The 68,292-nt window shown below is 48.4% G+C and overlaps 5 protein-coding genes and 1 long non-coding RNA gene across 18 annotated transcripts; 4 read left to right on the top strand and 2 right to left on the bottom strand.

The window, feature by feature from the left end:
- Positions 1-241: 241 nt before the first annotated feature.
- Positions 242-2,204, top strand: BC024386 (cDNA sequence BC023486). Its single transcript, NR_015583.2, has 3 exons — positions 242-1,572; positions 1,778-1,926; positions 2,012-2,204. It is a non-coding gene; the product is annotated as a cDNA sequence BC023486 (long non-coding RNA).
- A 12,918-nt stretch (positions 2,205-15,122) lies between these two features.
- Positions 15,123-23,413, top strand: Nlrp6 (NLR family, pyrin domain containing 6). Of its 2 annotated transcripts, NM_133946.2 has the most exons (8): positions 15,123-15,307; positions 15,862-16,133; positions 16,379-16,414; positions 16,631-18,377; positions 19,337-19,429; positions 20,636-20,806; positions 20,883-21,050; positions 21,650-23,413. In NM_133946.2, exons 1-8 carry the CDS (start codon positions 15,279-15,281, stop codon positions 21,741-21,743), a joined length of 2,610 nt encoding a protein of 869 aa, NP_598707.2. In that variant the 5' UTR covers positions 15,123-15,278; the 3' UTR covers positions 21,744-23,413. The 2 variants fall into 2 exon arrangements, with proteins under 2 accessions (NP_598707.2, XP_006536212.1); XM_006536149.4 differs by lacking the exon at positions 15,123-15,307 and having other exon boundaries at positions 15,728-16,133; positions 21,650-23,410.
- Positions 23,414-35,611: 12,198 nt separating this feature from the next.
- Pgghg (protein glucosylgalactosylhydroxylysine glucosidase) lies at positions 35,612-41,885 on the top strand. Of its 8 annotated transcripts, none has more exons than NM_145387.5 (14): positions 35,612-35,864; positions 36,506-36,786; positions 37,207-37,417; positions 37,498-37,933; positions 38,866-38,985; positions 39,172-39,303; positions 39,459-39,570; positions 39,676-39,748; positions 39,847-39,983; positions 40,101-40,234; positions 40,328-40,423; positions 40,552-40,649; positions 40,723-40,934; positions 41,010-41,885. In NM_145387.5, exons 2-14 carry the CDS (start codon positions 36,531-36,533, stop codon positions 41,063-41,065), a joined length of 2,073 nt encoding a protein of 690 aa, NP_663362.2. In that variant the 5' UTR covers positions 35,612-35,864; positions 36,506-36,530; the 3' UTR covers positions 41,066-41,885. The 8 variants fall into 8 exon arrangements, 5 of the variants coding, with proteins under 5 accessions (NP_663362.2, XP_017177594.1, XP_030098196.1 ...); XM_017322104.1 differs by having other exon boundaries at positions 35,775-35,864; positions 40,711-40,934; XM_017322105.1 differs by lacking the exon at positions 36,506-36,786 and having other exon boundaries at positions 35,617-35,864; positions 40,711-40,934.
- A 1,293-nt stretch (positions 41,886-43,178) lies between these two features.
- Ifitm5 (interferon induced transmembrane protein 5) lies at positions 43,179-44,464 on the bottom strand. The gene is made up of 2 exons (NM_053088.3): positions 44,239-44,464; positions 43,179-43,669 (listed from the first exon to the last, which is right to left on the bottom strand). The coding sequence occupies exons 1-2, from the start codon at positions 44,428-44,430 to the stop codon at positions 43,457-43,459; spliced, it is 405 nt and encodes a 134-aa protein (NP_444318.1). The 5' UTR covers positions 44,431-44,464; the 3' UTR covers positions 43,179-43,456.
- Positions 44,465-49,057: 4,593 nt separating this feature from the next.
- Positions 49,058-53,907, bottom strand: Ifitm2 (interferon induced transmembrane protein 2). 2 transcript variants are annotated; one of them, XM_030243121.1, is made up of 3 exons: positions 53,822-53,907; positions 49,891-50,851; positions 49,058-49,394 (listed from the first exon to the last, which is right to left on the bottom strand). In XM_030243121.1, the coding sequence occupies exons 2-3, from the start codon at positions 50,134-50,136 to the stop codon at positions 49,206-49,208; spliced, it is 435 nt and encodes a 144-aa protein (XP_030098981.1). In that variant the 5' UTR covers positions 50,137-50,851; positions 53,822-53,907; the 3' UTR covers positions 49,058-49,205. The 2 variants fall into 2 exon arrangements, with proteins under 2 accessions (XP_030098981.1, NP_109619.1); NM_030694.1 differs by lacking the exon at positions 53,822-53,907 and having other exon boundaries at positions 49,060-49,394; positions 49,891-50,182.
- Positions 53,908-61,649: 7,742 nt separating this feature from the next.
- Ifitm1 (interferon induced transmembrane protein 1) lies at positions 61,650-64,048 on the top strand. 4 transcript variants are annotated; one of them, NM_026820.3, is made up of 3 exons: positions 61,650-61,787; positions 62,461-62,659; positions 63,710-64,048. In NM_026820.3, exons 2-3 carry the CDS (start codon positions 62,477-62,479, stop codon positions 63,845-63,847), a joined length of 321 nt encoding a protein of 106 aa, NP_081096.3. In that variant the 5' UTR covers positions 61,650-61,787; positions 62,461-62,476; the 3' UTR covers positions 63,848-64,048. The 4 variants fall into 4 exon arrangements, with proteins under 4 accessions (NP_081096.3, NP_001347656.1, NP_001106186.1 ...); NM_001360727.1 differs by lacking the exon at positions 61,650-61,787 and adding an exon at positions 62,249-62,272; NM_001112715.1 differs by lacking the exon at positions 61,650-61,787 and having other exon boundaries at positions 62,297-62,659.
- Positions 64,049-68,292: the final 4,244 nt, after the last annotated feature.

Genomic DNA, 68,292 nt, shown 5'->3' on the forward strand with positions numbered 1-68,292 from the left:
CTCTGGTAACCGTATCCCCAGCCTGTCATTAGCCTGTTAGTGGGGGTTCTCAGCACAGCACTTCTAACCTTGTACATGTATGCTATGGTTCCCTTTCATGAAGGACAAACTGACTGGAGCTCACTCCACAGACATGTGCCCTATGGACCTGCTTCAAACCCCATCTGTTTTGTTAATGTAATGGTTAACTTTATGTGTCAATTTGACTGGACTCTGAAGTCAAGCTATTTGGTCAAACATTATTCTTGATGTCTCTGCAAGACTGTTTTGGGGGTGAAATTAACAGGCAAGTTGGTGAGCTTTGGTGAAGCAAACAACCTTACATGATGTGAGTGGTCCTTGTGCCCAGTTGAAGCCGTGAGTAAAACAAAGTCTGACATAGCCTTGAGCAAGAAAGAACTCTACCTCCAGACAACTTCGGGGGCAGGTGCAAAGTTGGTGCTGCCCTGGGTCTCTAGCTGCCAGCTTCCCCGACAGGCTTCGGGTGCCCATAGCCCCACAATCAAGGAATCCAGTTTCTAAAATTAACCTACCTCTCTCTTTTCCCCTTCCTCCTCCCACTCTTCCTCGCTCTTCCTCCCGCTAGTTCTGTGGCCCTGCAGACTCCTGACTGAACTAACACAGTTGGGGAGAATAAGCCGTAAAAAGGGGAGCTTTTCTGTCCTTTCACTTTGCACTGATGCCCCATCCATCCTCCCTTTCTGCTTGCCATGGTAAATGGTGTCCGACGTAACACAGATGCACTGTGCACTGGAGAGGCAGAGCATCCTGCCTTCCACAGCCGTGCACACCAGTCCCTGTGCACAAGTGGCCACCCACCCAGCGAATCGACGTGGTGTGCTTATCAAAATCTGTGTGTCTGTGGGCCAGAGCCAAATCCAGGTAAGCTGGGTCCCTCCTTGGGTCCACCGAGTGATTCACAGTATCCGCCAGACTGTATTCGCCTCCCAAGCCTGAGGTCCGCTTCCCAGCAGAGCCCTCGCTGTTGGCACACTAGTCTGAACCCCATTTCCTAGCAGGATATTGACGGATGTCCTTACTGGTAAGGCTGTCTGGGACTCTCAGTGAAAAGACCGGCCATGTGTGCCTCCAGATGGTACTAGATCCAGGTGCTAGAACAAGATGAGCAAGTGAATCTCTCATACTTCAGATCCTTCAAGGATCTTGAAAAGGTTGGGGGTTTGTTTGATTGTTGGTTGGTTTGTTCTTGTTTTGTTTTGTTTTGTTTTTTGAGACAGGGTTTTTCTGTGTAGCTTTGGCTGTCCTGGAACTCACTCTGTAGACCAGGCTGGCCTCGAACTCACTAAGATCCATCTGCTTCTTCTGCCTCCAGAGCGCTGGAATCAAAGGCGAACGCCACCACTGCCCGGCCTTGTTTTGTTTTTAAAGACAGTTTTCGGCACACAGAGAGGCTGTGAGTTAGGACGGGGGTTTCTTGCCGTTGCCACCATTCTCATTGACACGTTATGCTGCACACAGCAGAGCCCCATCCTGAATGCCCAGCGGTGCCCACAGCCAGGAGGAGCATTCGATGTGTGATGACTCATCTCGTGCATCAGACGCTCTCTAAAGGTTAGTGCTCTAAGTATGACCTTGAGGGCATTCTTGGATAAGATAAATATCCAAATCTGCAAAACAATGGCAGCTGCTGGAGCATCAGAAATATCAGCTGTAAGACGTGTGACAAATGCACAAAATATTCCGGAGAAAAGTTAATGAAGCCATAAACAGTTGTGTTCGTGAACTTTAAAAAATGTGATTTCTTTACCACTGCCAGTTCCCACAGATTATACCATGGCTTAGTGAGTGCGATTCTAAGACAGTTCCAAAAGACTTTTCAATCCGTGGGAGTTTCAAAGTGGATTCTCAGACAAACATGGGGAGGACTGAGGCAGGCTTGGACACGCACAGAATCAGACAACGATGGTACGGGTTTCTTATGTTAGCTTTTCATATCATTTATTAAGATAATTTCTTATTTTATATGTATACTTAATACTGATACATACAGGGCTGAGGAAGTGGCTCAGCGGTTAAGAGCACTGTCTGCTCTTCCAAAGGTCCGGAGTTCAAATCCCTGCAACCACATGGTGGCTCACAACCAACTGTAATGAGATCTGGCGCCCTCTTCTGGAGTGTCTGAAGACAGATACAGTGTACTTACATATAGTAAATAAATAAATCTTAAAAAAAAAAAAAACTGATACACACAGCTACTGCTTATAAGATTCGAAATGTCTCCATTTTGGGCTGCAGAGATGGCTTAAGTGGGTACCGCACTTGTTTGCTTTGGCAGAGGACCCAGGTTGTGTTCCCAGCACCTGCATGATGGCATGACCTCTGATGGCACCCTGCACACATGCAGTACACACAAGTACATGCAGGCCAAACAACCATAAATCCATCTTTAAAAACGTCTTTTAATTTAAAGTGTCAGGCTCAGCTTCTTGCCCCTGCCACCGTGCCAGCCAGTCTTGCCGCTGCTCCCAGCCATAAGGCCAAATAAACTCTGTTAACAAACAACAAAGTTAAACGTTGCAGGGGCAAATCCATCGTCCCCTGACTGTTGCAACCACTCGTCTCACTTGTGCAACAACACAGCTTCTGTTTCTACAGCCCACAGGGGCTGTGCCTGTAAGCAAAACTGGAGGGGCAGTGGAGAGCTGAGAGGGGCAGGGTTTTGCTCAGGGAAAGGGTTGAAGAGAAAAAGACAGGACAACCAGGTTTCCAACCTTGTCCCCCTAAGCGCTAGCTGAGGCATGAGCCAAGGAAGAGTCAGGAGGTGCTAGAGTCTGTTTGAGGAACAGAAGTAATAGGATACTATGGAGGGAGGAGAAACCCACCTCTTCGCTGCAAATATCTAGGAATACTGACTCATAAAATGAGGGCCTGCGACCCAGGAATTCTCTTCTGCAGCCAGCAGGAGGAGCTGTCGAACCTTGGAGCCTGTCTGACCTTGGAGATCACCGGCAGAACGTGGAGTGTGGGCAGGGTTCAAAGAAGTCTGAGTTCAGAGTGCAGGAGTGTGTGTGCCCAAGTGCTGGGGGAACTGCAGGGCGCGCAGCGCGCTGCAGAAGAAGGCAAATCACAGGGTACAGGCGCAAAGGCTGAGAGCGCTCCGCAAAGTTCACGCAGATGGCGTAGTCTGTGACGGACAGCTACAGGTCCTTGCGGTGACAGTGATGGAAACAGAGCTCTCTCTGCACAGAGGCATTACTGCAGGAGAGCGGTTTGAGAGGGCTTGATAGACTAAACGGGCAGAAACACAGATGCTATTCCATAGAGTGGAGGTCACCAGTGCGCTTGCAGGGGGGAGGGGACGGCAGGGGGAGGATGGAGGCGGTGTTAGTGAGGGTGAAAGCACGAAGCTTGCTTTTGCCATTTTAAGTGTGCAGTTCAATGGCGTTAACTGCACCCAAAATATTGTTCAGTCATCACTACTATTTATCAAACTCTTATTACCCCAAACAGAAACCCCTTACCCATAAAGTAATAGCTTCAGGTTCTCGCGACTTTCTGTCACGCCCGAATTTTGTTTTGTTTTGGTTGATGCTGTTGTTTGTTTGTTTGTTTGTGGGTTTTGGTTGTCGATGTTTGGTTGGTTTGGTGTTCATTTGCTTGAGGCAAGAGCTTACTATGTACCCTAGGCTGGCCTCAGATGCACTCTTTAGCTCAGGCTGGCCTCTAAATCAAAGCGATCCTCTGATCTCAACCTCGTGCTACCTTCCTCTCTGAGTGTGTCTGTTCTGTGGGCTTCACTTCTGGGGAGTCATCGATTTCTACGTCTGCTCCTTTGTCCTTGACTCGCTCAAGGTTTGCCCTGAATCCCTTGACTTTTGAGGCTGAACGATATCCCCCTGTTGGTTCTGACCGTATCTGACAATCTGTTCCTTTGTGATAAACAGTTTGGATTCAGTGAGTGTAGCTCCTCACTCAGAAACTACAAGGATACGAATTCCTAGTTTCATTTCTTTTCAACAATCACAGACTTACCACAGTGGCTGTATCTGGTTTCTGTGAGTTTGACATCTTTTTTTTTTTTTTCCTATTTGCACTTTATTTTATATTATTTTACTTTGAGACCCAGGTCTCTCTATGTATCCTTGCATGTTCTATAACTGGCTGTGTAGATCAGGCTGGACTCACAGGGATCTGCCTGCTTCTGCCTCTGCCTCTTCCCCCTGCCATTTTCTCTTGCCCCCCTTCTCCTGGCCCCTGGCTCCTTCCCCCTGCCTCCCTGTGATGAGATTCATGGCATACATCACCATGCCCTGCTGTTTTATTTTTTTTAATGATGCTCTTCCTCCCGTAGATGTGTCCATTAAAGTCTGTTGCCTTTTTCTTTGTCTCCATTTTAAAAATACTTCATTAGGGCCCAGAGAGATGGCTCAGCAATTAAGAGTACTAGCTACTCTTCCAAAGGACCTGACTTTGATTTCCAGCACCCATTTCTCTGCTCAAAAATGTCTAAAACTCCAGTTCCAGAGGTTCAGAAGCCCTCTCCTGGCTTTCTTGGGGACCAGGAACACACAAGGTACACAGGCTTACATGTAGGCAAAACAATCAAAACACACAATAATAATAATAATAATAATAATAATAATAACACTTTTTATTTTTATTTATTGTTTGCTTGCTTATGTGTATGTGCAGGCTAGTGTTTTGTCAACTTCACACCACTAGAATCATTTGTAATGAGGGAACCTCAACTGAGAAAAATGTTCCCCCTCTGGATTGGCCTGTGGGCCAGTTTTTGATTGGGATTGATGGAAGGCCCAGCCCTTGGTGGATTATGCCAGTCCTAGGCAGATAGCCCTGAGCTGTAAGAGCAGGCTGAGCAAGTCATGGGAAGCAGGCCAGCAAGAAGCATCCCTTGGTGGCTTCTGCTCTAAGGCTTACTGCTTTGAGCTCCTGCCCTGACTTCCCCAGTTGCAGAGAATGACCTGAGAGGGTTTTTTTGTTTGTTTGGTTTGGTTTTGGTGTTTTCGAGACAGGGTTTCTCTGTGTAGCCCTGGCTGTCCTGGAACTCACTCTGTAGACCAGGCTGACCTCGAACTCAAAAATCTGCCTGCCTCTGTCTTCCAAGTGTTGGGATTAAAGGCGTGTGCCACCACTGCCTGGCTGACATGACAGTTTTAAGATGAAATAAACTCTTTTCTCCAAGTTGTTTTTGGTCATGGTGTTTTATCCCAGGAATAGAAACTCTCACTAAGACAGTGTATAAGAGTTTTATCCAAATGTGCACAAGTGTCCTGCATTGAATGCCTGGTGCCCTTGGAGGCCAGAAGAGGGCATTGACCCCTCTAGAACTGAAGTTACAGGTGGTTGTAAGCCACGACGTGGATGTGGGAAACAACCCTGGGTCCTCTCCAAGAGGAACAAGTGCTATTAACTCCTGAGCCATCTCTCCAATCTCCTTTCGCCCATTTTTAAGTTGGGTTGTTGGGGGAGGGGTTGATACTGACTGGGAGGCATTATTCAAGTCTCCCGGGTATTAATCTCATGGCGAGTCGATAGATTCAAAGTTTTCTTTTTCTCCTGTGCTTTCTGGTCTTTCCAGTGTCCTCTTCTGTGCCGTGATTTTTATTCTGATGAAATGTCATCTCTGTATCAGTTATTCTTCTATTACTGTTAAAACACCACGACCAAGGCAACTTATAAAAGAAAGTGTTTAGTTGGGGGGCTTGCGTGGAGTTCAGAGAGTCCATGACCATCATGGCAGGGATCATGGCAGCAGGCAGGCAGGAATGGCTCTGGAGCAGTAGCTAAGACCTTACATCTGATCTACAGGCAAGGGGGTGGGAGGTGGGGTGATAAAAGAAAGCACTAACTGGGAATGATGTGGGCTTGTGGAACCCTGGAGCACACTGTCCATGACACACCTCCTCCAAGGAGGCCACACCTCCTAGTCTTTTCCAAACAGTTCTCCCAACTGGGGACCAAACATTCATGCAAATGAGCCTGTGGGGCCATTCTCATTCAAACCATCACTATTTATTAGTGTTGAGACAGTGTCTCCTGAAGTCAGGTCTAGCCTAGAACTTGCTATGTAGCTGAGGGTGAACTCTCCTTCCCTTATTGCATCCTCCCACTGAGGAGATAGTTCAGTGGGCACTAATTACAGTTAAAATATTGTAAAAACATATTCTTAAATTCTTATCAGCACAGAGACCCTTTACTATCAAGCAATAACTTCAGTTCAGATAACTCATATTTTAAAGTTATTATTATTACTATTTATATGTACATGAATGTGCATCCTCATGTCACACACATGTGTGGGAGATGGAGAAAAACACCTTATGTGGCTTTAGGGCATCCAGCTCAGGCTGTGTGACTAGGACTCTTATCTACTGAGATTCTCATGGGCCATTTACCAATGCTGTTAATACTGGGTCTGAGAATTTACTGTCAAATCCAGACAAGATCTTCCTGTGTTCTTTACTAAGGGTTCTGTGGTTTTAGATATTGGCCATGGGGCATTGGTCTATGCTGAGCTGATTTCTACGGTGTGGGCTGAAGGACACTTTCATTCAGGAACAGATCTCAGCTGCTTCAGGGTTCCTTCTTTCAAACTCACAATCAAAGAGAGGAACTGCCATGACTCCAGCCCAGGCAGGTCAGGAGAACCTCACAAGTCACAGATCAGCCAATGAGCAGCAGAACCCCACGTCAGATCTAGCTGCCCACTCAGCAGTATTGAAGGGAAACTTGGGTGTAGGAGCCAGAGAGCTCTAGGGATGAGGTGGGTGTAAGCAGAGAGGAAGGAAGGGAGCGCCTTGGTGAACAAGGGAAGACACAGCTTTAAGGTGGGAAGAGACGTGTAAGGCTGTGTGCCTGCCACCTTCACACTGCAGTTAGAGTGCCATCCTGAGATGGGATGGGGACTGCTATGCCCACAAGACCCCAGAGGGTGGAGGACAAGGCAGAGGCCCTGAACACTGAACTCTGTGATGAGGGGGAGGCTGTCATTTGTCCCTTGGGGTGGTCTCCCTGTATAATAGAAAAGAGTCCCCATAATTTTAGCAGCTCGGAGATCCTCATTCCTGCTGTATATAACATGGGGACTGGTGGTTCGGCTCTGTGTACCCTGAGGGCATTCTGCCCTGGTGCTACCAGGCTACCTGTTCCCACCCTTTGCCCTAAGACATGCAAGGGACTGACCCAGGGCACTTTAAAGGAAGCTCTCTTCTGTTCACCTGCTAAGGCAAACAAGGGAGGTCTGTTCTCAGAAGCTTCAAGTCTGGCTCCCTTAAAAACAAACACCTCCCATGACCCTGACCCACAGACAGTGCCAGTTGATGGAGGTGCTTTGCGGCAATGGCGATTATACATTCAGCCTTGAGGAGGGTTCAGGGTCCTTGCCAACCTACACTAAGTGAAAGGCAGGCATGGACTTGCTCCTGCCCTCTGAAAGTGATAACAATTGACTTTATGGCCCTGTTCTCCCAGTGGGACAGCACAATTACTGTACCCAAGGTCTTGGTTTCAGCCTTCAGTTAGACATGCAACAGGGGCACTGGGGAGAACACCCAAGCTAATAATTTACCAGACTGTGTGTGTAATGCTCCTTTTGTATTCTTTATTCATTGGTAGTGCTTGGGACGGGATCCAGGGTCTTGGGCACGTACAGCATGCAGTCTACCAAGGAGCTACATGTACAGCTGGAAATTATTATCTGAAGTATCCCAGATTTGGAAAGCAAATACTGGGGGTTGGGGATTTAGCTCAGTGGTAGAGCAAGCGCAAGGCCCTAGGTTCAGTCCTCTGCTCTGGACAAAAAAAAAAAAAAAAAAAAAAAAGACAAAATAGAAAGCAAATACTGCATGTTTTCTCTTCTGTGGATCCTGATTCTAACTTGTCTGTGTGTGTGTGTGATGAGGGAATCTAAAGTAGAGGTCAAGATACTGGAAAGGGGACCATGAGAGGGAGAAAAGCAATCCCAAGGAAGAGAAGATTATGGGGGTGGGGGTGGGGTAAAAATAAAATAACAGACCACGTGACACAAAGGCAGAGTCAGTGAAGGAGGAGCAGCCGAATGGGGCAGGCAGAGACGAATATCAGCAAAAACAAAGGAATCCTATAATGAAACCCATGACCTCTTACATATTTTTTAAAAGATTCAATTATTTTCAGTTTAAGAGTTTAGGTGTGAGGTATGTGTGTGTACCCATGCCTGGATGACAGGGGAGACCATCAGGTCTCCTGGAGCTGGGGTTATAGGCAGTTGCAAGCCACCATGCAGGTTCTGGGAACTGAACCTGGGTCCTCTGCAAGAGCAACCATTGCTCTTACTTAACTGCTGAGCCATCTCTTCTCGCCTCTCTTATTTTTTTTTTTAAACCAGCAAAACATAAAAAGGTTCTGAGCCAGCAAGATGGCTGCGTGGGTAAAGGCCACTTGGCCTAATTACCTGGATCCAGTCCCCAGGACTCACGTGTACACAGAGAAAACGAACTCCTGCAAGTTATCCTTTGACCTCTGCATGCACACTGTGGGATGTGTGCCCACACCACCACATTCACATGGGCACACAAACACTCTCACAAATAAATAATAAAAACACACTTTTCCCATCTTGCTCACATTTAAGTGCACAGTGTCAGGAAAGCGCATTCACAGGGCAGTGCGGCCATTGCCACCATCCACCTCAGAACTTGCCTCAGAACTCTTCAGAAGCTGAACTCTGTCCTCATTAAGCATGTGCCGCCCCACCCCACACCTAGCCTCCCAGCCCCTGGCACCCAATCTCAGTTTCTGTTTTGTAGCTCTGAGGATTCCAGGAAACTTCTAGAATAAACTCTACAGTACTTGTCCTGCATCTGGTTTGTGCCCTCAGTGTGCTATCCTCAAGGCCCATCAGGGTTGAAGCACGGGTTCCTTCTTTCTAATGTTGTCCTTCATTTTACCTCATTTTTACTGATTTACTCATTTAGCCATGCTAGGGTTCACAGGATCAAATCCAGGCGTGTGCTAGGCAAGTGATTTACCACAGGGCTATAGCTCAGACCAAGGTTGTCTGAAGACATTAGGTCCTCTCATTGAGGCTACTTGGCAGCCCTTGTCTGGTCAGAGAGAGGACAGAGACAGTCTGAGGAGACATGAAAGTGAGCTCTGAGGACAAGGATTTTCTTAGGGGACATTCTCTGGCCTTGAAAGATGCTTGGATGCAGGAACCACGGTGCCCCAAGGCTGAAAACTGGACTAGGGTTCTAGAGGAGGTCATAACCTTTTCCATGAGACTATTCAGAATATGTGGGTCTCCCTGAAGCAACCTCCAGGATGCTGCCTCTCAAACCGGCACTCTACTCCTGAGCTGGGGAGCACACCTCCAGCACCACTCAGGCTAGAACCCATGCACTCCCCAGAGTAGAATCCATGGGGCCATCGAGTATGTTCAAGAGCAACAAGAGTCAGAAATGTGGCATTTTGAGAGACAGGTTTGTGATGGAGCCAGCCTCGTGACATTTAGGCTGGCACATGTCTGGTAGGCCAGGAGTGATTCTGTCCCAAGGCAAGCAGAAGCAACCTGTGTGGATCTTGCTTGTGCACTAAAGGGAAAGGTGGCCATGCCCCTCTCCTCCCTTTTTCTCTACTGGCTTGAGGCTTGGTCCCCAGAACAGGGAGCTGCCCAAGATGGACACAGCTAGTACCTGACCCTGTTCTGCTCAGGCCCAATTGTTTGGCTTAATCTCAGGTGACAGAACTGTCACTGAGCTGAGCTGACAGTCCAGCTGCAGATCTGTAGTTCTGCTGCCTGGTGACTGAGTCTCCCCAGGCCTTCTGTGATCACTGGATTTCATCATGGGAAACCCTCATGTAACTGCAGACCGGTTTTGTTTTGTTATATTTATTGTTTTGGTTTTTTCGAGATGGGGTTTCCCTGTGTAATCCTGGCTGTCCTGGGACTCACTCTATAGACCAGGCTGGCCTCAAACTCAGAAATTTGCCTGCCTTTGCCTCCCAAGTGCTGGGTGCGCCACCACTGCCCGGCTGTAACTGCAGACCGGAAACAGTCTTCTGAAACCATCACGAGAGCATGCCTCGCCTGCTGCCAAGTTGCTTCATCCTAACATGGAAGCTAAGACCACACTGAGGTGAGGCCCTCCCTGCATCCAGACACTAACACCACAGCCAGAGATCCTCACCCTGGCCTCCTTTTCCGAGGTGCCTGTATCTACTCCACCTTCATCTTGTAGTGTGACAGTGAGGGGCAGAGGGTGAGATCCTTGCCCTGTCTTAAAGCAAACTTTAAAATTTAAAGTAATTTACATTGAAATTACGTAAATAAGTAAATTTTTAAAAAACAAAGCAAAAGAGGTAAAGGTACAGTGAGCAGTGGCACACTCCAGGTAGCACACACAAGGCTCTGGGTTCCATCGTCAGAACTCAAAGGGAAGGAGCCACATTGAAACTGTAACAGCTAGGGTCAATGCTCAGCCACGTTGGCCTGGCTTATTCGCAAAAGCCCTGGTCAGCATCAACATGGGAGCCTCACCTGCACCACAAGAGCAGATAGACCAGGTAGCCCAGAGGTTCTCGTGCTGGAGCCTCACCAGAAGACAGCCCTGCCCTTCGCACCAAGGCTGCCTCAGCTGAGGGAAAGAACACAGAAGTGAAGGAAAGGAGAATCTGAGGAGTCTCGGCGACAACATGGACCTTAGGCTTTTTGACTAAATCTCTTTTGTTAACACAATACAAAGCTGATTCTCTGTTTTAAAATCTTTCACTGGGCAGGGGTGGCACACGCCTTTAATCCAAGCACTTGGGAACTAGAGGCAGGCAGATTTCTGAGTTTGAGACCAGTGTGGTCTACAGTGTGGGTTCCAGGACAGCCAGGATTACACAGAGTCACCCTTTCTCGAAAACTAAAAAAAAAAAAAAATCTTTCCAAATATGTAACTTACAAGATATAAACACACCACTTTCTGTGAAGAACTCCGTGTGGGTTTGGTTGCTGTTGAACATCCCGAGAGCTGAGCCCTCCCTTCTGGAGCCCTGGCTGGCTTGGAACTCTAGACCAGTCTGACTTTGAACCCAGAGAGATCCTCTTCCCTCTACCTCCTAAGATGGGATTAAAGGCATACACCACCACACCCAACAACATTTTGACATTTGAAGAAAAGTTTTAGAAAATCATTATCTAAGATGGCTGGGCCATTTCCCACAACAAACAGAAATTTGTGAGAACATGGATTTCCTCACAGGCCCGCCACCATGTCTTACTGTCTACAAGTCTGTCTTTCTCTCTCCTCCTCCTCCTCTTCTACCTCTTCTTCCTCTTCCTCTCCTTCTGTTTTAAGACAGGGTTTTACTATGTGCTGTGAAGGTCAGAGACAAACCTTTGCTTACTTTCAGTTTCACAGGCGAATGTTCCAGTTTGTTAACACTGAGCATGATGTTAACTATAGGTGTCTCCCAGATATTCTTCACCAAGCTGAGGAAGTTCCATTTTATACTTACTCTACTAAAAAAAAATTTATTTGTTTGTTTTTAAGTCAAGAACACTTGTTAAGTTTTCACTTTGTTTTGGACAGAGTTTTACCATGTACCAAAGGCCAGCCTCAAACTTTCCATTTTTATCTTTCAGCTTCCTCAAAACTGACAGTACGCGTCCAGCCTCAAATTCCTTCCTGCCTCTGTGGATGCCATCACAGGATGCAATGGGCTTAATGGATATCTGATGTGAGACCTACTTTGTTGTTAGGGGGAAAACTTGATTGTAGTATATACTTTATTTACACAAGGTGGACCCGACTTATTGGTACTTAACGGAAGACCTGCACCTGTGTCTGTGTTCCCACGGTATAGAGGTCTACGGTTAACTAGACTTGAGATCTCTATTACGCCTGCACATTAAGGCATTAGTGGCTCCCTTGGCTGCTTTAGGAAACGTTTCTTCTCTAATATTTAGAGAATTCTTTTGTTGCTGGTGGTGGTGATGGCCTTGGTTTTTGTTTGGTTGGTTTGGTTTGGTTTTTTGAGACAGGATTTCTCTGTGTAACAGCTCTAGCTGTCTTAGAACTTGCTCTGTAGACCAAGCTGGCTGCAAAGTCACAGAGATCTACCTGTCTTTACCTTCTGAGTGCTGGCACTAAAGGCTCACGCCTCCACACACACAGAATTTAGAGACTTCTATTCTCTCCTTCAAATGTTCCACAGAATTCATCAGAAACAATAGGAGCCCATGCTTATGTTTGCAAAGTTACAAGGTATTGCCTGATTTTGTTTATCAATGGATAAAAGCTGTATTAGTAACTTTTTCATTGCTGTGCTAAAATACCATGATCAAGGCAACTTACAGAAGAAAGGGTTTATTATGTATTAGGGGCATATGGTTCGAGAGAATCCATAATGGAGCCATAATGTTGGGGACAGCAGGTAGCAGACATGTCAGCTGAAGCTGGGAACTAAGAGCTCACATTATAAACAAAGCAGAGAAAGCCAGCTCAGAATAGTTCTTAAAACCTAACCCTGGTGACATACTTCCTCCCTCAAGTATCCTGCCTAAAGAGGGAGGAGAGCCAAATGGGGCTAAGCAGTGCAAAGTAAAAACCATGGAGGACATCTTATCAAACCACCTCTTGTATGGGTTTGGAAGATTTTATTCTTCAAAACGCTGGCTCACAGCCAGGCTTGGTGGTGCCTGTCTTTAATTCCAGCCCTTGGGAGCAGAGATAGGTGGATCTCTTGTGTTCAATGCCAGCCTGATCTACATAGCAAGGTTCAGACCAACCAGGGCTCATGGTGGAGCCCTGTCTCAAAACAAGGAGGAGGAGGAAGGAGAGGAGGAGGAGGGAGAGGGAGAGGATGAAGAGGAGAAAAAAGAAGAAAAGGAAGAGGAGAACGAGGAGGAGGAAGAGGAGAAGGAGGAGGAGGAGAATGGCACGTTTTGATAAATTTATAGACAGAGAGTTGTTCAGAGTGCTCAATGAATAGTCTTTAATTCATGGAATCAATTGTGATTAACTCTTTCCAGTTCTAATACTAGTAACTTATATCTTACCTCCTTTTTCCTCCTCTGTTTGGCTAGGATTTTATGATATTCCCAAAGAGCCAGCTTGATTTTTTTTTCAGCTTGATTTTATTGATTTCTTACTGTCAGTTTCATTGATTTCTGTTCTGATTTTTATTCTTTTCTTTTTTCCCTAATTACTTTGAACTTAATTTGCCTTTGCTCTTCCAGTTTCTTTTTTAAAATCATTATTATTTAATGTGTATGGTCATATTTGTATGTCTGTGCCTGGTGCCCACAGAGATCAGGAGAAAGTCAGTTGGGTTTCCTTGAACTGTCTTTCCACAGCTGTTATCAGCAATCCTGAGAATGCATGGGGCACGAAGTTCAGAGGGTTCCTCTAAAGCAGATGAGTTGTCTAGCCACCACCTTGGGGTCCCAAGTCCCAGACATCCTGTGGCAGATGCCCAAGAGCCAAAGCGGTGCTGGCCTTTAGTCTCAAGACTGCAGTCTCAGTCTCTCTGACAACAGGAAAGAACATTTGAAGGACAGTGGTAAGGGTGGTGAAGGTGAAAGAGAATTGGAACTGAGTCAGGTTTAGAAACCCAGCATTCTCTGTAAACCAGAAAACACGGCTTCTAAGGAAAAATGTGGGAAAGCCACCTAGCGAATGTCACCATGACACTCCATACCTTGTGGGTTATCATGCCTTTAAAAAAAGAAAGTGGGTTCTGGGGATTGAAGCTCTGTTCCTCAAGCTTATGCTAGACTCACAATGCAACTGCTGTACAGACAGAGCCCTCTCCCCACACCTTATACTTCACGCCACGTAATATGAATACCATAAGCGTTTCTTCTTCTTCTTCTTTTTAATTTATCTTCTGTCTATGTGTATTTTGCTTGCATGGATGTCTGTGCACCCTGTGCATTCCCGGTGTCTGCAGAGGCAGAAGAAGGTGTCACATCTCCTGGAACTGGACTTACGGGTAGTTTTGCACACCGTGCTGGTGCTAGACATTGAACCTGGGTCTCCTGGAAGAACAGTCAGTGTTTTAACTGCTGAGCCATCTCTCCAACCTTCTGTGAGTGCGTGCTTTACTTCAAGAACAAGAAATAGAGGCATAGAGGTTAAACAAACTGTTCAAGGTCACACAGATGTTGAGTAGTGTACTCGAGACCAGCTTGGCTTTGTATTTCTTCCCTTCTTCCTTTTTATGTAGACGTATGTGTTTTACACACACACACACACACACACACACACACACCTGTATAAGAGTTGGATATCCTGAAGCTGAAGTCATAGGTGGTTGATAGCTACTTCATGTGGGATCAGGAAACCAGAGTCAGTCTCTTTGTGAGAGACAGATAACCCTAAGTGTTATCTATCTCTCCAGCCTCCCTCTATCACTATCACCTTGAAACATTTGATATTTGAGAGCACGGTGGCACGCATTCCACAGATTGGGTGTGGAGGTCAGAGGACAACTTTGTGGAGTTCTTCTCTTTCCACTTTTCTGTGGGTTCCAGAGTTAGAACTCGAGTTGTCAGGCAAGCACCTTTACCCTATAAACCATCTCACTGGCCCTGGCCTCACATTTTCTACCTTCAATAATGATGACAAGGAGACAAAGAAGACTTGTTTTCCAGAATTTATAAAAATAAATAAACACATCCATGCCTCTGTGAACTGTGTCTTCATGGACTTTATTTAGTCTACGACAAACAGTCACTTAAATACAACATTAACTTAGCCATGTGGAGGTGTGCACACGTGCCTTTACACACGTCCGTGCCAGCCACACAGTGAAACTCCATATCCCTGCAGTCACTTGCAGGGCCTAGGGTCAGAAACATCCGATCTCTGCCCTAGAGCTGGGTGTGGGAGGATTAACTGACTGCAGAGCTGAGGACCTGGTTCTTTTTCTCTCTCCACCCTTATCCCTGCCCACAGGCCCCTGCCCTCTTGATTTTCACGCCTTGTGTGCAAAATTTAAAGCACCTTAAGGCCATTTCTGAAGACCTGGTTGTGAGTCAGCTATTTAATCTGAACCACCTCACAGCTGCATAGGATGCCACACCCAGGAGGAGGAGTATTGATAGAATAAAATAGAAGAAAACCAAAGGTCGCAGTCCAGCACATATATGATGTTACAACCCGTGCTTAACTTGGGAGCCTCTTGACTGTCAGCAAGAGTCCAGCTGAGCCAGAATGAACAAGACTGAGAAACACCCTCACACCCAGAATGAGACCAGTTTAGCCCAGAAAGGATCACCTCTGCTCCCAGCTTCTGCATCTGAGAGTTAGATCCTGAGATAAGACTCCATGGATGCCGCTGGAGCCTCCTGCTCCAGGTGAGTGTGGTTTCCAGAGAGAACTTTCAAGTTAACTGGGCTCACCTCTAGAGCAGGTCTTGTACTGGAATTTCAAGCCCATCTTCTATGTCCACCCTGCAAACCAGGGCATTTATGAGTCTGCTCCCCACAAGGAACTCAGACTCAGTCCCTGGTGTAGGTGGTCCAGAAAAGACTCACCAAAGTGTGCTATGTATGAGTTTGGAGTAGAGAATTCAGGAAGCCTACCAGGGCCTGGCCTGTCTCAGTTGAGCAGAGCTGGAGCCCTTTCAGAGGATGTGACAAGGGAGAGCACAGACCCACGTAGGGAAGCTAACTGGCTTTATCTCGTGTGGCCAGAAAGGAAAGACGCAGAAAGACTAACCATGGAGTGATCCACTTCACCACAGTCAGTAATTTGAGGTGAAGCCTTGGAACACCCTGTGGGTCTCTACAATGTATTGCCCTGGGGCTCCATGTGGAGAATGTGCAATGTGTGACCCGGGGTGCTTTGGAGGTTCAGGGACAGGTCCTATTCAGGTCGCATCAGTGATGATAACCCTTCTCATCCCCAGCGTGGATGCAGTGGCAAGGGAGCTGCTTATGGCTACACTGGAGGAGCTGAGCCAGGAGCAGCTGAAGCGCTTCCGCCACAAGCTAAGGGATGCGCCCCTGGATGGCCGCAGCATCCCGTGGGGGCGACTGGAGCGCTCAGACGCTGTGGACCTTGTCGACAAGCTCATTGAGTTCTATGAGCCAGTGCCAGCTGTAGAAATGACCCGGCAGGTCCTGAAGAGGTCGGATATTCGAGATGTGGCCTCGCGACTTAAGCAACAGCAGCTACAGAGTAAGCTGGGCAGAGTAGGATGGGGCTGGATCCGGTGGCTCGCCCTTGATCCTCCCTGCTCTCCTTGGGAAGATCAACTTTGTCCACTCTACCACTTCCTGAGACTCTCCTTCCCGGAAACCAGCCCAAAGTTTCATTCGCGGGGGAGAGGGGGGGGCGGGGGCTGGTAGTTCCATAAGCTCCCATGGAAATGCCTTGCCCCATCTCTCATGCTCAGAGAGCCTCATGTCGGGTTTGCCTTCCAGAGCTCGGCCCCACCTCGGTGCTTCTCTCCGTGTCAGGTATGTTCGGTCGGGCACACAGGTGAAACGTCCTATTGGACTCCTTATAGAGCCCAAGTTTCCTGGACGCTGCTTGGGGATCCTTGGGTGTGAGATGGCTGGAGAAGGAAGCTATAGCATACTAGAGGAAAGGGAGCCCAGATTTAGACAGGCAGGGGGGTGATTCCATAGTGGCGGCAAGCCCATCCCTGTCTTTCGCGATCTTACGCCTTCCAGCGTTCAAGAAGAAGTACCGCGAGCACGTGCTACGACAGCATGCTAAGGTGAAGGAGAGGAATGCTCGCTCTGTGAAGATCAACAAGCGCTTCACCAAGCTGCTCATCGCTCCGGGGACCGGCGCTGTGGAGGACGAGCTGCTGGGGCCGTTGGGGGAGCCGGAGCCCGAACGCGCTCGGCGCTCGGACACGCACACTTTTAATCGGCTCTTCCGGGGAAATGATGAAGAGAGCTCGCAGCCGCTGACCGTGGTGCTGCAGGGCCCGGCAGGCATCGGCAAAACCATGGCCGCCAAGAAAATCCTCTATGACTGGGCAGCAGGTAAGCTATACCACAGCCAGGTGGACTTTGCCTTCTTCATGCCGTGCGGCGAGCTGCTGGAGCGGCCGGGAAAGCGCAGCTTGGCGGACCTGGTGCTGGACCAGTGCCCGGACCGCGCTTGGCCAGTGAAGCGGATACTGGCGCAACCCAATCGCCTACTGTTCATCCTGGACGGTGCAGACGAGCTGCCTACTTTACCATCCTCAGAGGCCACTCCCTGCAAAGACCCTTTGGAGGCTACAAGTGGCTTGAGAGTGCTGAGCGGGCTGCTGAGCCAGGAGCTGTTACCAGGAGCTCGCTTGCTAGTGACTACACGCCATGCCGCTACAGGGAGGCTGCAGGGCAGATTGTGCTCGCCACAGTGCGCAGAAATACGCGGCTTCTCAGACAAAGACAAAAAAAAGTATTTCTTCAAGTTCTTCCGGGACGAGAGGAAGGCAGAGCGCGCTTACCGCTTCGTGAAAGAGAACGAGACGCTGTTTGCACTGTGCTTTGTGCCCTTCGTGTGCTGGATCGTGTGCACAGTGCTGCAGCAGCAGCTAGAGCTGGGCCGGGATCTCTCTCGTACCTCCAAGACCACTACTTCTGTGTACCTGCTCTTCATCACCAGCATGCTGAAGTCTGCAGGCACCAATGGACCCCGGGTTCAGGGAGAGCTGAGAACGCTGTGTCGCCTGGCCAGGGAGGGCATCCTGGATCATCATAAAGCACAATTCTCAGAAGAGGACCTGGAGAAATTGAAGCTTCGGGGTTCCCAAGTTCAGACAATATTTCTCAACAAGAAAGAGATACCAGGAGTGCTAAAAACTGAGGTCACCTACCAGTTCATTGACCAGAGCTTCCAGGAGTTCTTGGCTGCATTGTCATACCTACTAGAAGCTGAGCGAACTCCGGGGACGCCCGCAGGCGGTGTGCAGAAGCTCCTGAACTCTGACGCGGAGCTACGTGGTCATCTTGCACTGACCACCCGATTCCTCTTTGGCCTGCTAAATACAGAGGGGCTTCGTGACATTGGAAACCATTTTGGCTGTGTGGTGCCAGATCATGTGAAAAAGGACACCCTGCGGTGGGTACAAGGACAGAGCCACCCCAAGGGGCCACCAGTAGGGGCAAAAAAGACTGCTGAGCTGGAGGACATCGAGGACGCAGAGGAGGAGGAGGAGGAAGAGGAGGACCTCAATTTTGGACTGGAGCTGCTGTACTGCCTGTATGAGACACAGGAGGAGGATTTTGTTCGACAGGCTCTCAGCAGCCTTCCAGAGATAGTACTGGAGCGAGTCAGGTTGACCCGCATGGACCTTGAAGTTCTGAATTACTGCGTGCAGTGCTGCCCAGATGGCCAGGCTCTGAGACTGGTGAGCTGTGGGCTGGTGGCGGCAAAGGAGAAGAAGAAGAAGAAGAAGAGCCTGGTGAAGCGGCTGAAGGGGTGAGTCTAGAGGGTAAGGTTGTCCTCACGGGTGCTATTTGTGTCTACACACTGATTATTAGGCTGGGAAGCGGTCCACACCTGATAACCCCAATGGCGGAGCGGACCTCAGGACTGCTTTACCCATTCCTTGCAAGGCAGCTGTCTCTATTCCTCATCAAGTGACCTCACCATGACCACATTTTTAAAAATTTTGTTTGTTTATTTATTTATTTATTTAATGTGAATGAGTACATTGTAGCTGTCTTCAGACACACCAGAAGAGAGCATCAGACCCTATTACAGATGGTTGTGAGCCACCATGTAGTTGCTGGGAATTGAACTCAGGACCTCTGGAAGAGCAGTCGGTGCTCTTAACCACTGAGCCATCTCTCCAGCCCACCATGACAACTTTGAACCATCCAGATCAAGGCAACCCTCCAAGCTCCGCCAATATAGTTCCATGAAGCAGCCTAGCCCCATCTCTGATGCACTTTCTCATACATTCTGGAATATGCCATGTCCTCTATTTGCTGAGCCTTGTACCTGCTGTTCCCTCCATCCCAACACTATTTGCTGTCTGTCTTCAAAGCCCACTCTGGCTCCACCACTTGGGTCCAACTACTGGCCCCAAGGTACCCTCATTGATCACACTATTTCATATCCTCTTCCCTGCCCATCCTCCACCTGATCCTAGGTCCCTACGCCAACATGGGCATTTGCTTTCTATGAATTCAGCTCTACTCAATACTTGCCCAAGGCTCACCTACTGTTGAGAGTATACACCAGGATAACGGCAGGACCTGGTCCTAGGGACCTGCAGCCCACACTTGGGTTTTGTTCAAATTTGTTGGGGAGGGGATGCAAAGGATGCAAGGGATGTGGGATAAATGATAGTTCTAGAACCTCAGGACCTTAGGTAGGAAGGAAAGGCCTGGAAGGAGCGTTACAGGCACCAACCTTGTTCTTTCTCTCTACAGCTCTCAAAGCACCAAGAAACAACCCCCAGTCTCCTTGCTGCGTCCACTCTGTGAGACAATGACTACCCCGAAATGTCATCTGAGTGTTCTGATGTGAGTCACTGTTCTCCTGCATGGAAGGGATTTACACCGGGATGGCCTGTACAGAGACAGAATTTGCCTTCTAGGGAAGGCTTAGGACATAGGCCTACCTGGGTTCCACCACTATTAGGGGCTGCAAGGGAAGGACTGGTGCTAGACCTCGTGGGAGTCAGAGTGCAGCACAGCCTTTGGGGACCGACCGAGAAAGCAACAGTGGTTTTCTTCTGAAGGCAGCTGCCAAGTGCTGATGGACACTGCCTGGGCATCCCTCTGCAGGAAAGTGTTCAGGGAGATCAGCAGCTGGTGTACCCTGCCTCTCTGTGCCTTTCAGCAAGTCAGCCTGCCCATGTGTTGGTTTCCTCCCTGTAAGATACCCAGCTGATCCGAGCTCAGAGGACTGCTATAAGACTTACTGAAGCTTCACGGGTAGAGTTCTTAGGATATGCTAGGTTTATATTACTGTTAGCTATCACCAGCATTCAGAGAGTAAGAAGAGTTATAGGAACTGATAGAGGCAGGCCATGGTGAAGCAGATAGTCAGGCATACATCAATAGAGGACGAGGAGGAAAACTGGCTTCGTGGGAGTCAGGGTCCAGCAACATGAAAATGAAACAAAAGGAGCCAAAAAGACAGTCACATCTGGCCCAGGAATTCTACCAGAAAACCAGGTACACAGAGGGGCTCCCGTCATGATTTGTAATAGGAAAAATAAATAAATAAATAAATAAGTCAGAAACAGCAGAGTGGTTCAGCCACTGGGGATGACAGCTCAAGCCACTGGGGATGATTGATCAGCCACTGGGGATAACTGCTCAGCTATTAGGGATGACTGCTCAGCTATTGGGGATGACTGCTCAGCTATTGGGGATGACTGCTTAGCCACTGGAGATGACTGCTCAGCCACTGGGGATGACAGCTCAGTCACTGGGATGACAGCTCAGCCACTGGGATGATTGCTCAGCTCTTGGTGATGACTGTTCAAGCCACTGGGATGACTGCTCAGCTATTGGGGATGACTGCTCAGCTGTTGGGGATGACAGATCAGCCACTGGGGACGACTGCTCAGCCACTGGGAACGACAGCCCATCCAAACCAAATTTTGAAAACTGTAGATTTCTACACTGAACATCAGGCTACCAGAGAACAGGTAGTTTTTTTCTGCTGGAGGTAGAGAAGTAACCAGTCTTGCAACCAATCTACATGCTTCTTGCCCACAGCTTGTCACACTGCAGACTCCCTGATGCAGTTTGCCGAGACCTTTCCGAGGCCCTGAAGGTAGCTCCTGCCCTAAGGGAGTTGGGCCTCCTCCAGAGCCGGCTCACCAACACAGGCCTGCGTTTACTGTGCGAAGGCCTGGCTTGGCCCAAGTGCCAGGTGAAGACACTCAGGTGAGGCCTGGTTTTGAAGGGATGGGGGTGGGGAACCATACCTCCAGCAACCTCTGAGGTCAGCTCTTCCCCACAGGATGCAGCTGCCTGACCTCCAAGAGGTGATCAATTACTTGGTCATCGTGCTCCAGCAGAGCCCAGTCCTGACCACTCTGGACCTCAGTGGCTGTCAGCTGCCTGGCGTCATTGTGGAACCTCTGTGTGCAGCCCTGAAGCACCCTAAATGCTCCCTAAAGACCCTCAGGTAAAGGCAGGGGGAGGCATGGCACTGAGGACATAGCCTGTGAACCCTAGGTAGGAACAGGTGCTTAGGAGTCCTCTCTGAGTGAGACCTCAAACATGATCGAACTCACACACAAATCTGGGTGCACAGCCTATAAAGACTTACCTTCTGCAGGCCTATCCAAAGCTCTGGGTCTCAAACAAATATCCCTCAACTGTGGAGACAGTCTGAGCCCTCTCCTATATTCCCTCAAAGAGCCTCCACTTTTGTGTGTGTGTGTGTGTGTGTGTGTGTGTGTGTGTATGGTTTTTCCAGACAGGGTTTCTCTGTATAGCACTGGCTGTCCTGGAACTCAGTCTGTGGAACATGCTGGCCTCAGAAATCCACCTGCCTCTGCCTCCCAAGTGCTGGGATTAAAAGGCATGTGCCACCACTGCCCTGTGAGCCTCCACTTTTAATAGATTCCAACTGACTGTCTTCTGGTACTTGTCAAATCCTAATCAGACAGCTCCAACCAAGACACTCTCACCTCCAGCCCTGGGTTCCCCCCCCTTCCCCAGCCGATTGGCCTTTGCCCCTGATCGACCCTTGTCCCTTCTGTCTTTCGCATGTGGCTGCAGTCTGACCTCTGTGGAGCTGAGTGAGAACTCACTGAGGGATCTTCAAGCTGTGAAGACATCAAAGCCAGATCTGTCCATCATATATTCAAAATAAGGCACACCTCACCGGCCTCGGAAGGGTGAGGCAGTGTCTTCTGAAGCTCCGGAGTCCAGAACACGATGAAAGATGCTGTAGCCCAAAGTCCCTCTGAATATGACCTCCCCATTCAAAAGCAAGAAGATGCCAGCTTCTCCCTCCAGGCAAGTCTTTCAAGCCACAGAAGGGCAAGCAAAAGACCCAGGTAGATACAGGCCCTTGATAGCTCCTGGATAGACCTGGCACGTGCCCTGCCCTGGACACTCTGCGGTTGGTCTTCCCTCAGTCCCACAACCAGCAATGCCTTCCTTTCTGAGCCTACCATTCTGTCCCTTGACGATATCCCAACAGTAATAGAAGCATTCAGCAGCTGAGCGTGTTGCTGAATGTTGTCACTCATGTGTGATCTGGCCCCCAGCTGTCATATGGGTGAACATAGGTTCCCAGAGTTCTGCCCTCTGTAGGCAGGAGATAGGTGGATCACTATTGCCATCTGGAATTTTGGGCGTTGGCTTTTGGGAGGATGCTGTCCCTGAAACCTTAGGCCTTTAGTCCGGAGGGATCCACTTGCTGCCTGAGAGATACAGGGAAGGAGCCAGAAGAGTGACAGCTTCCACTGATGGTGGGAGCTGGCACAGCACAGTGAATCTCTCCCAACATAATAAATTTTCTTTTGGATTCCCTTTTGTTGATCTCTGTAACACTTGTCAAGGTACCAAAGTAGGTGTTAACATCATCTTCCCTATAAGCACAAATACAAGCCAAGGTTTAAATCCGCAGTCCTCCACTGAAGAAACAGGGTTGGCCTACTGGCCTGAGCACAGAAAGTCTTCAAGAAAGGCTTGGCCTTCAGAGCTGGGGCGAGCCCTGAATACCCCAGACTTGAGTCTTATGATGACCATGGACAGATCCTCAGAAAGCCTGAGCCCAGCACTGCTGGCTCAGAGCACTCTGCAGTGAGCCCCTTTACTTCCCAGGGGAAATTCCCTCCACCATCGCACCATTGCAATAAATGCATCCCTTCATCCTTCCAAACCTCCTGTCTCTGTTACTTTTCCATGGCTGTGATAAGATACCGTGACCCGGAGCAACTCACAGAATCCAGAGTGGCCTTTAGCTGACAGTTCCGAGGGATAAGCGGTCAGCATGGCTGAGAAGTGAGGTAACAAGACAGCTGGAGCAGAAGCTGAGGGTTCACATCTTGCGTTGCAGGCACAGAGCAAAGAATGAACTGGGAATGGACATGTCTTCAAGCTCTCAAAGCCACCTCCAGTGACATACTTTCTCTAAGCAAGCCATACCCTCTAAGCCACCCCCAAACAGTGCCATCAACTGAAAATCAAGGGTGCAAATATTTTGGTAGTTTGAATGAGAAGCCCCACCCCCACCCCCATAGGCTCAAATAGTTGAACGCCTACTTCCCCAGTTGGTGGAACTGTTTGGGAAGGATTAGAAAGTGTGCTGTTGGAGACATGTCATTGGAGCTAGGGCAGACGTTGAGCTGCCAAAAGCCTATGCCAGGCCCACCCTTGCTTTCTGTCTACCTCGGACTTGCAGATCAGAAGCGAGGTCTCAGCTCCAGCTCCAGCGCCATGCCTGCTGCTGTACTACTCGCTACTCGCCATGATGACCATGGACTGATCCTCAGAAAGTCTAAGCAAGGCCCAATTAAATGTTTTCTTCTATAACCTGTCTTGGTCATGGTGCCTCCTCACTGCAGTAGAACAGTAACTAATACAAATATGCAAGCCCACATGGGACATCTGTCATTAAAAGCACCTCGTGGCTCCAGAAGGGTAAGAATCCTTAATGGGAAAGCAGGGTGGCAGTTGGCAGGCTTGGCCGCAGGAACAGGAAGCCGAGAGCTCACATCGTCAAAGGCAAACATGAAGCAGAGAGAAGAAACTGAGAGTAGAGAAAGAACGCAATCTCCCAAATCCTTCCTCCATACTGTTTCATCAAGGATGCCCCTCCTAAGCCTACCTCAGGCAACACCACGACACTCTTCATTCAAACCACGATGTTCCACTCCCTGGCCCCCTTAAACACATTATTGTGTGAAATGCATTTAGTCCAACTTCAAAAGGCTCCATAGTCCTTCATAGTCTCACCACTGTCTAAAAGTCCAAAGTCTCTTCTGAGACTCAAGGCAATCTCTTAATTAATCCCCTGCAAAAGCAAAAAGCAAATTACAAACTTCTGACATAGAATGGCACAGAAGACACCTTACTATTGCAAGAGGAAAGAATCTGGCCTAGTGACAAAATATTAGGCCAAAACAAAACCATCACTCAGCAGGGAAAACATCCAATCCTGTAGCTCAAAATTCAGTCTCTGGGACTAAAGTTTTAAGGAACTTAAATTGTTTTGAGGCCCGGCGTGGTGGCGCACGCCTTTAATCCCAGCACTCAGGAGGCAAAGGCAGGCAGATTTCTGAGTTTTGAGGCCAGCCTGGTCTACAAAGTGAGCTCCAGGACAGCCAGGGCTACACAGAGAAACCCTGTCTCGAAAAACCAAAAAAAAAAAAAAACCCAAAAAACAAAAAACATTGTTTTGCCCCTCCGGTTTTGTTGCCTGCAGCATGTGTCTCTCCGTTGGGCTGGTTAGACTCGCTGTATGCAGCTCTCCTTGGCAGATGTCTCTCAACTTTAGATCGCCAACATCTTGAGATCTCCCCTGCAACCCAGGCCTCACTTTTATAGCTTCACACAATGGTCTCTCGCTGTCCCTTTGTAGGGAATTCCTTGCCACATGTTGCCCAGCCATGGTGTCTCTCTGAAACTACTGAGTAAGAATTCATGATCCCTAGGACCAGAGAGATGGCTCAGCAGGTAGGAATATTTGCTGCTATCCCAGAGGACCCAGGTTCAATTCTCGGCACCCAGATGGCATTTCACATCTGCCTGTAACTCTTTTTCCATATGATCCAGAGTTCTCTCTCTCTCTCTCTCTCTCTCTCTCTCCCCCCCTCTCTCTCTCTCCTCTGTAGGCACCAGGCACACACATGGTGCACAGACATATGTGCAGGCAAAAAATCCGTTCATACTAAATAAAAATTAAAAATTATAAAAAAGAAGTCATGACCCCCTTTACACGTGCATCCTTCTTGTTCAACTACATGAAGTGCTACATGGACGACTGCCAGGATTGGCCTGGATCACATTCACAGACATTGTTTGTTTGTTTGCTTGTTTCAAGTTAAATTGCTTTTTGGGAACACAAAACTCATTAGTTGGGAGCTTAGCTGGATAAGGTCTTGTCCTAAACGTACCCTCTCTATGTTCCAGGGCAGAATGGTCCTCTCCTTCCCGCCCCCCCTTCTCCCTCTTGCTCTGGCCCCTTGCTGGCTCCAGGCCCCCACTCACTCCGGACCCATAGTATGGTTGCTAGGATTTGAATTCATGGCCTCCAGAAGAGCAGTCAGGGCTCTTAACCACAGAGCCATCTCTTCAGCCTGCGTGGTCCTCTCTTTAATGTCACTTCTTAACAACTATAGTCTCAGACAGCTGGTGTGGCACATACCTTTCATCTCAGGATTCAGGACGCAGAATCAGGGAATCTCTGTGGATTCAATGTCAGCCTGGTCTAAAGAGGCAGTTCCAGAAGAGCCAGGGCTATCCAGAGAAAACTTGTCTTGAAAAGCCAAAATCAAACAACCACAACCACAACAAACAATCACAGCTTCTCTTCCCTAGGTGCATCAGGCTTCTCAGTGTTTCCGCACAAACCGTATGTTTTGTAATTACTTTTGCCCACCTGCTCTTTTCCACGGTCGACCTGCACAAGCGCTATCAGTAACAACCGTGCACAGGTGCAATATTATCTTGTCTCAAAATTTTCCTCCAGAAAATTAAGGCCATTGCTTCAAAATTTAACCTCAGACAAGTTCTTAGGACAAGAGCAGAGAAGGCAACTAGATTTATTTTTTGCCAAAAATATCGCAAAAATGTTTTTTGCCCAGTTGGCAACATTGTTCCCCTCTGAAATCTCTTGAGCTGGGCCTCTACAATCTAAATTGTGCTCAGCACTGTTCTCAGACCTCTCACAGGGTCTGACTAGAATGGCTCTTTAAGCGCCACTTACAACATTCAGCCACTTTTCTAGGCCAAACAGAGTCTTCCACATTCCAGAACCTAACGTGGTCAAGTTCTTTGAAGAAAAACCCTCTCCCTGGTACCAACTTCTATATTAGTTACTTTTCTGTTGCTGTGATTAAACAAACAAACAAGCAAACCAGCAACAGAAAACAACCACAAAAACATCATCAAAGGCAACTGAAGGAGGGCAGTGCTTATTTTTGTTTATTGTTCCAGAGGAATAAGAGTTCATCATGGCAGGGCAGCATAGCAGCAGTTGGCAGGCACAGTGGTGGGAACGGGATGCTGAGAGCTAAATAAATCTTCTACAGCAAGCATGAATCAGAGAGTGCAAATTGGAGGTAGTGCAAGGATATACTCTCTCAGAGCCCACCACCAGTGACACACTTCTAGCAAGGCTGCAAGGCTGCAAGGCTGCACTTTCTCAGTACCACTAACTGGGGACCAAGTGTTCAAGCAACTGAATCTATGGGGGAAATTCCCAATTAAAACCACCACACCTGTCTTCCTGGGCCTGGTGTTCTAGACCTAGAATAGAGGCAGACAAAAAGTACAGAGATGGTATTATGAATTTCATTCAGTAAAGATACACATATAATATGTAGATGTGTATGATGTATAATCATAGATGTATATGTGACACATAAAATATGGCAAATATCTATATTATACAATGTTGTCATAAATGGCATTTATTAACTCTATCAATCAGTTCTTAATATGTCCTCCGGGCATTTCACTTGGCCACATTCTCCTGGTGCATCATGTGTGATGGAGGCCTCCTGTTCAGTCTGCCTTCCTTCTCCTTCTCCCTCCTCCTCCCTTTCCTCACGATCCCTACCTACCTGCAGCCCCCAGCCAGGAGACTGAAACATAGCAGCCACAGATTAGCCCCCAACAATACAGAAACAAAATACAGTAAATATATAGGATATAATACACAAAATGTCTGTATGAAACACAAAATAAATGAGTGTGTGATATAGCAAGTACATGCTCAATACACAAGCAAGTTTCAGTGTGACACACAGACAGATGTGATAGATTAATAAATACATGCAGGGAGACTGGGAAAATTAAAACGGCGCGGAATGTTGTAGGATATTTGATCACACTGTGAACCCTGAGATTGTGTTATTTACTGAAAAAAAAACCTGTTTCTAACTGTGATGTGGCTCAGCCTTAGAACACACCTTTAATCCCAAACAACAAAGATAAAGTTCGTTTGTAGAAGGAAACACACTTGTTTGAAAGTGATATCTAATTGAGTGGCAGACAAACTGATCTATCAGAGAAAGATTTGACCGAATAGGATATGCCCAACTCTCAAGAGAAGACAAAGGAAAGAGAAGCTACTTAAGAGGCAGTGCATAAGAGAGAGGTCAGTTTTACCAGGAGAGTTTTACAGAGAAAGGCTGCAGAGAGAGAACAAGCTAGACACAGGTGAGGACAGAAGGAGTCAGAGAATGAGAAGGAGCCAGGTTAGAACATATTGTCAAAGTTATTATGAGGCCATGCAAAGCAATTCAGGAGAGGCCAAGAAAGAGAAGCCAGACTGAATCAGTGAGTGTGGAGAGGAGTTTGAGTCAAAACAGCTGAGTTGAGCCAGAAAGAACTAGACAGGGTTAGTCTCAGCAGCAAGGCTTAGAGGCTGAAAACATTCTAGACCTACAATAGATGGTACGGTACGGAGGCTAGAAGCTTCCAGGACTAGGCCTGGGTCAACAGACAGGGAGGAGCGAGCCTTAGAGATGACAAATAGAGGAAATAAAAGTTACCTTTACAATGAAAAGGGAAAGAGGGGCCGGGCATGGAGGGGCCAGGTGTGGTGACCCAAGCCTTTAATCCCAGCACTTGGGAGGCAGAGGCAGGTGAATTTCTGAGTTAACTTTTTTTTCAGCCTAGCTGTATCCTTTGAGCGATGTAATTTCAAAAGCTACAAAATCATACATAGCTATTGCTAGTGTTAACTGAGAATTTGGAGTTCCTGTTCCTGAGTTCTTAGTCTCCTTAAAAATAGACTCTGAAGGAAGCTAGAGAACAATTTGGCTAGGAATTTGAGAGAAAAATCAACAGGGCAAGTCAGGGTTCTTCAGAGGAACAGAACATACAGAATGAATGTTAGAATGAATATATATAATGAATATATTCATTTTATATATATTCTAGATAGAATATGTTATATATTAATTATAATTATTGTATATGTTTATTTATTTATGTGTTTATTTATTAGAGTAACCACCTATCTATATCTTCCCAGTCACACCAACTGTTCAAATACCCAAGTCTATAAGGCACACATTCCTCATTAAAACCACCACACCTTTCTTCCTGGAGCTGTTGTTCTGAACCTAGCAAAGAGACAGATACTAAGTATATAGATGATATACAAATATCATCCAGTGAATATGTGATATATAAATATATAGTAGGTAAATATATAGTATGTTATTTAAGAATGATACAGGTTCCTGTATCATATAGGTATTTACCATGAGTTGTGTAAGCCTGTATCAAATAGGTATTTACCATGTGTTATGAATCATGACTGTGGTCCAGCTAGTTCAGCAATGGCTATCTCCTAAAGGAGAGGCCAAGACTCTGGTCATTGTTCAGCCCTTGAGGTTGCATGTCTCAGCTGGTCTCAGCTGGTCTCAGTCCATGTTTGGCAGAAGGTATGGTTCAGATTTAAGGTGGGTCTTCTTCATCAAATATCCCACATTCAGGATGGGTCTTCCACATCAAAGGATTCAGTCAAGAAATCCCTTCACAGTCATACCCAACTGCTTGGGTTTTAGTTGATTCCAGATTAATCAAGTCGACAACCAAGATTAGCTATCACAGTGGGCAGGCTGTAAATCTTACAGGAAAAGGGAGATGGAGAAAAGAGAATAAGTCAATCTTTTTTGTCTTAGGGTCAACGAAAGCTAGCAGGTTCAGTCATGGAGGTCAGCAAGTAGCAGAAAGCAATGGGGATTCGAATGGGGGAGGTAAGAGATGGATGACTTCAGCAAAAGAGTGGGCACATCCAGAGAAGCAAGAGCCATAATGGGACAAGCTAATAACTAGCAGGTGATCTTCCTAAAGTGGTCTGCCTCGGATTATTATATAATCTGCAACAGGTGAGCCCTCATTAAACAAAGCTGTGAGGGACTAATTTTAGGAAAAATTCCTGCTATTATTATGTTTTTCCTGTTATTAGTAAACATATATAACAATCACTAAATAATAGCAGACCCCCTTGGAAGCAGATCTCTGCAGATCCATGGAGATGCACTATCTTCTAGTGATGCTATATAGACAAATAGATGACATAAGTCTTAATGATGATCCTATAAGAGTTCCTAAAATTATATCTGTGATTATTAAGCTCTTTTATTAATGGGACTGCTATTAGGTCCTTTTCAGATAGTCAAAGCTGCCATGAGAACTCTGCCAGTCTCCCAAGTGTCACCAGTTAATTGCTCTTAGAGAGTAACCAGACTTTCCTACTCAGAGCACATTCCAAGAGGTTGTAAAACAATTAACCAAAGGTCATTAAAAGGCAACTAACAACTTATTGTAGGTGCTAGGACAGAAGATAAAATACCGACTGGGTTTATCTATACAAAACTTCACTAATAACTTAGTTATGGTCTTAACCCTTCAGTGAACCTGTGGAGCTGAGACAGGTGATGGATGTTTAGGCAGATAATTACTCCTAATATGCATGTAAACATTCGCTGCTGTAAACTTCCATTTCAATTTATGATTTGATTTTTTTGTGTGAACTTGTGATGAACTTTATAGCATGTGATCATGTATTCTGAAAGATGGATAAGTACTGAGGACAAAGAGATCACGGGGGAACTAAGATTAATGGAAAGCTAAGATCAATAGAGGAGACCTTTTTGCCTTTCCCCACTTAGACTAGAATCTTTTCCCTTCACGCACTTAGGATCTTTCTGCTTTCCCCCTTAGATAGCTTTCATAGGAAACTTTTTACAACTTGGTAATAAACTCTATAATCACTTCTTATCTAAGTGTCTTCTTAAGTGTCTTCTCTTCCTGCGACTTCCGACTAGAAGGCTGAAAGTTAGAGCCCAGCATTTTCTGCTGATATAGAACAAAGGCTGCATTGCTTAATCCTCCGCTTTTAGGCTACAGATGTTAATCACCTAAGCCAGCAGTCTTTTAACCTCAGAAAGAGCAAGAAAGTTTTTATGACTTTTTAGAAGTCTTATCATCAGCATTTCAGTATCATTAGGGAGCTAGAAAGCCCTGAGACCCTCAGACTTTAAAGCCATCACCAGAGTCACTCCACCGCTACTCTGGCCCGGCCAGGGAGGCTCCCAGCAGAAGGAGAGAGTTTATTTTGAAAGGCCAGTGAGACCACTTGGTGGGAAAAGCACTTGCTGCCAAGTCTTCCTGTCTGAGTTAGATCCCTGGAACCCACATGGAGGAAGGATTGGACCAACTCCCTCAGGTTGACTTCCCGATACATAAAAGCACATAAGTGTATACCCCACCCCAACACACACTAAATAAATGCAGTGAGAATTTTGGTTTCTTTTAAAACCCAGTTATGTTCCATGAACATGGTTTTGTTTTAACCCCAGGTGTGGGACAATGGCTGCTTCACAGCAGGTGACCAGGGTTGCTCTTGTACACTAGGACAGGCATGATTTTTTTCCCAACTGCAGAGAGTTTATGTTTGGAATTCTGGGAACTTTTGAGAGGGTACAAATGCCTGAGCTGGAGGCCAGAGGTGCTCTGAGGAGGCTGCAGAAGCTGGTTCCTATTGTCGCTCTTTGGCAAGTGATCATGATTAAAGAGATAGAAGAAGAAGTTGGAGATACCCTGGCGAGAAGACTAGGCTAGACACCCCTAGTCAGCACGAAGAAGTCTAAAGAGGTCTAGACACCTTTCCCCTCTAACCTTTCTCTCCTACCTGGTGCTGGGCGTTGGAAGGATTAGTGTGGAACAAGGGTTGGAAGGATGGTAGATATAAGAACCCAATAAAGTAGCCAAAAAAACAGTGCCAACAAATAAATAACTATAGTAAAAATATTTAAAAATCCCGTGTGGGGTTTCTACCCACCTCTGACCATTTATGTTCCCAGATGAAAGACACACACAGCCTTTATATTTTTAAATATTCCTTGGGCAGCACAATATTTTTAAATAATCCTTGGACAGCCCACCCTCATGCTGCCTTCCTAGCAATAACCCCGAATTATCACTTATTATGTTTCATTGTTCCATCTGAGCTGCTCTTAGCTCCAATTGGCTTGCCCATGTGGTCAAGATCTCTTGGCCTTTAGCCTATGGCAGCTCAGGCTCTCCCTCCTGTGTATTCTTCTTCTGTGGCTGCTTCCTTCTTTTCTCTCTTCTCCCCTCCTCATGGTCTACTCTTTCTAAGCCCAAGAAAACCTCCTCCCCACCTACATCTCTTCTCCCCAACTATGGGCTGTCTGCATCTTTATTCACCAATCAGAATTCACTTTGGGGCAGGGTCCCAGGAGCTACATGCAAACTCCAGGTTTTGGGAGACCACACTTAGCATTACAATAGACAGTAAAAGACAAAACCTCAACAAATAAGTGTACAAATTTTTAATAAAAACGGGGACAGCAAATTGGCTCAATGGGTAAAGGAGCTTGCTACCAAGACTGGTGCCTCCGAGTTTGATCCCGGGACCCACAGAGTGGAAGGAGAGAACTGACTCGTGAAAGTTGTCCCCTTGTTAGAATAACAACCTCCTGGCCAAGAGAATAGAATCTACATCCGAGGTGGAGACCATGTATTCTGGTTGTGTGTGTTGTTCTTCTGCCAGGCCCAGGGACAGCAGCAGGCTCATCTTAAGCGAGGAGACTGAACAAATAAGTCATGTAATGGGATACTGTACTCTTCCTCCACAGAATCCCTGTCCCCAGTGCCATAGCTTAGAGCCACGTCAGCCCAATCTTCTAAATTATTGAGAAAAGTATAGTGACTTTTTTTTCTTTCTTCTACCTCTATTTTTTGTTTGTTTTTTGAGACACAGTTTGTTTTCTGTGTAGTCCTAGCTGTCCTGGAACTTGCTCCGTAGACCAGGCTGGCCTCGAACTCACAAAGATTCACCTGCCTCTGCCTCCCCAGTGCTGGGATTAAAGGCGTGCACCACCACTGCCCAGTTTCTTCTCTTTATGTTTTCCTTAATACTCTGGGTTTCGAAATTTGGACTTTCTCTAAAGCCTCCCTCCTCCCCTGCCACATGGCTGCTTGTCAGCATGGCTTCTCCCCTTCTCTTCTCCAACCTCCTCCTTTGGATAGCTGCTGAGGTTTGCCGCTGGCCTAACCTGGGGTTTTCTTTTAAAATCTAGTAAAAGTGTCCTTGAGCTTCCATTTCTGTCTCTTCTTAGATTCTTTTATTACTGAGACCAAGAAACACAAAATCCGGGACTGGAGAGATGGCACAGATGTTAAGGGTCCATGGTACAATGGCAGAGGACCCAACTTCAGTTCCCAGAACCCATCTGATGACTCACAAGCATCTGTAACTCCAATTCCAGAGGATTCAACGCCCTCTTCCGGCCTCTGCAGGCACCAGGCATGAAAGTGGTGCACAGATGCACATGCAGGCAAAACACTCAGACACATAAAATAAAATAGAAATAAATTTTAGCCGGGCGTGGTGGCTCACGCCTTTAATCCCAGCACTTGGGAGGCAGAGGCAGGTGGATTTCTGAGTTCGAGGCCAGCCTGGTCTACAAAGTGAGTTCCAGGACAGCCAGGGCTATACAGAGAAACCCTGTCTGGAAAAACTGAAAAAAAAAAAAGCTTTTAAAAAAATATTAAAAAGAACCCCAAAAAGGGACCCTGATTTCCCCCTATATCACTCTGACCTCTAGTGAAGCACTGTGGCACATAAACAAAAATAAAATCGGGCAAAAGACATGACCCAGAGGCAAGAGCACTTGCTGCTCTTCCAGAAGATCTTGGTTTGGGTTTGATTCGCAGCATCTTCAGTGTGGCTAACAAGCACCTGTTTCTCCAGTCCCAGAGAATCCAGCGCCCTCTTCTGCCCTCCATGGGTACTGAACACACATAGGGAACAGACATCCATGCAGCCATACATTCATACCCATAAAATAAAATCTCAGAAAAAAAACAAAAACAAAAACAAAAAAAAAACAGAAATCTCTTCCTACCAGGAACCCCATAACTACCACAAGTAGCACAGACCCAGGTAAGAGCAGGTCTCACCCCTCATCAAATGTGAGGGTGCAGTAAAGAGACTCAGTGAAGCCCCAGGGCTGAAAGGGGAAACTTTATTCCACACAACCAAGGCTATCGCTTGGGAAAGCAGAGAATGGGGTGGGAGAGGCATATATCTCTAGAGTTATAAGAGGGGAGCCTGTGAGCTGAGGTGACTTTGGGACTCTGTGAGTAGGAACTGAGGGACCCTAGAAGCTAGCACAGACTGTAATATGCTAATAGGGACCACAAGCATATGTTAATGGAACAGTCAGAGGTCCCTTTTATCCAAGTAAGTCCTCCCTTTAGCAAGCAAGGACTGTAAGAATATTGGCTTTTGTCTATGTGCCAGACTTTGGGAAATGGAACTTCTTGGCACCTGACAAGAGGAGGACATTTTGGAAAGCCACAACTTGTCAAAATGCAGAGGGTAACTGCTGGATGGACAGCCCCAACGGATATATTTATAGCATAACTCCTGCACTTAAGGCTCAGGATACATCAAGGAACAGGGCCAGGGAGGGGCTTGTAAGAGCCTGATGACCAAGCTATCTTCTGTGAAATTATGCATTCATGCTGTGTTGGGGAAGCTACACCCAGGAAATCTGAACAATTACAGATGCCTAAAGACTGCACACTTTCAACAACAACTGAAGTATATATAATGCCAGGAGGTGGTATATAGTGGGCCCATGCCAAGGTATGCCCGTGTGTAATTATGCCATGCAACAGATCTGGTGTAAAAGAGGTTTCCTGGGGAAAGGAAGAGGAGTGAGGACCCGGAGCAGGGGTAAAGACAGACAAGTGGACAGGCAGACAGACCAGGGCAGAGCCATGGGGGAGGGGGCAGTGGGCGCAGAGAGGGACAGAAAGGAGAGAGGGAGCGGGAGCCGAGGGGGAGGGGGAGGAGAGGGGAGAGGGGGAGAGCGAGGGAGAGCAAGAGAGCAGTCCATCACCTAGCAGCGCTGGCCTTTGCTAGGTCCCTGGGAGGAGCCTAGTGGAAGCCAGCTAGCTAGGGAAAGCTCATGGGGCCCCTCCCCTAGATGAAGAGCTACAATCAATTAACTATTGCAGAAGGAGGGAGAATTAGTCTTCCCCGGGGATGAGCCTCTTTTAGACCTGGGGAAGGAGGAGGGGTGGTAGGGATGGAAACAAACAATTCCTGAGTGTCTGATTAAAGCAAGCTGTATTTACAACTGGCCAGCTGGCTGTCTCTCCTAAAGTCAGGATTTCAGAGAGCAGCCCCTCACTGGCTTTTGAGGTTCCTTTTATGGAGAAAGGTTAGGGCTGATAGAAAACAGATGTCGCGATAATTGGCTGTTAGAAAGGAGGCAATAAAAATAAGTGCAAGAAAACATCACGTGGAAAGGGAGTCATCAAGGTATCTAGGAAGACATTTTCATAAGGCAAAAGGATAGTCGTATCACAGGTTCGGGAGTTTAGCAAGGCAAAGGGGTAGGCACACATGATGGAGTCACAAGTTCAGCACAGGTTGGAAAGCAAGGTTTGCAGGATGCATCAGGCTTAAGAAACAGAAACGGATTCTTGTAGGAGACTTAATAACAATGTGTAACAATGTGGCTCTTTAACATCAACCTGGCACCTGTTCTGGTTTACACCTCCTATTGGTGTTCCAGTACCAAGTGGTCAGCCCCATAAACATATACTCAAATGCAACCCCATAAACATATACTCAAATGCAACACTGAACAGACTCACAGGTGGTGTTTATCTATTTATTCCTTATATGTATATGTAACAACAATGGTTTAAAAAGAGTCCCAGGGGTTGGAGAGATGGCTCAGTGGTTAAGAGCACTGGCTGTTCTTCTGAAGGTCCTGAGTTCAAATCCCAGCAACCACATGGTGGCTTACAATCATCTGCAATAAGTTCTGATGCCCTCTTCTAACATGGAAGTGGACGTGCAGATAGAGCACTCATTTACATAAAAAGCACACATTTAAAAAAAAGAAGAAGAAAAGAAAAAAGAAACTCTTCCAAAAAAAGAGGTCCTGTGCCTGGCAGTGGTGGCGCACTCCTTTAATCCCAGCACTTGGGAGGTAGAGGCAGGTGAATTTCTGAGTTTGAGGACAGCCTGGTCTACAGAGTGAGTTCCAGGACAGCCAGGGCTACACAGAGAAACCCTGTCTGGAACCCCCCCCCCCAAAAAAAGAGGTCCTGTGAATGTGGGTGGGACATACATGGGAGGAGTAGGAGGAAATGGTGTAATTATATTTTAATTAAATCAAAATAAATAAATACTGCTCAGTGTAGTGTGCACGTCTTTAACCCTAACACTGAAGAGGCAGAAGTAGGTTGGAGCTCTGTGAGTTTGAGGACAGCTGGGTTTGCATACCAAGAGTCAGGCCAACCACTCAAAAATAGGATAAAACATAAAAATGAAATAATTTCCCTAAATAGGAAAGGTCCCGTGAGCTAAGGGGAAAGTCTGAAAAGCATTCGGCTGTGGAACTTTTACACAGCACCCACTTCTTTCAGGTTTGCATGAGGTAGGCTTTTCTTACAAGCATCCTGTTCCTTAAATAGCCAGGGTCCTTTCTAGTCACTAAACGTCACTGTAGAGTGGTATCTCAGGTCTGTCCCAGCCTTGCATACATCTTAGAGCCAAAGCTCAACTAACCCCTAGTCCTATTGCGTGGTCTCTTCCCCAAAACCATGACAGTTTCCCAGGTCCCGCCTAAACTCAGACCCGCCCACCTGCCACGCGGCAGGGCCGCTTCTTCTTCCTACCGCCAGGGGCAGCTCGCACCCACAGAGCCTTCTTACACCCGGATCCCCGCACTGAGTGGAGAGGGCAGCGGTGAGTTACAAAAACAGCCCACACTCTTCTCCAGCCCGCCCTCACCCTCTTTCACTGAGTACTCTGAACTCTTTTTCGTCCCTTTATTCCCTAGTCTCTCTTCCCGACAACTCGCGATCGATCCCCCTCTCCGCACCCCACCCCTACACGGGCTTCCTCTTTCCATTTCCTGGGCAAGTCCCGCTACTCCCCAGTTGCGGCCCCACCCCACCCCATCGTCGTCATCCACCCCATCCGGTCCCTCCTCCCCAATCCCAACGCCTCTCCTTGCTGTCCCTCTCCAAATCTCCGGGTTCCTCTTCCTCCACCGTCCGGCCTCACCCTCCCTGAGGATTTAGGGCCCGCGAAGAACTCCCTGATTCCTACCTCAGCAGTTCTTACTTAAGGAAGCTGGCTCAGGAGCTCACAAGAGGGAGGTCGGCGGTGGGTGCTGAGAGAACTTGTTTACAGATTCACTTGGGCTCCTGGCAGTCTTCTTAATTTAAGAATGTTCTTGGCGCCCGCAACCCTTACTTAGGGTAGCTACGCAGCTAGCCCCCGACTCCCCTCACCGCCTGTGGGGATTGGCCAAGTTTGAGGGTTTACTGTGAGTGTGCGTGTGGAGGAAAGTCCAGCTAGTCACTGTTAACTGTCTCCTCCAGGCCGTCTGGGCTGAGGCAGCTTTCCATGGACGGCTCTGAAGATGACCCGACCATATTCAGTGCCCGTTGTCTGCCCAGTGACCCCAGGCTCTGGGCCACTGTAACGAACTCATACCTAGGTACACGTGTGTATCATGACACCATCCATATAAACGGTGTGTACAATGGAGCTGTCGGGGACACTCACCGGGCCAGTCTGCCCAGCCCCCTCAATGTCCAGCTGGAGGCCCCTGCAGGGACAGAACAGCTGACAGAGACCTTTACCCTGGACACCAACACAGGTTAGCTGTCACCAACCCGTGCCAACCTATTGCTCCTCACTTGTCCATGAAGCTGGGAAAGGGGCCACAACCACCAATGTGTGCCTCAGGCCTGTAACCTTGGCACTGGTACTGGGAAGGTTGAGGCGGGAAGACGGAGAGTTGGAGCTCAGCCTCCAGTACACATCAAGATGCATCACAAAAATATGTAAACACATAGCCTTTAATTTAAGGAAGAAGAAGAAGAAAAAAAAAAACATGAAAAAGCCGCCTCCCAAAATGAGGCCTGTGTGGTTGCTCTTGCTTTCTTTTCATCTGGGTGGGCCCACTACACAGTGGGGAGAGGCAGCCTGAGGTCTGAAGGACCCCACTCCCAGCCCAGGAAGGTAATGGTGCTCTGTGGTACTGAGAGTGTGTCTGCCTTTCCCCAACCCTCCCTAGGTTCCTTCCTCCACACCCTGGAAGGCCCCAGCTTCCGGGCTTCCCAGCGGATCTATGCTCACCGTGTGTTACCCCATGTCCTGGTCTTCAGTGTGTCCATTGCACGCTTGACCACAGGGAACAAACCCATCACAGTGCCGTTACGGGCAGACTTCTCCCCCGAAAGCCCAGACCTGGACCTGCGTGTGGGGCCTGACTTCCAGGGACTCCGGTAAGAATCACACTGGGTAAATCTAGGTAGCCCAGAGAGCAGAGCGAGCCCTTTCTTAAGACTCAGCTATGCCCTTGCAGGTACCTGCATGGCCACGTACTTAACCCTGAGCAGCCTGGAGAGCCACAGCAGGAAGTGCATATGCTATGGATGCCTGTCCCCCCAGCCTTGACCCTTGGGGAAGAGGAGAAGGACAGGACCTGGGAGTTTCTGACTGTTGTGGGTAGCAGCCAGGCTGAAGCCCAGGACTGCTTTGCTGAGGCCCTACAGCTGCAGACCAGGGGTGTTCTGTATACAATCCATGCAGACTCCTGGGGCCGGCTCTGGGCAGGCTGTGGCCTGGATGTGGCTGGGCCCCTGGCCCTGCGCCAGGCCCTTCGTGGCTCTCTCTACTACCTGTTCAGTGAGCTTCCCCAGCCTGGCACTCAAGGATTCATCAGCCATGGGCTTAGCCCCGGAGGACTCTCCAATGGGAGTAAGGAGGAATGCTACTGGGGCCATATCTTCTGGGATCAGGTACATCCTACCCTGCACTGGTTACACAGGGGGAGTTGCATGCAAAGATTCCGGGCATTGCCTTTGCACTACCTGAGATCAAGACCAAACATGGGAGCTCTAGATAGGAGGGCTTCCTGGAAGAGATGGTTGGTTTCTCAGAAGAAAGGTGTGTAGGAATGTGGTAGAAAAGAGTGGTCCAGGTTAGAGCAAACAGAAGGCGCAAAGGCTGAGGGTCTGCAACATTTGAAAGCAGAGAAGGGGCCTCATAGCTGGCTAAGAACACCAGAGCCTCAGAGTGAGCCAGGTGCAAGCCTGGAGCTTACAAAAGGACTGGAAAAACCATAGAGACTGTAGAAGAATGATACAAGGAGAGATACAGTCTGGGAAGATTTGGGACTGTCAGGAGCAGCTGGGTGCGGGGGAAGCAAGGGCTGGAGAAGGCAGTACTGTAGGTTGTAGCCTATGGAGATCAGCGGCCACTGCGTGAGGGAATAGCGAGAGGGAAGGCTCGAGGCCACTCCCACGTCTGACACCTTGTGAAGTCTGCACAGTGGCCCATTTGACAGATGAAGTCAAAGAAAGCTGAGGTCAGGCAGCCGGAGAGCAAGCTCTCCCTAGAGGCGTGATGCAAACCAGTGCTCGTGCCCGTGAGCTTCTCCTGATACTGCCCCGGCTGAGGACCAGACCTCTGGGCTGTCTAGGCTGGAAAGATAGCGCTGGAGTGGGCAAGCTGGGGAGGCCCCAGGTGGGTGTGAGTGGGCATGAAATGAGGGATCCAGGGAGAGAAAAAGGGAGAGCCAGAGGGTAGGGATGGAGGAAGCCCCCAGCTGCCTGCTTGGCTGTGTGTCGTCAGTTGGAAGCCTTGGCAGGGTTGAATGTGGGCAGTCCATAAGAGTAAGGGAGGGAGAAGGTATGGACTCCTGTTTACCCTCAAATGGTTCGTCCCTTAGGACATCTGGATGTTCCCAAATATTTTGATGTTCCACCCAGAAGCCGCCAGGGCCATCCTAGAATACCGAGTCCGTACGCTGGGAGGAGCCCTGAAGAATGGCCAGAACCTGGGCTACCAGGTAATGAATGGGGCCTGGGTACCATCCCATAAGCCACTGCCCCAAGGTCTTTCCAGTGCCATTCAGTGCCCATGAGAGCCCCATACCTCCTCTTTCCTTTCCTCCACAAAGGATTGCCCCTCTGGTAGGACTGGACCGCCCCCTCCCCAGATCAAGGCCTGACCAAGCCATCCTCTCTCCTCACAGGGAGCCAAGTTTGCTTGGGAGAGTGCAAGCACTGGCCTGGAGGTCTGCCCTGAGGACATTTATGGGACCCAGGAGATCCATATCAATGGGGCTGTGGCCTTGGCCTTTCAGCTGTATTACTATTACACTCAGGTGAGGCACTGTCAGGTGTGTGCCCACGCACCTCACGAGGCCACACTCCACCCCAGGACCCTAGGAAGCTGTGTGAAGAGGGACTTTGGAAGCCAGGCACAGTGGCCCTCTTCCGTGGGTTGTGCCTGGCCTTTTGGCCTGTTCTCATTCTCCAGGACTCGAAGCTCTTCCAAGAGGATGGTGGCTGGGATGTGGTCAGTTCTGTGGCTGAGTTTTGGTGTAGCCGTGTAGAATGGAGCTCCCAGGACAAGATGTACCACCTGAAAGGTGAGGACCTAAGAGCGTAGTGCCCAGCTCACCATGGGCTTACCATGGAACAACATGTCCTGAGCCCCTGCACTAACTGTCATGTGGCCCTGTGTGACCGACCAGGAGTCATGCCCCCCGATGAGTACCATTCAGGAGTCAACAACTCTGTCTACACCAATGTCCTGGTCCAGAACAGGTCAGAAATATAACTTGCCCTTCACTTACCCATAGCCTCCAGCATGGCTGACAGGGCCCAGTCAGAAGCCATGCAACTGTGGTTTGTCCCCTCACCAGCCTGCACTTCGCTGCTGCTTTGGCCAAGGACTTGGGTTTGCCTATCCGAAAACAGTGGCTGGAGGTGGCTGATAGGATCAAGATACCATTTGACTCTGAGCAGAACTTCCACCCTGAGTTTGATGGCTATGAGCGTGGTGAGTGGTACTGACTCTTCTAAAGGCCCTTGCTTGGTCAAACCCCCCACACTCACCCTGGCACACTCTCATCTCTTTGATCAATAACCTATCCTACTACCCCTTCCCCCAAATCAGGAGAAGAGGTGAAGCAGGCAGATGTTGTGCTCCTGGGGTACCCAGTCCCCTTTCCCCTGACACCTGACATCCGAAGGAAAAACTTGGAGACTTATGAGGCCGTGACATCCCCCCAGGGCCCTGCTATGACCTGGGTGAGGAGCCTGCCGGGTCGTCTTGCCCCACGGTCCTCACCTGCCTTCCCACATGGTGGGTCTAACCACTTCCTATCTGAATTCTGATCTCAGAGCATGTTTGCTGTGGGCTGGATGGAACTGAGGGACCCCTCAAGGGCTCAGGTCCACCTGAGCAGGAGTTTCGCCAATGTCACTGAGCCCTTCAAGGTCAGCCTCGCTCCTGCCCACCACCCACTGCCTCGATCTTCTCCCACTGTGGTAGTCTCAGCAGGGTAAGGGTCCTGCTTGACCCTAGGGTAATAGCCTCAGGTGACAGCCACCCTTGCTGCCTGCAGGTGTGGACGGAGAATGCAGACGGGTCTGGTGCAGTGAACTTCTTGACTGGCATGGGGGGCTTCCTGCAGGCAGCACTCTTCGGGTGCACAGGATTCAGGTGAGTGTGGCGACCGGCGACCAGCCATGGATTCCCACTTGTCCCAACCCTCTTCACACAGCTCTCCCTACAGGATCACTGAGGCAGGTGTGACCTTTGACCCCCTGTGTCCAGACCTGGTCTCCAGAGTATCTGTCTCTGGTATCTCCTACCTGGGGAACAAGATCAACTTCGCCTTTTCCAAGGACTCGGTGACACTTGAGGTCACAGCCCGTGCAGAGCCCTGGGCACCCCTACTAGAAGCTGAGCTGTGGCCATCGCTGGCTCATCTTCCCCTGACACCAGGTAGGGAAAAGCCTTTGGGCGTGTGACCCAGATGTCTTGGTCCATGTCTTCAAGGATTAACCCTCTCTCTTGCAGGACAGAAGGTCTCCTTTCCCCACTCAGCTGGCCGGATACAAAGGTCATCCCCATAGCTGCCCAGAAATTCTTCCGTGGTTCCTGATAGGAGTTTTGGCATTAGAAGTCCCTTTCAGTTCCTCTGGGACACTCTTTTGCCCTCAACTGCATCCCCAACCTCACAACCTCTTAGTCTGGATCCAGCCCTGAAGCAGTAAGGTTACAGGGTGTCCCTTCTGTCCCTTCTGTCCCCTCCCTCCTTTCCTCACCCTCGCCAGTCCTGGGCTCTCTAGGCCTCACAGATCCTTTGTTTGGGGCTGACCGCAGCACCCTCCCCTCCTTATCTCCCCACCTTCCTGTCTCTCTAGGCCTTAACTTCCTGTTCACACGTCTGTTCTCTGGGAAACTCTGGTCAGCAGGCTAGGTGGGAAGTGGCCAGTGACTCCGCTGAGAAGTGAGTCACAGTCAGGGGCTTAGCTACAGGAGTTTCTTGTGGCAGGCAGTTGACACCAGGTAGGGCTAGCCAAGTGCTCAGAGGTTTTGCGGCTTTGAACTTCCTAGTCTTTGATTCCTTTCTGACGTCAGATGGTATCTAGCGTACTGGGCTAAGGTGAGAGCTGTCCTTAACCACTCAGCCCGTGAGAAGGAAGGCAGTGTTATCACAGGACAGGGTAAATGAAGTCAGACTGGCGACCAGAGGGAATGGAGTCAGATGGACAGGGTTCCAGGCCATGGTCCTGGCCATCAGTGCTGAGCAGCAGCGTGGCCTTCACTTCCATTCTTAGTGTTTCTCCAGAACAAGGTTCATAGCGTAGGACCACGATCCTGGTAAACCCTGTGCTCCTGTACCAAGCCAACTTGGCTAATTAAAGTCAGTGCTGGCAAAGGCTGAAGTCAGAGTGTGTGATGGATTCATGTCCTTCTGCACCAGGGGCTGAATGCTGATGTGATTTCAAAGCTTAGGGGCAATGTGGGGCCCTTGTGTCTCTCTTCACCTTCTTTATGTTGGGCCAGGAGCTACCCTGGCAGAAGTGGATGCTCATCTGTTGCCTCAAAGACAGGACTGGGCATGGGCATTGACAGGTTGCTTGGTGGCACTGCGCTCAATAGAGGTAGCCCAGCACCTGGGAGTGCGTTCTACCTGTGTGTAGGTGGTCACTTCTGTGCGTGTGGTATGATAAGCTTCTGGGGTCGTGGAGGGTGACAGAGCCGGGCACAGCTGATCGGGTCTAGCCTAGCAGTCTGGGGCAAGGGAAGATGCTGTTTCCGCCTCACTGACTCGACCACACACTGTTCTTAGCGCTGGGGCACAAAGCAGGCAATCCCTCATCATAGAGGGTGGCTGGCAAAATATCCCATGTTTGGGGACATCTACTCAGGAACACACAAGTCCCTGTAGCCAGCAGGAGTTGACCTTCTCGTGAACTAGACCAGGGGCTCATGGTCAGCACACTGTCTCCATCTTTATCTAAGCACACTGTCCTTGTCTCTGCTCCATAACAGGACTAGTAACCCGCACTAGCTTCCTCCCCAGCCCCAAACACACGCAGGTCAGCAAAAGGTCTTATCTCTTAGGCTTGGCTCGGAACACTGTCAGTAGCTCGGAGCTCCTCAAGGTCGGCTGTTGGCTACAGGCATGGAACAGGATGCAGAACTGCCTAGAGTCTCTAAGTCGGGTAGCTAAGCAGAGACCTTCGTGGAAGCCAGGGGCATGTGACACACAGAGAGGAGAAGTGACTTGAGAACATTCACTTAGTGCCACTGCCTGTCTGCCTCTGACCATGTGTGAGTGGAAGAAAATGAGGGGAGCAGGCTGTAAATGTCTGTGTGTCTCTGTGGATCATGTTGCTGTCCGCTGTGAGTCCAGTATCCAGTCCCGCATAGGAAATGGCCCCTGTCTGCCTTCCGCACAGTCCAAGAAGACCACTGTGGCGGATGAGGAGTCAGGGCACACCCTCACATGTTCTCGGACACAGCCCATCAAACCACAGGGCAGTGGGAATCAAAGGCCTGCGTTCCCGAACTTCATCCTAAAATACTCAGGCTCCTCCACCCCAGAAGCCACAGGCCGCTAAGCAAAAGCAGTAGTCGGACAGCCAAGCTAACAGAATAAGATAACTGGGGTTGGCCAGATGAGTTGGTGCTGGGGCTCCCTACACAACTACCACCAGGAAAGGAAGAGCCCACACATTTCTGGAATCTGCCACTTTTAATCGTGAACAGAGGCTCGGCCTGGTAAGTGGGGAAAGGGACAAAGCCAAGCACTGAGGACCCTCTAGGTTATAAGTTAAGTCTGAGGGATCTGAGTGGGGCAGCATCAAATACACATCGTGGACAAGAGGGCCGCCTCTGAGGTCACGGCTGGGCAGGGATCGAGGTGCTATAGTAGGCTGTAACTCCCAGGAGCTGGTGTTGGGCACAGCTGACCTGACATGGTTGTCCTCGGTTCAGGGACAGGCTCGGAACTCTTAGTTATAGTCCTCCTCATCAAACTTGGTGCTGAAGAAAGCCGCAGAGTCTTTGGCTAACTTGGACAGGTGCAAGGCGCCAGTCACCACCAGTCCCAGGAGCAGCAATGGGGGCACCAATGTCCACATTGCAGCCAGGATGTTGTAGCACTTGGCTTTGGAGCCATACTGCCTTGCAGCCTCCAAGTTCCCAGCCATCTTCTGGTCTCGGGCCTGCAGGGCAGCACCAGAAACAAGATGTTAACATGTTCATGGTGTCTAGGGGACCCCCCCTCCCCCGGAGCAACTGTAGAGCACAGGCTAAACTCTAAATCTTGACGGAGGACTCTGGCTCAAGGAGACATATCCCTCGGCTGGACCTAGTTCCTTCACAGGCACAGTTTGGCCTCTGGCAGGGTCCTAACCATAGTCTCAGCATAAATAAAGGCTGCAGGTAGAGATTCAGTGGCCATTCTGGGTCAGCAGCACCCTCTGAGAGCCTCCTAGGGGAGAGGAGTCCTATGAGAAACCAAGAACTCAGTGCTATTCGGGAACTACAGTGGGAATTCCTCTATGGGCAACCTTTAAGGACTTTGCCCTTTGAGGGAGACTATATAGCCAGACCTTCCTTTCCTGTGAACAGTGCATACACCCCTTAACGGTCCCCAAACTTGGTGAGGTACTGTGGCTATGCCAACAGACACCCTCATATACTTTTGAACACTGCCCCCTCCTTCCCGGACTCCACATCACCTCCCCCCACACCACACTCATTCTCCCATCCCAGAAGCCTTGAAGCCAACCTTGACAGAGTGGACCAGCGCCAGGAATCCAAGGCAGCACAGATTCAGGTACATCGTGCTGAAGACAGACCAGAGCATGTGATCTCGTGGTGTAGGGCCAGGTGTTCCCATGGAGAGGGCTGTGTGGGCTGCAGCATCAGCCTTGCGGGATGATGGAGCCCGGGGGTCCTCACGGGGATATGAAGTGTCCATGGGTTCCAGCGCCGTGTCTTCCTAGCTGAGACTTGTCCTCTCTGAGCACCAAGCCTGCTTATAGCCCCTTGCTACCCTCCCTGGCTGACCAGCTCCACCCGCTATATATATCACAAATTACAGCCTCAGCCTGCCAAATAGAGTGGCCCGCCCTTGCACCCCAGCGTCCCCCGCCCCTCTCAAAAGACCCCATCAAAGGCCCCTGCGCCACATGGGCAGTGGCTGTAGACCACCCACCAGAGTCCCGCTGCTCTCTCTACTTCACAAAAGGCTGTCCCAAGAACACTGGCTGCAAACAGTTCCATGGCAGACACTAGGGCTGAGAAAACATGGGGCTGCATCAGTTTCAGGCAACAACCAGAGCTCTCAGGTGTGGCTGTCCAGCAGCCATGGGTGAACTGGGTGACCTGAGAGGGGGGCTGGAGATGAAAAGGAATGGGGTGAGAGAGAAGGATGAAGCCAAGACAAAGTTTCTGATCAAGGCTCCAAGTTTAATTTTCATCACTGTGTTTACAGAGGGAAAGCCCACAGACCCCATGCTTTGTTTCAGCTGGATTATGTTGCAGAGCTAGCTCAGTGGGCAGTCCACTCCTGTAGGAAATTGCAAATGGAGCGAGGCCACGGCTAGGCTGTAAAACCATTGTGGGTCGGTTTAGCCTACTCAAGGCTGGGGGAAGGGCACACTCAGGATCAGAGCTGCATATCCCTGCCAGAACTCAGACTCCAGGCTTTGACCATGACCCCTGCAGACATGCATAAATGGGACCTCAGATTCGTACCTGCTAGAGATAAAGGCTAAGAAGAAGACAGCAGGCAAAGAGGAATAATGAAGGAGACTGCCTCCTTCCCACTGCACACTGTAGGAGGCTCCTCCCCACTCCCTGTAACCAGCACTCTCCTGCTCCTGGGCAGGTAGATCCTCTTCAGTCTCCTTAGCTGTTAGGCCTGCCCTTCCCAGTCCTAAAAATGTGAGTGGAATCATTTCCTTGAGGGCTCAGATACTTGCATGTGCCAAGAACTCAATGCATGTCCGGCAGGAAGTCTAACTCCAGGCTCGCATGCCAAGAGCCTCCTCCGTAAAGGGGACCTCAGTGTCTTCCCAGCTCAAATCCTGAGCAAGAGCTAAATCCTTCACACCACCACTGCCCAGCCTCCCTCAGCTGCTCCTGCTCACGCCCACTCGGATCAATAAACAAGCGAGCAGTGCAGGGCCCTCGGGATGGTACGTGAACATGGAGGGAAGACCCCTGACCTGATGTAAGGAGGCTGCAGTGGGCAGGGAGGATGAAAGGGACCTAGTCAGAGCATCTGACTCCCAGATGACTTTCTCCAAGGTCCCTTGTCATTTGATCTCCTCCAGTCTGGGGACATATGGGTAATATTTGGAGCCTAGGCCTATACCTGCCACGCTAAGTGCCCATACATCAGTGCCTTGGTCTTCATCATCTGTGTAGGTGCTGTTTCTGCCCCTTCTGTTAATCTCAGAGACCTCTTTTTAAAAATATTTTTATATATATGTAGGGAGGGGCGTGTATGTACCTATGAGTGCAGATGCCCACAGAGGTAGTGTTGAATTTCTAGAGCAGCAGTTACAGGGGAGCCACCGGAAGTGGATACTAGAAATCAGCCCGGGTCCTCTTACAGAGTAGCATATGCTCATAACTGCTGAGCCATCTGCTCAGCCCTCCTTACAGAGGACAGGTCTGCCCTCTGTCCTGCCCTGGCTTCCTCGTGAGGTGAGCTAGAGAAGGCACAAGAACAAGAGCAATCTGCCATGGTGGGGCTGACACAAACTCAGACCTGGCTTCTCCCAGGACATGTGACTACTCAGACGAAAACATGACCATCCCAGACTAAGCAGATGAGCTCCGCCTAGCCTTTGCTTCATTATAATCATATCTTCATAGCCTCAGAATTATAAAATCTCTCGCTCCCATTATGCCTGAGGACAAAGGAGGGATGGGACTGTACTGGAGAAAAAAAAAAAAAAAAACCCTGACATCTCAGGGATTTCCCTCCTATTACCCCACCTTAACTCATGACTAATCAATTCATTCCCCCCCCCCAATAAAAGCTTAGCCATAGGCCAAGAACGGTGGCGCACACCTTTAATCCCAGTACCCAGAGGCAGAGCATGTGGATCTCTGTGGGTTCGTAGCCAGTGTGGTCCACATAGTTCTAGACCAGACCCCTGCCTTAAAAGAGAGGGAGAGGGAGAGAGGAAATGAGGGGGGAGGGGGAGGGAGGGAACGAGGAGGAGAGAGAGTATGAATTTTCAAAAACCCAGCAGTTGAAACTATCCAGAAGCCTCCTCCCAGCCTTTGATTACATCCCTCTATCCAAAGTGTAACTTCTTCCCAGTGCTCCTCTGGTTCCTGACGGTGCCAAGAACCTAGAACACTGAGGTCTCGGCCATGTGTCTGAGAGCTCCCAGTCTTCACTCACCAGCAGCAGATGCTCCACAGACGCAACACCCCCTGACACCTAGACCCTTACTGCATCACAGATATTACACTTACACGCCTGTCCAGTGAGACTTTGTAAAACACATCTGGTTCTAAGTGTGGCGTATCAACCTCTACTGTTACCTCCACCACCGTCCTGTTGCTATCTGACTGAGGGGAGAAGGACCCATTTTCTGGCCTCCTGCTTAGGGCAGATGGAACCACAGTGAGAGTCCGGGAGCACTGAGGTCTACTTTAAGAATACACTGTGTCTAAATTTTCTAGGCTCTAGAGCACCCCGTCTGTCTGACTTTTGGGGAATGAGAACAGGGCTGGCCCTGAGAGATGGATGGGCCTTGGCACCTTCAGAAGCAGTTGATGACACCCTGGTCCTTGTCTATCCTATGGCCCACCACTTCCTGTCCCCTGAGCATTCCACTCTTCTATGGGGCTGGTTGTATAGACGTCCAGTAGCAGGTTGGCAGGGCAGCATCCTCAGCTCTAGGTCCACTGCAGAAGCCAAATATCAAGACCCGTGACGTGGTGACAGATAGGACAGACCCCGAAGTCTCAGGGCTGAATCCCTGAACTTGAGTATCTGCTCCCTCGTGGTGGAGGAACTGCCCTGGGCCCAAGAAAGTTCCTAGGCCTCTGGGCACCCAGGGTATCAGCAGGCGAGTTCTCTTCCCAAGAGGTTCCCGCGGCTTCAGGAAGGTCTTGAGGTCAAGTTCTGTTTAATTCCTTCCTGTGGACTGTAACCCTCCGTCGAAATGCACAGCCTGTCCTAAGTCTCCCTGCTGATCCACCACCCAGTTCCCCTGGTCCCTTCCTGCCATGCGTGCATCCACGAGAATGAAAAGCATCCCTCCTCCTGGAAACTCTCACCAACTCGGAGGGAGTCAAGAATCCCAACATAATTAACATTTTCTGAAACCTGCCATTTTCGAGAGATCTCACCAGAGACTCTCTGCAAAGCCCAAGCAGTTCCTGGTTTTCCCTCATCAGTGTGGTCTCCATCCAAAGCCCTGCAGTCGCTCTATAGCCTCGGCTATGGAACGAGGAGAGAGAAGAGTTTCTTAGCACCCTGTTAAGCAATGACATTCTAAAAAGCTTCCCCAAATCCTACATAGAGTCACCCCTAAAACACTTAGCAGTGACCCCTCACAAGCCCACACTCCTACTCCTGGGTGTGCTTTATATTTTACCATGGGCACTGTTTCGAATAAGCTCCAACTTCTGCCTGCTATTTTGGGAAATTCTCTTTATGTCAAAAGCACGTTGAGATTTCTAAAAGATTAAAGGAACTCCCCAAACTGGCATGACGTAGAAATAAGCTGACCCCCTTCCCGGCAGCTGCTCTTACTTCCTCTTAAAAACCATACTTCTAATAAAAAAACAAACAAACACCACAGGCCTTCCCCTTGCTGAAGTCGCACAGGGCCTTCACCTGCACCTCTATGGTAGGGATCACTGTGCCACGCCCAGGATTTTAGATAAATTCAAATCATCATGGTGGTTAGGGAAGCAAGGACCCAAATCCTGCAGACACTGGAAGCCCAATCTGACTTTTTGGTGCCAGCCTTGGGTAAGCAGAAGTATCCTTTAGAAGGAACTCCAGGGATGCAAGGCATGTTAGCGGGGTGCCAAGGCACACACAGCCTCCCCCCTAGGAGAGGTGGAACCTAGGAGCTGTGAGGCCAGCAGAACTGTCATGTGGTCCTCCTACAAGAAACCTTCTAGAGTCCCCACCCACTCCAGGTCCCTACATAAGCCTGAGTGTGGGGAAGGAAACAGTGAGGGCAGCAAACTTCACAGCACCCAACTTTTGTGTGCGGGCCAGCTCAGGAGCTTGAAGTCATATCCAAGAGGCCACCACAAAAAGAGGACACATCTTGGCTAGGGATTTCTTTTCCCCTAAAGTAAAGGACTCCGGGTGTCTTTCACTCCTAGGCCGGAGCCTCCTTTGCCCAAAGTTCTGCACCCTTCCTGGGACCCCCGGGAGCACGGCCTCAGCGTTAGATGATCCTCGGATCCCCTCTGCCTGGATCAGGCAAAAACCCACAGGTCGGCTGCTGCCCATATCTGGAGACCAGAAGCCTGACAAGTTAACGACACTTGCTCTCCTCAGACAAAAAGGATGCAAGGTGAGCTCGGTACAGAACCAGAGAACAGTGAGTCACAGCCAGAGTTGCCACCCCGTGCACTTTATTGAATCCACTGTGGACAGATAGGTGAAGGTAACATTTGCATACGCGTAGGGTAAAGGGTCGAGGCTTGAGCCTGGGGGCGGGGCAGGGGCGGGGCAGATGTGGACCGTGGAGCACAGGGCAGCTAGAATCCAGAATGGGGTGTTCTTTGTGCAAAAGACTGAAAGACTACCACAGAGGTGGTAGAGAAAATAATGATGCAGATAATGACCATAAGGATGCTGAAGATCAGGGAGCTGATATTCAGGCACTTGGCAGTGGAGGCGTAGGCCTGGGCTCCAACCACATCGCCCACCATCTTCCTGTCCCTAGACTGAAGGAAATTAGATGTAAGGAGCCCTGGAGCTGGCCAGCTGAGAGCCAGGTGCTCTGGCTCCATTTCCCCAACTGCTCCCTGCCCACTGTCTCACTCCCTCCAGCCGGGAAACCCTCCCCTCTTTTCACACACACACAAACACAAACTATACAGTAAGCTCCAGCATTCGCTGCATACCTCACTTTCCACACAGATTAGGGCCCCAGTCTAAAGGGTGAAGGGGTGGGGAAAGTCTGGCCCCAGAATCCCCAGGCAGTTTCATCCTGTGACTATCAGAAAGTCTCCAACACCAGAGACAGACAGTGCGCGCGCGCGCGCGCGCGCACGCACGCACGCACACACACACACACACACACAAATAGGAAGGGTGCACACACACTTTCTTACAGAAAGGACCCCACACTCACACCTCGGTGCTATCTGAGTAGATGGCGCTTCAGGCTCACACACACCTTCTTACACCATTCCCTCCCACCCCCTCTAGCACACTCACCTTCACAGAGTAGGCATAGGCAACGAAGCCCAGGCAGCAGGCGTTGAAGAAGAGTGTATTGAACAGGGACCAGACCACATGGTCAGGCACCGACACCTCTCTGGGCATGTTGATCACGGTGGTCCTCACAACAGCTGAGTTGCTGGGTTCCCCCAGCTCAGTCACCCCGTACTCCTCTTTGATTGTCTCATAGCTTGGAGGAAGCCCGGCATTGGTGGACAAGAAGGCTTGAGAATTGTGGCTCATGGTACTGACTCTGGAACAATCGCCCCGTCTGGAGGATGGCTGCTGCTATCCTGGTTCTGTAGACCCGCCCTTTCTCTAGCAATTTCCTTTTCCTGTTGGTGGGTTAGTCTCCAGAGGGCCTTACTGTGGGGAATTGGCTGGATACTGAAGTGGGCGGTACTTAGGCCTTGAGTATCAAATTACTTCAGGACTAGTTGACTGTTGAGGTACCTCTGTATAAACTTCCAGGGATCTAGACTTGTCCCAGGGCTAAAACTTGTCTGAAGGTCTCCACCTCCTGCTTACAGTAGGCATACTAGAACTTCTCCCCAGATCTAGTCTCCCCAGCCCCCTGCTCTCACACCCCTGGTACATCCCTAAACCTGGCCTCACAGTGAGGGCCTCCTCTAAAAAACCCCAAGCACACACACCCCTAAACTAATCTGTTGCAGGTGGGGGCTGGGGAGATCTGCAACTCAATGTTTCTTTGGCTGTCAGTTGGGGAAGGAGGAGCCTTCCAGCACAGGGCCTGGATGCTCCTGGCTAGCTAGGGAAGGAAAATTCCAGTCACTTGGCTGCAGCCGGGGAGCTTATGGAAGGCAGATGTTTTCCTACCAGTTGCGAAACAGCCATTGCTAAAATGAAGCCTGTAGGAGTACGGCTACACAGGGAACTCCGAGTCTTTCCCGGCAGAAGCAGTGAGGGAACTGAGCGTCCTAGAAACAAGGGAAGTTCCCTGGTGGTGAAGGACACAAATCGTTTGACACTTGAACCCATTCAGTAACCTCACACCCCCACCCCCAGCACCCAAATTTCATCCCACAGGGCAGAATGGAGCAAGGAGGAGATCAGTGAGTCTAACTACAGAGCCCTTGTTCGCCTCTACTTGTACAACCATCACCATCGATCAGAGCCTCAAAAGCTGGAGCAGGTCACATGTCTGTAATCCCAGCACTTGGGAAAGGTCAGCAGGAGAATCAGTTCAAGGTCCAGCCTGGGCTACATGACAGCTTGTCTTAAATAAATGAATAAAAAGTAGTAAGTAAAAATTTTAAAAAAATGAACGAAAGGGGAACTCAACATTTCTTCTAGAAGAGGCACAATGGGTAACAGGCTCCACATTCTTGCTCATTAGCAAAATGCAGATCAAAGCCCCAGCAGCACACTGCTCATACCCATTAGGAAGCACTGTAGTTTAGAAGCAAAGAAACCACACCACTGATGCTGCAGGCTTTGCAGGCAGTGGGCAGATCGAAGCTACAACCCAGAATCCCACTTCTCGTGTGTAAGAGAATGAACACATGTCTATACGTATCCTGTATGCCTGTATCTCATGTCTACAGCAGCATTCGTAACGACAGGCAACAGACAGAGGTTAGATGTCTATCAACTGGCAAATGAAAAAGGAAAGCTCTGATATATGCTAAACCTGAATAAGCCTTATGAACAGCTCTCAGGTCAGAAGTAGGTGAGCAGCCTCCAGGGGCTAAAGGGAAAGAGGGTGGGGTAAGGTGTCTTTGTTATTGTTTGGTTTGGTGGTGGTGTGGGGGTTGTTCTTGGTTTTGTGTGTGTGTGTGTGTGTGTGTGTGTGTGTGTGTGTGTGTGTGTGTGTGTGTGTGTGTGTGTGAGAGAGATGAAAATCATTTTAGGGGAAAAGTCAGAGGTGGTAAGGTGTGGCTCTTTTTCCTAGTGAGCCCTGTGCATGTCCTCTCTGTCTCATCTCTGAGTGAATCTCACTTTTGAATGAAAGTGCCCCATAGGCTCACATGTTTGGATGCTTGGTCTCCAGTTAGGAGAACTGTTTGGGAAGGATCGGGAGGTGTAGCCTTGTTGGAGAAGGTGTGTCCCTGGGGATGGGCTTTGAGGTTTCAAAAGCTTATGTCAGGCCCAATCTCCTCTCTCTCTCTCTCTCTCTCTCTCTCTCTCTCTCTCTCTCTCTCTCTCTCTCTCTCTCTCTGTCACTCTCTGTCTGTGTCTCTCTCTCTCTCCCCCTGCTTTCCAGCTATAGCTTCAATACCATGTCTGCCTTCTTTCTGCCATGATGATCATGGGCTAACTCTCTACGACTGTAAGCAAACTTCTAATTAAATGTTTTCTTTTATGAGAGTTGCCTTGGTCATGGTGTCTTCACAGCAATAGAACAGTAACTAAGACACTGATCTTTCCCAAATCCAATCCAAATAGGCTAATTTAGCTAGGATCTCTTCCACCTTCATTAAAGAACTCAAAAGTCTCACTGTGGCATTGACCTAACCTAGAAAAGTCTCATATCTGAGCTTTAGCACCATTCATGAACTAACGAGTCTCACCCTCAGAATGCTGTTATAGCCAGGCTAACTTCCATGGCAGGACTGGATGGGGAGCTTTGCAGATTGTGTCAAGACGCTTACAGGAAAGAGTAGGGGAACGACCTACTGGTGACTCTATGGTTTGGTGTACTATAGAGATAGTACCTCTAACAGTGAAGTAATCCTATAGGAGGGATAAAACACCCCTAAGTGTAAAAGGCTATGGAGAATAACACTGATGGCTTCTGAGAACCCTGATCTCTTTAGAGCTGAAACCATGGACACGTATATTAATCTGGACATTGAGAGTCAGAAAGGCCAAGCCATTGTACATTTTATAAGACAAGCTTCTCCAGCTATTGGACAAAAACTAGATCAAGTGCCTCCAATGACATTCTGCACTTTAAGGTCTCAACTTGAAGGTCTTCCGCGGCTAAGTCTCAGAAGACAGAATCAACAAGTACCAGTGTTAGTGTTCTGGATCACACGAGGAGATTGATCAAAGAAAGAACTACAGGATGAATTTAGGCTTCTCGGGAGCCAGCTGGGGAAATTCAGACCCTTTTTGCAGAGCCTCTTTATTGTTACACAAAAAGACACCTTTAGCAAGTCGATTTCTGCACACCAAAACTTCTTATCTGATCTAGGAGTTGTTTTGAGAGAACCTTCACCTTAAACAATTCTCACCCTTGTGAGAATTACTGGTTTGCCTGGAGTGTCTGGATACCAAGTTATTGCAAAGGTTCTGAGAATCTTTCAAAGGAACCACCCCATAAACTCTCAGATAACCATCACTGACAAAAGGCTACCTCAGAGCCTAGATAGGAGAGCTCTGCTAAAATTCTGCTGCATGCCAGACTCCCAACAAACTTCAGCACTAGCTATAAGATTTATCGAACTTTTCATTCTGCTCCCTCTGCCAGATCCCAACCCTGAGGCTTCTCTACGACACTCCTGTGTATAAAGCACTAAGCTTTGCCTGCTGGGTCACACCTATAAGATTCCACACTTTCCCAGCCCGAGGCTGCAGGGCTCCCAGATGTAGCAGTTTGATCGGGACAGGACAGGACACAGGCTTTCAGGGTATGCTGAAGGGAGACTCACTGAGGTCACAGAGGCTGAAAATTAATTCCAAGTTAGCCTCTAAAAGCGGAATTCATTGTTCTGACGAGAGTTCTCCAGCTGGGGGCAGGAGTGACTTAAAATTTACACGGGCTTCCGTGTGATCTATGACCTTGCAGCAATCTAAAGAGAAAAGAATTGAGGAAAGATGCCCCCGGGGTGCTACCTTAATAGTCAACATCTTGACTCCAACCTAGTTTATACTCCAGCTTGACTATTACCAGAAGCAAGACCCATTTTAAAACAAAACCAGGAATATTCTGTCAGTTTTGGTAGGAACAATCAAAACAGTTTACCTTCCAACTCCACACACCCACAGCCACAATACACTCCTCAGGAAACCCAATGTCCTTAGATTAGGATTTATAGTCAGCCGCAAGCATCTCAAAAAAAGCTATTGTTCCCTGACTCCTCCCAATAGCTGGAGAGGCTCTGCTTATGAAAGAAACCAATTACCGGATGCTAATTAAGCAGGGGACAAAAGGCAGAGCCTAATTAAAGTAACAAGAAAGAATTTATAGGAGGTAAGAAAGTTTAAACCTTCTTAGAAAAGCTACCCAGGGATTGTCCTAACCAGGTCTGTACTATATTTTGGTACAGGGTTTTGATGTTTACTCTGGTTTAAGAGAGACTTTTCTCTATGCCTCTGTGCTGACTAGTCTTTAAGATCAATTTGAAATAAGCTAGGGTTATCTGCAAAGAAGGAAAAAAAAAATTTTTTTAAATGCTTGCATAAGATTGGCGGATGGATGAGCCTGAGAGGCGTTTTCTTGGTTGATCATTGATACGGAAAGACCCAGTTCATTGTGGTCACTGTCACCCCTGAGAAGATGGGCCTAGAGGGTATAAGATAGCAGGCTGAGCAAGCCTTGGGGAACTAGCCAGCAAGCAGCCCTCCTCCATGGCCTCCGCATCAGCTCTTGCCTTCAGCTTCCTGCCTTAAGTTCCTGTCCTGACTCCTGCAAGTGAAATAAATCCTTCCCTCACCCAATTGCTTTGGGGCATGGGTGTTTGACTGCAACAATAGAAACTCTAACTAAGACAATCTTGCCAGGCATGGTGGCACACGCCTTTAATTCCAGCACTCAGGAGGCAGAGGCAGGTGGATTTCTGAGTTTGAGGCCAGCCTGGTCTACAGAGTGAGTTCCAGGACAGCCAGGGCTACACAGAGAAACCCCGTCTTGAAACAAAACAAAACAAAACAAACACAAAGCAGATGGGTGATTGCTGGGAATTGAACTCAAGACCTCTGGAAGAGCAGTCATTGCTCTTAACCACTGAGTCATCTCTCCAGCCCCAATGTTCTTTTTGTTTTGTTTTGTTTTGTTTTGTTTTTTTGAGACAGGGTTTCTCTGTATAGCCCTGGCTGTCCTGGAACTCACTCTGTAGACCAGGCTGGCCTCGAACTCAGAAATCCACCTGCCTCTGCCTCCCAAGTGCTGGGATCAAAGGTGTGCGCCACCATGCCCCGCTTGTCTTTTACTTTGATTGCTTGTTGGAAAGTTGGATCTTATCACAATAGGTGAATGCATTTAGTAATTCCCTACAGTTTAACAATTAAGAACACCTGGAAGCCTTTCAGATTGGCTAAAATGTTCATCTGAATAAGGTTCCCTGTCTAAACCACTTCATGATGAGACATCTGGGCAATAGCTGATACATTTTTATACAATATTATGGATGATCTTGATTTCTTATACTCCCCATCTAGGGCTTTAAAAGCCAAGCAAGGGCTAGGTGTGGTGGCACACACTTTTAATCTCAGCCCTGGGGAGGCAGAAGGAGACAGATGTCTATGAGTTCAAGGCTAGCCTGCTCTACATATTGAATTCCAGGACAGCCAGGTCTACATAAAACAGGGGTTCTCAAATGCTACAACTCTTTATACAGTTTCTCATGTTGTGGTAATACCCAACCATAAAATTATTTTTATTGCTATTTCATAACAATAATTTTCCTACTTATGAATTGTAATGTAAATATCTGATGTGCAGATGGCCTTAGGAGACCCTTTGTGAAAGGTTCATTTGTCTCCCCAAGGGGTCACAACCCACAGGTTGAGAACCACTGACATAAAGAGACCCTGTCTCAAAAAAAAAATCTAAATAAATAAATAAATAAAGTCAAAATGGGGGGGGGGGTAAAAATGAACCTTGTACTGTAGTCAGTTAAGACTGTGGAGTTATACTAGGGACCTAAGAGGATGCCCTCTCAGCCTTCATTTGCCCGTGTGCCATCTGTGGTCATGGGTCAGGGGCTTGCTGACTGTGTGAGTTTCCTCCAATACAAAGAAGACCTTTCCCCCTCCAATGACTTCACAGCAGGTATATGAGCTACAGTGCGACCCCTGGGGCTCCTATGGCCTTCCTGAATGAGACCATAAGTGGCTTACCAGAGTTGCAGGGCCCCTTCACAGGGGTCCCATTGTCCCCTTGGCCCTGGTTGACCTTTTTTTTTTTTTAAAAAACATTTTTTTTTAAAAAGATTTATTTATTATATGTAAGTACACTGTAGCTGTCTTCAGACACTCCAGAAGAGGGCATCAGATCTTGTTACAGATGGTTGTGAGCCACCATGTGGTTGCTGGGATTTGAACTCCGTACCTTCGGAAGAGCAGTCGGGTGCTCTTACCCACTGAGCCATCTCACCAGCCCCCTGGTTGACCTTTAGTGGTCCATTTTTGTCCCCATATCCTAATTTGCTTTGGCCTATATGTTTTCTTGGTTGAACACCCAGAAGGATGGTTTTAGCGGTCATAAGGAGAAAGTAATAAATTTTAATTTTCATGTAACAGACAAAGCTTAGATAATAACGCAATTTTTAAAGTAAGTTCTGGTTTTGATACTATTCAATTTTACAAGTACTTCAACTTCTGACAGGCTTAGCAGAAAACACAATTATTATGTCAGCAAGAGCAAATCGATATTTTCAAGAACCCCAATTGTTTTAAGTGGAGAACAAGACTTTTTTGTTTTAGACCAGTGCACTGAGTTTTAGTCTCCGGAATTGTGAAGATCATATATATTTTTAAAAGTTTCATCATCTATAGAAAGCTTCAGATTTCAAGTTTTGTCCACGCCTTTACTTTTCTCTTTTTGGAAAGAAAAACAAAATCTGGTTATTTTGCCTTAGGACACTCTTATTTTACCATGCAGAAATCCATCTTATCATGAGACAGAGCAACATAAGCAAATTTACAATTGACTGAAAGAGTGGAATCTAATTTGCACTCACGATATGGTGTGATGTTGGAGGGAGTCGTTTTGTGCTAGGTGCCCAGGTTCATACCTAATAACCACTTGTCTCTGACTCAGTTTCTGGAACACAAGTCCCCAGCAACCCTAACTCCTGGGTCCCCACCCAGAAATGTGTCACCACGACCATCCGCTTTGTCATAAACTACGCCTAACTATTGATTTGGGCTTTTGTAACCCACTAAGGCAGATGTTCAAAGACTACTTTAAGGTCACTTTGAGGGCCTAATCTTGTCAGAGGTGAACAGTTCTTTGTTTTCTGTAACTTGTTTGTGTAGATGCCCAAGGACTTCTTGTGGTTTTTGCCTTTAAAAGCCCTTTCCTCACCAGCCTCCAGGCGACACCTCTCTGATTTGGCTGGAGACTGTGGCCCTGCCAGCCCCTTTAATGAATTTGGCTAATTACAATCTGAATTGGGTCTAAGGGTCTCCCCCAGCCCCATCACCCCTCCCCCATCTAGATTGCCATAACAATGTAAAAACCTAATTACCTTTCCACCCAGTTCAACTGCACTGGTCTTTCCTGTCGCAGGTTCTAGGCAGGCATTGCTGCAGCTGGATTTTTTTCTTTACTGTTTTTTGTTGTTTTGGTTTTTGTTTTTCAAGACAGGGTTTCTCTGTGTAGCCCTGGCTGTCCTGGAACTCCCTCTGTAGACCAGGCTGGCCTCAAACTCAGAAATCCACCTGCCTCTGCCTCCTGAGTGCTGGGATTAAGGGCATGTGCCACCAGGCCTGGCCCTCTAAGGTACTTTGATGCGTTTCCCTATTTGACCCCCCCAAGACTCTGTTACACTAAAGCAAGAAATGGCCAAATAGTTAAGTTTCCAATGACCTCAAATGGTGAACTTAGAACTTAGTGATAAAGTCGGGACAGAAAATACAGAGTGCCAAAATTTTTTAAATGTTAATTATAACTTAAATACAAAAGTCTTCTGTCTCTCCCCACCCCCCACACCCGAAGAACTGGGGTACAACAAGCAGCTTTTGCCTAGAAGGCCAAATGGGAAGAAAAGAGAAAGAGACGTTCAGTAGTGCAACACGAACAGAGCACTTGCAACTGGAAGCAGTGATGGCAGGCTGGAGCCTGTATTAGGACAGGAGAGGCATAAAGAAAATACCAGCCGGGCGTGGTGGCGCACGCCTTTAACCCCAGCACTCCGGAGGCAGAAGCAGGCAGATTTCTGAGTTTGAGGACAGCCAGGTCTACAGAGTGAGTTCCAGGACAACCAGGGTTATACAGAGAAACCCTGTCTCAAAAACAAAACAAAAAACAAAAACAAACAACCAAATAAAAATGCCACAAACTGGGTAGCAATAATCTTCATTGCCACCTCAGGAAGGGAAGCAGAGTTGTCGGGTGGAGGGATGGTTGGCATAGACAAGCCGGAAGGTGTCCAAAGGTAGAGTCATCGTGGCAGCCATAGCAGGCGAGTGTCAGAGAACCCAGCTGTGGCAGAATATTTGTTCCCACTGTGAACCCGGAGATTATGTTGTTTCCTGGAAAACTCTGTTTCAAGTTTGTGGTGTGACTCAGCCTTCACACACACACCTTTAATCCAATAGCTTTCTGCTTGAATATTATAAACAGGATTGAATAAAATCAATCATGGGTCAACAGGCATTTGTTGACCCAAACAATTGACAGGATGTGAACAGAGGGGGGAAAACAGATCAAGAGAAAGTCAGGAGGACAAATGGGAAGTAGAAGGGAGGGACATTCAGTTTGAGGGGCTGGGGGGGGGGGTTGTTTTTTGTTTGTTGTTGGTATTTTTTTGCTTGTTGTTGTTGAGATGTGAGGAAAGAGCGGGCTCTTTTGGGACATTGGCTGAGGAGGAAGGTCAGTTGGGTGTTTTCTCTGCCTCTCTGACCTAGCAGGTTTTCACCCCAGCATCTGGCTCCTGAGTCTTTATTGGTAAAATTGAACAATTAAGATTTTGTTTAAAAAACAAACAAAACAAAACAAACGAACAAACAAAAAAACACCCCATCCAATAAGGTATAAATGACATCCCTGTCACAGGTGGGGATCTGAAGATCAAATCTAGATCAGTTATCGCATCCCTCAGGTGAGTTAAGGAAACAGTAGGATCCATCTATGTTCACCTAAGAGGCATCCATAGAAGGCAACGGATACTACCCCCTGATGCTTTCAGAGGTGAGGTAAGGTCTTCATGTATTAACTTGGCTGTGAAGTGCCTTAGAGTGGGGTGTCTCCTGCTGGGCATTATCCCTCTAAAGGATACCCAGAAATTCAAGTTACCACATATCAGTTGTGAGGGAGAAAGTAAAAGCTTGGTTACCCATAGTTCTCTCAGATCAAGATGTCTGATGGGGATGAAGGGGACATGGCAGGCATAAATGACATCAGTCACATCCTCTGTTCCCTCCTCAGGAGAGCAGCAGCAGCAACGAATGGCGGAGTGTGGAAGCTGATGCAGAGGCAAAAAGGAAGAGTGAAAGATAGAGTCCCCAGGATGTCTGTGGATTCATTGTCTGAACTACCATTGCCACCCCTCCATCGCTTCGTCAACGCTTAGGAGAGTTAGGAAAGTATTACTCCCACTGTCTTTTGAGGATAAGCCTCCAAGAATTTACCTGCTGTGTTTTTGCAATATTTTTGGAGTATATTTTTTTCTTTAAAACATTACTTATTTTTAAAATTACTTATTTTTTAAAGAGTTTTACTTATTTATTTTTTATTTTTATTTATTTTTTTTTCGAGACAGGGTTTCTCTGTGTAGCCCTGGCTGTCCTGGAACTCACTCTGTGACCAGGCTGGCCTTGAACTCAGAGATCTGCCTGCCTCTGCCTCCCAAGTGCTAGGATTAAAGGCGTGCATCACCACTACCCAGCTTTTTTTTTTTTTTTTAATTTTTAAACTTTTTAAAAATTTTATGAAAATGAGTGTCTTGCCTACACATGATATGTGTAACACACATATTCCTGGTACACACAAGGGCCAGAAACGTGCTAGATCTCATGGAACTGAAACTATATACAGCAGGCATGTGTATACTGGAACTATATACAGCAGGCATGTGTATACTGGAACTATATACAGCAGGCATGTGTATACTGGAACTATATACAGCAGGCATGTGTATACTGGAACTATATACAGCAGGCATGTGTATACTGGAACTATATACAGCAGGCATGTGTATACTGGAACTATATACAGCAGGCATGTGTATACTGGAACTATATACAGCAGGCATGTGTATACTGGAACTTCAAACCAGATTCTGGAAGAGCGGCCAGTACTCTTAACCTCTGAGCATCTCTCCAGACTTAAAGATTCTATTTTTATTTTTAATTATGAACATTTGTGTGTTTGGGGCACGGACACATGAGTGCAGTGTACACATGAGTGCAGTACTCAAGGAGGTCAGAAGAGCTGGATATACAGATTGTTCTGAGCTGCCTGACTCAGGTCCTCCTCAGGAACTGTAAGGGATCTTCACTGCTGTCTCTCCAGCCCCAGCAAGCACCTTTTCTCTATTAAATCTTTTTATCTAAGCCGGGCGGTGGTGGCGCACGCCTTTAATCCCAGCACTCGGGAGGCAGAGGCAGGCAGATTTCTGATTTCGAGGCCAGCCTGGTCTACAAAGTGAGTTCCAGGACAGCCAGGGCTACACAGAGAAACCCTGTCTCTAAAAACCTAAATAAATAAATAAATAAATAAATAAACTTTTTTATCTAGATTCTAATCTGGTAAATACCTTTATCCCTGTGCCTTTGGCTCCTCATTCTTGATACACAATCAAACCCAAACAAAGGTGATGATGGCATTGCCTGGGGGGGTGGGACTGGAGGGGTGTCAATCAGTCAAGACAACTCCTGGAGAGTTCTGCCAGCTGCTTTGCCTCCTGCTGCCTCTCCCTTCTCTGGCCTGGCCTGGCCACTCTGCTGTCCTCCATAGCACGATTCGTTACCCAAAGGCTTTCAGTGGCTTCTTCTAGACATCTGCTGTTCTCCTTTGCAGCTTTTATGTAGGTATGACTTCCCAGAAGGTGATATTAAATTTTACTCTGGTCATCTCTGTCCTCTGAAATGCCAACTGTGAGTGAAATTAAGCGCTAATGGCTTGGAAAAGTTTAAGCCAGATGGCTGCAAACCCCAGGAGCTTCAGATCTAGAAGTAGACAAAGCAAATTCCCTGACAAGGTTTTGGGTTTGTTGTTGTTTTGTTGTTTTAAAGATTTACTTATTATATGTAAGTACACTGTAGCTGTCTTCAGACACACCAGAAGAGGGCATCAGATCTCATTACAGATGTTTGTAAGCCACCATGTGGTTGCTGGGATTTGAACTCAGGGCCTTCGGAAGAGCAGTCAGTGCTCTTACCCTCTGAGCCATCTCGCCAGCCCCCCAGGCGAGGTTTTTATTAGGGGCTTTTTCTACAGAAGAAAAAGGGAAGAGGCGGGGAGTTTTGGGAGGATGAAGGAGAGGCACAGCTCTGAGGCTTCCTGGTTTTTAAGTACGTTAAGGGGGCAAAGGGATGGCATGGAGCACACAGTGAGGACTTCAGACCATGGGTCAGTCTTGATAATGCCAGTATATTCATATGCTGTGATGGCTAATGTTGCTTAGCAACTTGACTTCATCTAAAATCAACTGTAACACAAGCATCTGGGCACACCTGGGCACACCTGAGAGAGTAGGGCGCTTTTTTGTTTTTGCTTTGCTTTGCTTTTTTGTTTTTCCTGGTTGGATTATTTGAGGTCAGAAAAGCCACCCTAAATGTGGGCCACACCTTCTGGTGGCACCCCACATAAAAGGTCATGGAAGAAGGATGGTTTTGCCTGCTTACCCTCTTGCTGCTCAGTTTCTCTCTCCTGTTCCAGAGATATTAGAACCTACTTCCTCAGGGTCCCAACGGACCTCTGTAGAATCTCCCTGGGACTCTAGCACCACATTGACACAGCTGACTTTAGTCTTGTGGACAACGCCTGGATCCTAGGCCTTTCCATCAGGAGACAGTCATTTTAGGGCTCCTCGACCACACCTGTAAGTTATTCTAATAAATCCCCTTCTTAGGACACACAGCAGTTCGGGGGGGTCAGGATTTGGGGTAGAGTTATCTCTGGGGAATTTCTGTTTTATAGACCTTTGTTTTTCTCTCAGCTTCAGCTTCTAGAATGAGTCTCTTACTAAGGCAAAAGCAAATAAACTAAAAATGTAGAATCCTGAGCTCTCGGCCCTGTCTGTACAGAGGGTGGATGTTAGAGTCTATGACAAGTTGTGTGCTCCTGTTCTCAGTCACAACAAAGGGAGCTAAAGAATGTGCAAAACATCATCCCTCCTCAAAGCAAACTCGGAGCGACCGCGTTGTTCCCTTCTGCTTACTGTAACCTATGCACTGGGGAACACTGCAGTCACCTCTCCTTCCCAGTGGAGGGGGTGAGCTGCCTCACAGCTTCAAACCCCAGCCTCTGGGGATTAGGACAGCTTGAAAAGGGGTGGGAGTGGCTCTCCCTGCCCACACCCTAATGGTAACTTGAAACCACTATTTGCCCTTAACTCCGCAGCCCCTAAAAAGCACACCAAATTGTAAACATAAGGAAGTAGGTTTCTGAGAAACAGACCCCACTGGAGGAAAAAGGCCGGCCCACTGCGCAGCAGGCTCCGGACTGCCCAGTTTGAAAAGCCTTCTCATTCCTTCCTTATTCTCACTCTGCAGCTTCAAAAGCCGAGAGATGCCTAAGGAGCAGCAAGAGGTGGTTGTACTGGGGTCACCCCACATCTCAACTTCTGCGACAGCCACCACAATCAACATGCCTGAGATCTCCACGCCTGACCATGTGGTCTGGTCCCTGTTCAATACACTCTTCATGAACTTCTGCTGCCTGGGCTTCGTAGCCTATGCCTACTCCGTGAAGGTATTGTATGGGCCTCAACCTTGACTTACCCAGGTGGTACCTGGGTTGTGTGTGTGTGTGTGTATGTGTATGTTTGTGTGTATGTGTGGAGGGAATCCCAGGAGGTGCCTGGGGATCCGTGGGTCAAGGTATCTCCATCATAGCCTAAAGTTTGAAGGAAGTCTCCTTACTTCCTGATTCTTGGAATGCCCCCCCCTTTTAAAAAAGATTTATTTATTTATTATAAGTACACTGTAACTGTCTTCAGACACACCAGAAGAAGGCATCAGATCTCATAGATAGTTGTGAGCCACCATGTGGTTGCTGAGATTTGAACTTGAAAGAAAGAAAGCTAAATTCAAGACTTCAAAGCCCTAGCCAGAAAGTTTATTCAAGGTCCTTGACTCTTGCGGCTTGCTAGTTAGGAGGGCTTTTTGGGCTTAGAGCAAAGAACAAAGGCTGTAAAGTCATCCTAGGTACCAACTAGCCATTGAGACAAGAAAGGCACGCAAGGACAATCTCCAGGACAAGCTCTGATGAGTAATGGGCCACCTGCTGATATGGTTTGGGCTTAGCCAGATGTCCTGCCGACCAAGATAAACACCCTCCCTTTAGAGTTACTATCACATACAGCTCTCTGATGTTTAAATTGCCCATTTGTGTGTAACTGTGCCAATCCTCCCCCTACCCCCACTCCTTTCCTATATAAACCCCTAACTTTAGAGCCTCGAGACCGACATCCCTTATCTCCTGTGTGAGAGGACCTCTTGGAAGAGCAGTCAGTGCTCTTAACCGCTGAACCCTCTCTCCAGCCCCCTGGAAGGTTCCTTAACCCTGAAGATTAACACTCCTGGCTGGATGGAAAGTTCACTAGGAACTAACAGGAAACAGTAGAGTAAGAGGCTAGTGCTGGGTGTTTCTGGGTAGTCGTGAGTGTGGTAAAGTGGAAGAAGGTCCCTGGCCTAAAGATTAAGAGGAGCACAGTGGGCTAGGAAGGTGATGGGGAGCTGAGTCAGTACTTGTCTTTCCATTGGCCAGCTCCAGTGCCACTGACCATCTGGTCTCTTCCAGTCTAGGGACAGGAAGATGGTGGGTGATACGACTGGGGCCCAGGCCTTCGCCTCCACCGCCAAGTGCCTGAACATCAGCTCCCTGTTCTTCACCATCCTCACGGCCATCGTCGTCATCGTTGTCTGTGCCATTAGATGATGTGAGATGTCTTGCAACATCTCACAGTAGATAACAGATTCTGGGGCCTCCCAGGCTTGCTATGTGTTTCCTTGTCTATCGCTGCCCCAAACCCTAGACTTAGTCCTGACCATTTGCCCCATACATATGCAAATGTGACACTCACAAATCTGTCCATGGTGGACTCAATAAAGTGCACGTGCTGTGACTTTCTGCCCCTGGACTAGTCCTGTGTTGAGTTCGTCCTGCATCTTCCCAGTCTGAGGGCAGGTTTCTGGCCACTTGAACTGGGCAGTAATTAACCAGAGTTCTTTGTGTGAGGGGTGGGGGTGGGGGACCGGGTATGAGCTTTGCCTCCTTCTGGCTTCATGTCCCCACGGTGCCCAGAACTGATACAGAGCAACGATCCGAGAAGTGTTCAGTCCACTGATGCCTCACCCTTTAAGATTCCGGTACACCTTCTATGCAGACAAATCACATCCCAGGGCTCTGTGTTGGGGCTTTGGGCTCCTGGTCTAAGCCCACACAACACATTGGGTTCTGCGGTAGGAACTTGTCATCTCTTTCGCCTCTCTAACCTCCCGCTTCTAGTGTTTGCTTCAGATCCTGGGGTGGGGAGTTTGGGATGAGGGCCACACAAAGCCCTTGTTACTTGCCTTGGTGAGCAACAGGCAGAAAACTCAAATGTAGTCATGCCAGCTTCTGGTGAGTCTGGACGCCCCAGGCACCCCTAACCTTGGCTGTACAGTACCACACTTGGGCAGAGGCCTCCCGTCCTCCCCTAGCTCATCTTGTCATAGACTAGACCAGTGGGTGGTGGCAGCCACGTCCACACCTGCAGCTCAAGTTTGCAGATCTCTTGGAGTCCACAGGGCATCGAAACGCTGGTTCTTCATCGTAGAGGTGCCTTCAGAAGAGTACGTACTTGTGGTTCCCATGGTCAGTTCCTCAGAGTCCACCCGGCCTTTCCCACAGTATCTGTGGAACTTGCCACCCACCCATCCCTTCCTTGTCAACCACCACAGTGGTTTTGATCCAAAATTCCTAGGGTAGCTAAAGGGTCTGTGTTAGCAGTCTGTCTAAACTCCACCCCACAGTTATCTGGCAACAGCAGGTAGGCCTGACCCACTGTAAAAGGGGCTGCTTGCCCCCTCCTGCCTCTCTTGCTCTTTCCTTTCCCCGTCCCCACCCCCCCACACACACACCTGCTCAGGGCCAGCCTTTACTTCTCTACTCTCTCCCTCTCTCTGCCTTCCTCTGCCTCTGCTACCCTCTGAACTCCCCTCCCCATGCCCTGAATAAGCTCTATTCCATACTATACCATGGGGGAAGGGGATGTCTCAGCGGGCCCATGTCGAGACATCCCTTCCCCCATGCCTCACCACACCCCCAAAAGAACATATATCTATCTTTCTATAAACACATCAGTCTGGCCTTGGTGCCGATACGGGGGGAAGTGCTGCAGTGGATTCAGGCAGGGGGCAGGCCAGCTCTTAACAAGACGGGGTGGGGATGCTTGGTGCAGAGTGATAGAATCCCTTACAAGTGATGGGCAAGGACCCACTTGTCTTCTGCCTAGAGTGTGGCCGATTAGAACAGCAGGGGACATAGCCACCCAGGAGGGATCTAATGGGTGTTGACAGCTGCCATCTGGTTCCCAACTTCCCTTAATACCTAGGGTAGTGAGAGAAAAGGCAGAAGGCTGGCCTCACCGGTGTGCTTATGTGCCTCTGCATGTGCATAAGGCCATAAGGCCATCACCCCACCTCACCCCCAGTACTTTTTATTTCCCAGAAGTTTCCTGTTCCTCTATTCTGGCTTTGTGGGAAATAGCTAAGTACTGAGGGGAGACAGAACTAAATAACTGAGGGCCAAATTATTCCACAGCAGAAGAGCAGGAAGAGGTAAGGATCTGGGAACTTCCTGTCCTGGAACTCAAATCAGAACTTGTCCCAGGGCCTCTACTTCCTGTTTAAGGTTGGAGTCCTGTGACCACTCCCAGGTGTGGCAGTCTTCTCAGCACCAGGCTGGTCATCAGCTGGGGCACCTCAGGGCCACAGCCTGACTCCACACAACCAGCCCAGCCCACCCCAGGGCACCCCTAAGCGTGCGCTCACTGTGTGTGTGTGTGGGGGGGGGGGGCTTCTCTGATGGTGTTCAGGGCCTTTCCTTGGCTGCTTTTGCTGCAGGTATGGGCTTGGGAGCTACCCCTCCTTGTATGTGAGGGAAGGTGGTACCTCCCAGCTCAGGGCCCGGATGCCTCTGGCTGACAGAAGAGGGTCTGCTTTGGGAGACTGGAAAATTCCAGTCACTTGGCTGAAGCCTGAGAATTCCTAGAAGGCAGATGTTTTCCTTCCAGTTATGAAACAACCATCATTAAAGAGAAGCCTGCACAAGATCGCAATGTGGGAAACTCCGAGTTTATCCCACGGAACCAATCAGAGAGCTGACCTCAGAACTGAGCTAAGGGGCTGGAGAGATGACTCGGGGGTTAAGAGCACTTGTTGCTTTTCCAAACAACCCTGGTTCAATTCCCAGCCCTACACGGCAGCTCACAGCCTTCTGTAACACTCGATGTGTAGGGGATCCAGCATCCTCTTCCAGGCACCAGGCAGGCACACGGGCTAAGACACGCAGTGCAGGCAAAACACTTGGAAAACACTTGTAAGTTTGATTGTCTTTTTTTTTTTTAAGTAAACACTCATTTAAAAAGGGGGGGGGGGAACTGGAGAGATGGCTCAGTGGTTAAGAGCACTGACTGCTCTTCTGAAGGTCCCGAGTTCAAATCCCAGCAACCACATGGTGGCTCACAGCCATCCGCAGTGAGATCTGGTGCCCTCTGTGCACAGCCATAGTGTACTTACATATAAGAAAGAAAGAAAGAAAGAAAGAAAGAAAGAAAGAAAGAAAGAAAGAAAGAAAGAAAGAATCAAAATAAAAGGCTAGGGGGTGGGGGTGAGGGTGGGGGGATGGTGCACACCTTTATACCCATCACTTAAAAGACAGACACAGATGAATTTTTTTTTTTTTAGTTTTTGAGACAGGGTTTCTCTGTGTAGCCCTGGCTGTCCTGGCACTCACTTTGTAGACAGGCTGGCCTCGAACTCAGAAATCTGCCTGCCTCTGCCTCCCGAGTGCTGGGATCAAAGGTGTGTGCCACCACGCCCGTCTACAGGTGGATTTTTTTAAGTTCAAAGCCAGTCTAGTCTACATGGAAAGTTCTAGGACAGCCAGGACTAAGAGAAATCCTGTTTGGAAAGAAAAAAAAAAAGAAGAAGAAGAAGGAAGGAAGGGAGAGAGGAAAAGTCTTTTGTGAGGGACACAACAAACTCATTAGCTCCGGGAGGGCGTGCACGCCTTTAATCCCAGCTCTCGGGAGGCAGAGGCAGGCGGATTTCTGAGTTCGAGGCCAGCCTGGTCCACAGAGTGAGTTCCAGGACAGCCAGGGCTATACAGAGAAACCCTGTTTCGAAAAAAACGAAAAACAAACAACAAACAAAAAAAACAAAGAAAGAAAAAACTCTTTAGCGAAGTTAACCATTTCAGCAACTTCACATGGAGCTGACTTTTCAAATTTCAGTGCAGGACAAGAAGGGTGAAAGGTCAATAAACTGACTCCAAGAACTGGGGGGTGGGGGGTAGTGTCACTCTTATCCCTACCATCTTCCTGAGTAGGGAGGGGCAGAGCACATCATTATTTTGGTGGGAGGTGGGATGTAACCCCAGGAATAGGTCATCCTGCAGGAAGCAAAGTCCAAAGTTCACCCCAGGAGGTCTCCTTCATTCTCAGAAAGTTGACTGGCAAGGGACCCAAAGCTAGACAAACCAAACAACCACAGAGCAAATTGGGTGGCAACCATCTCTAGTACACGCGTCTGCCGCCATCAGTCCCTCCACTGTCCTCACCAGACTACCAACTAAGGCTGCTCTGCGGCTCTTTACCCTGCTGTAGCTCAGGGCCCTCAGTGCTAAAAGAGACTCAATAAACGTGAGTAAGCAGAGGCTGGAAAGGACTGTCTGAGTAAGGCTCATCTTCTGAGTCACCCTCAGCAGAAGTAGAGAGAAAGCTGGCTCTTCTCACCCAGCCGAGGTGACCCACCCCCACCTGTTCCCCACTGGGAGAGCACGCATGGCTTCTCTTCAGAAGCTATAGCATTGTATAATAGCTAGCTGAGACACATTTAGGAAACAAAGCCTAACGACACAGTAACAAACTAACTGAAAGGCCGGGACAAAACCCAACCATGCCTGCAAACACAGGAATTCAGTGGGAATTCCTGGGCAAACCCCATTTAGAGGTTTTATAGCCTCAGAATACAGAACAGACCAAGGAAGGGAACTGACAAAACGCCAGAGAAAGCCCACACCCTTGACTACAAATCGTGCACAGCTGGATAGAAGCAGCTTGAGAAAACGGGTACTAAAAGCAAAAGAATGTAGGCGGACCAAAATGGACTGGAAAACCT

The sequence above is a fragment of the Mus musculus genome, chromosome 7, assembly GCF_000001635.26.
Source record: "Mus musculus strain C57BL/6J chromosome 7, GRCm38.p6 C57BL/6J".
In the NCBI taxonomy this organism is placed as follows: domain Eukaryota; kingdom Metazoa; phylum Chordata; class Mammalia; order Rodentia; family Muridae; genus Mus; species Mus musculus.

Bases quoted from the DNA above. Each gene is read 5' to 3' on its own strand.
- Nlrp6 (XM_006536149.4), top strand. From the start codon at position 15,743: ATGTATTGCCCTGGGGCTCCATGTGGAGAATGTGCAATGTGTGACCCG. The intron at 16,134-16,378 runs GTAAGCTGGGCA...TTTGCCTTCCAG, and splicing joins TAAGCAACAGCAGCTACAGA to AGCTCGGCCCCACCTCGGTG. The intron at 20,807-20,882 runs GTGAGGCCTGGT...TCTTCCCCACAG, and splicing joins TGCCAGGTGAAGACACTCAG to GATGCAGCTGCCTGACCTCC.
- Pgghg (XM_017322104.1), top strand. From the start codon at position 36,531: ATGGACGGCTCTGAAGATGACCCGACCATATTCAGTGCCCGTTGTCTG. The intron at 36,787-37,206 runs GTTAGCTGTCAC...AACCCTCCCTAG, and splicing joins TACCCTGGACACCAACACAG to GTTCCTTCCTCCACACCCTG. The intron at 39,984-40,100 runs GTGAGTGGTACT...CCCCCAAATCAG, and splicing joins GTTTGATGGCTATGAGCGTG to GAGAAGAGGTGAAGCAGGCA.
- Ifitm5 (NM_053088.3), bottom strand. From the start codon at position 44,430: ATGGACACTTCATATCCCCGTGAGGACCCCCGGGCTCCATCATCCCGC. The intron at 43,670-44,238 runs GTTGGCTTCAAG...GCTGCCCTGCAG, and splicing joins CGCTGGTCCACTCTGTCAAG to GCCCGAGACCAGAAGATGGC.
- Ifitm2 (XM_030243121.1), bottom strand. From the start codon at position 50,136: ATGAGCCACAATTCTCAAGCCTTCTTGTCCACCAATGCCGGGCTTCCT. The intron at 49,395-49,890 runs GTGAGTGTGCTA...AATTTCCTTCAG, and splicing joins CCTATGCCTACTCTGTGAAG to TCTAGGGACAGGAAGATGGT.
- Ifitm1 (NM_026820.3), top strand. From the start codon at position 62,477: ATGCCTAAGGAGCAGCAAGAGGTGGTTGTACTGGGGTCACCCCACATC. The intron at 62,660-63,709 runs GTATTGTATGGG...GGTCTCTTCCAG, and splicing joins CCTATGCCTACTCCGTGAAG to TCTAGGGACAGGAAGATGGT.